Raw genomic sequence first — 72,089 nt, 5'->3', positions numbered from 1 at the left:
TCCTTTCAACTTCAACTCAGGATGTCGCTTATCCATAGTGTTTCACCTCTTCTCGTCCTTCATAGGTCATTGTTTTCTTTATCTGAGAGTCTGTCTGAGTTCTTGTGACGTAACCATTCGTCTTCTTTCAGGACTTCCGTGGCTTCTTCAGGCATTACATTTTGACAATCGTCATTCTGTCTCACTTGTCGATACGGTTTTCTCAATGGGTACCTTACTGTCCAAGGTTTCTTAAGTGCAGGTACTTCAATAGGTGCTCTCCATCTGATAGGTACCGGACAGAGTCCAACTGCGGCTCTCTGCTGGTTTATTTGCTCCGAATACGTCACATATCTCGGCGTGAACGTTCCTGGCACTTCAAAATGGTCGGTTGGAGGGCAGGCCATATTTGAGGCCTCCTCTACAGTTTTATTAATAATTGTCTAAAACAGGGAGTTTACAACGAACATCAATGGACAGACACTCAGTTCCTTGGAGCAATTTTTACACAAACAATAGCTTTTATACCAAAAAACGTCAGAAGTGATGTCATACTACATGGCAATAAGGAAAAACCTAGCAAGGGTCGGGATTGGCTAAGGGGAACATCTAAGTATGAATTTTTATAGGAGCTAGGATTGTGATTGGCTGTCCACTATCAAGTGGACAACATATGCCTACCTCTAAAACATGTAATCTTCAGAAACATTAGATACACAGTTTCTCATTGGTCTTCAAACTATAAGGCCCTTCAATTTATATGGACTGATATAATTGGTTGCCATGCGTGTGCCGTGTCTGGAACATTTGGTTCGTTTAGCAGTATGTAAACCCAGACCCAGGTGCTAGGAGATGGGACATGACACTACCTCCCCACCCAATTAGCCCAGCATCCCTCATCACCCATGCCTTCTGCCATGAAGATTGTCTTTGTACTTGGCCTTACAAAAGTATCCTTGTCTTTGAGAATGCACAGGAGTGAGGGCACTCCCCATCATGTCTAGGGCTCCAGGTTTGAACTCTATATTCATCCTTGGCCCACGTGAAAGGAGACCACGATTTGGTCCATTTTTGCAGGTTTTAAATGCCCCAAATGAATTAAACTTGGCACTCTTGCTGTTCTTTCTTTGCACCTTAACAAAGGATGATTCATCCTCCACACGTTCGCTCCTTTCCAGAATAGATAGCTGACCTTGGCTGCTTCAGTCCTTACTCTAGGCAAGACAAGCTCGCCATGCAGCTCCACGATTCTGCTTATTCTTGCTACGTCACAGTTTTCCCTTCCCGCTTCATGGGTCCTGGATTACTAATTTCATGATATAGATGTCCAGCTTCCATACAATGGCAGATTCACCTGCATTCTATTTACTACGTATAGCCAGCTTCTATTTTGACTTAGTCTACCTTGCATTTTAGCATTTGTACAGTTATTGAACAGTACATTTTCTGCAGCACTTTGTGCACATGTAATCTTCTTCTTCATAGTTAAAAGTTCACTCGATTCTTTACTTCGTCATTCATTTCCTTAGGATCTACACATCCTCTTTAGCCAGTATCTTGGGACGTTGTAAATGCCTGTTATGACGTGACTAGCTTGTTTTTTTCATATTCCTTCAGGTAGTTCCTCCCTTAGGTTGTGATCACTTTGGGGATACAATCGGTAGGGTGTCTCAATGGATATCTTCTTTCAAACACACACTGCGGTATCGTCACAACAGCAGGTGTCAAACATGGCACGGTCTCATTTCTGCAACATATGGGAGAAAGGGGTCCGGGTCTCCTGCAGTGGTATATAGCTGGTCCTCTCCATCCCCCCTATGGTCGAGTCTTCGACCACCTCCTCAAGTTTTTCTACATCTTGGCATTTTCTCTTGAAGAAGTGTTTCTTAGGTGTCCATACTTGCATCACTCCCCTCAGGGTGCCTGCTGTTTTGACATGTTCATCTACAATCCAGGTCATATAGTTACATTGTCCATTCAGGGTACAATGGACCCATTGTCCCATGTAATTCTTATGATTCTTTGGATACAGAAACTGTGTTCCCTCAGTTGCTACAAAGCTAGCCTCTATATATTTTCTGACAGCGTCATTAGTCAGCTCCTTGGCGTTTGGTTAATTTTTTACATCAATCATCATCTTCATTCCCACTGCCTTCTTTGCTGTTTTCTTGCATTGGGCAATCACCATCCTGACTATACAGAATCCAAACTTTGCTAGCACCAGTATTACTCAAAGAACCTTGTATAGACTCGCCAACCACTGAGGAATTCATGAAAACAAGGAAGTAAACCAACTGTCATCTTCAATGTCATCTGTCTCGTCTTGCATCTTGGTATGTAGGTCTGTCAACATCGATATGGCCTCTGTCAAGGTCCCATTCTGGTCATCGCGGGAAGGTATGAATGTGCAACATGATGGCTGGATTTTGGCGCAAACTCCTCCTTCCATCGCTGTGATCATATCAAGGAGATATCCATTCTGGAGGGTCATCAATCGTATAGCTCTCAGCTCTCCTTTAATGGCATTGAATCCCTTTATGGTAGCGTTGATTGTCTGCAGTAGCTCCCATCTGGTGATTTGCAATCATTTGGCGTATACTGTATGAATTCCAGGCATGAATATAGCTGTCATTATCATAGCAGTCTTGTTGAACAACGTGTGCTCTTCAGGAATAGTTTCATACGCTGTTTGATCTGGCTGAGAAGTAATTCTCACTTTTCATCCGTAGGAGTTCAAGTGATCATCTTTTTCTCAAATGGTCATCCACTTTTGGAAATTCACCAATGTTTAGATCGCTCTGAGGAATCACTAATGCTGGAACATGGATGAACACCAGGGAACACACTCGGTCCCAATTCTTGGGTAACCTCATTTAGGCTCTAGATCCACAAACCCAATATTGATCTATAAGGACGGCTGTCCCTTCTCCCATTCTGGGAATGCCAATTGTGGTTTTGCATTCTTTTTTTTATATCCCACATGGTTCTTTCCATGTCTTTGGAAGCATAGTGTTGCATTAACCAATGGGATTACTACTACTGGGCCTGATTCGTCTTCTACCCCTGTCAGTAGATATGAGTGCTTGGCCCATGACTTTAAGCATCCATCATTCACTTTCTGTACTTCTTGTACATAATCTGTTTTCAGCAGATGAGCTGCACAGGACATCATCCCTTCTTCCCATCCCTTCTTGGTATGCACTCATCCATAGATCAATAGTTGAGTGTGTTCCCAACATCCAGGCGATCCTGCTATTTCTGTCACATCAGGATAGTTCTTTCTCTTCCTTTCTTCAATGATTACCTCATCCTGTCCTGCAGCAGGATACACAAGCATTGTGTCTGTCCGTCCAGGCTCCTTCTCCATTCGTATGGTCTTGATTTAGTCATCCTGGTATGAAAATGACCATTTCGATCTCCATCACAAGGTCGCCCAACATCCTTGAAACTGTCCTCGAGCAGTACATGTAGCAAGATGGCTGAGGCATTTCACATTGTGTGCTGAAACCTCCTTCAAAATGAAAGTCTTTGTTGTATTCTTGGCATAGGGGATGAGAGAGCAGACATAGCAACTCTAATCAGATGCTCTTTGCCCCACTTTTCTCATTTGTTGATACCACATGTTATTCCCCAGCTGAGCTGAATAATCTAGATAGATATTTATCCCTTCATTATCTTCCTCTGCATCTCTTTTATGTCTCCTAATATACTCATAGAGATCAAGAAAATTGTCATAATTTGTACTCATAGTGGAGAGAATCATAGGAACTCTTTCTTCGGTAGTAGCATTGAGATGATAGGGACTGTAAAAAATAAGGAACAATAAGACAATGAGAACAATCATTCAAATATATATTATGCATAGAAATCGGAGCAAACATTTATCACACCATACTTCTGCTTGCTGAACGTGTTCACTCTCCATGAACATGCCATCTTCATTAATCATTTTTTAATACAATCATCAAATTTCTTTTACATTTGCAACTGTACAATTTGTTCAATTATAGCAATAAGGAGTCTTATTATCAATGGGCCATTCTTGGGATCCTGTAAAAAAGTGTGAATATTAAGGTCTCTTCTGACAAGAGCAGGGTAAGATTGAAGTACTCAATGTACCCCCGTCCCCATGTGCCACCTCACGCTTCCGTTCCTTTCACCTCTTGGTCCCCCTACATTGGAACTCCTTACCTCTCTCTATCCCCTCCATCCCCACCTACTCCTCCTTCCACACCTCCTTGAAAGCCCTTCTTCTCCACTACCCCCTGACTTTCCTTCCCTACCATCTCTCCTCCCCAGCTCCCCTGTCCCCTTCCTATTCACCTTTCTACACTCCCTTCTCCGTCCTTCTCACACCCACCTTAATTTGCATCAGATATTTGAAAATCACCCCTTCCTCCCTGACCACCTCCTCTCCCTTCCCTCGCTCTTCCCCCTCCTCCCACATCTAAGTAAATTGTTCTACATACTGTCTCACTGGTTTGTTTCACGATTGTAAATATGCTTCTTTCATTATTGTACCTTGTCGTTATATTGTAAAGCGTTTTGGATTAAAGCGCTATATAAACCTAATAAACATAAACATAAGTATGAACACAAAGACAGCAACCACAAGCCGATGAACCTCACTATTGGCAGGTATCATGTATTTTTATAACTTAATACAGATATCCTCCGTGAAATTAATCTGAATATTGGTCAATTTCTGATCAAGAACTGACATTTAGGCATGATTCTGATGCATTATTCACTACAATATATTTCTAAAAGTTCATTTAAAATTCTGGAATTTCTCTGCAAGTCCTTGCACTCCCTACTAAAATATATATTGAGTGTCTATTAAATTCCAGACCCAATAAGGTACGTGTTTAATCACTTGTTACTTTATTGAACTTCTTCTTAGTCATCAATCGGGTCTGCACATGCAGCAATTCTTCTTCCTGTGTTGCTTCTGGAACAGCAATGGTGGGAGGGTCTCGCCTTTCTAAATCTTCACGTCGTTCAGATGCAACCAAGCTCGTCTTCCCGAAATCTTAACAGCTGAAGGGGAAACCTCTTCAACGGATGGTGTGGATGCATCGGATGGTGTAGATCGATCGGATGGTTTAGATGGATCTGATGCTGCAGATGGAACGGATGGAGTGGATGGAACAGATGAAGTGGATGGAACAGATAGAATGCATGGATCGGATGGTGTGGATGGGTCTGACGGTTTAGATGGAACGGATGGGTGGATGGAGCGGATGGATCTGATGGAGCGGGTGATCAGATGGAACGGATGGAACGGATGTTGTGGATAGAACTGTATGCAGGCATTGTTTTGAAAACATAGTTTAGAATGCCAAAGTTTCGAAAATAAAATGCATCGAAAAAATGCATTGTTTTGTAGGGAACGTTTTTTTTTAACTAAAATGGGTGTTAAGGGTTAAAAAAAAACAGGGTTTGGGGGGAACCCCCAAATAAAAAAAATGTAAAAATGCATTTTTTCAATGCATTTTTTTCAAAACTTTGCCTTTCAAAACTTTGGCATTCGAAACAATCACTAGGAATCGATGGAACGGATGGAGTGGATGGAACAGACGGAACGGATGGAACTGATGGAGTGGATGGAACGGATGGAGTGGATGGAACTGATGGAGTGGATTGAACAGATGGAGTGTATGGAACAGATGGAGTGGATGGAACGGATGGAGTGGATGGAGTGGATGGAGGGGATGGAATGGATGAAACGGATAGAGTGGATGTATCGAATGGTATCGATAGAACGGATGGAACGGATGGAGTGGATGGAACGGATGGAGTGGATGGAAAGGATGGAACGGATGGAATGGATGGAACGGATGGAGTGGATGGAACGGATGGAGTGGATGGAACAGATGGAATGGATGGGAGGGATGGGACGGATGGAACGGATGGAGTGGATGGAACGGATGGAGTGGGTGGAACGGTTAATGGAATGAATGGATGGAACGGGTGGAACGGATGGAGTGGATGGAGTTGATGGAATGGATGGAACGGTTGGAGTGGATGGAGTGGATGGAACAGATGGAACGGATGGAACGGATGAATGGGTGGGGTGGATGGAATGGATGAATGGATGGAGTGGATAGAACGGATGAATGGATGGAGTGGGTGGAACGGATGAATTGATGGAGTGGATGGAGTGGATGGAGTATATGGAGTGGCTGAAGTGGATGGAACAGATGGAGTGGATGGAACAGATGAAGTGGATGGAACAGTTAGAATGGATGGATCGGATGGTGTGGATGGATCTGATGGTGTAGATGGAACAGATGGAGTGGATGGAGTGGATGGAACGGATGGAGTGGATGAAGTGGATGGAGTGGATGGAGCGGATGGATCAGATGGAGCGGATGGATCAGATGGAGTGAATGAAACGGATGGTGTGGATGGAACAGACAGCACGGATGGAACGGATGGAGTGGACGGAGTGGATGGAACGGATGGAGTGGATGCAACAGACGGAATGGATGGAACTGACGGAACGGATGGAGTGGATGGAATGGATGGAGTGGATGGAACAGACGGAGTGGATGGAACGGATAGAGTAGATGGAACAGATGGAGTGGATGGAACGGATGGAGTGGATGGAACAGATGGAGTGGATGGAGTGGATGGAACAGATGGAGTGGATGGAGTGGATGGAGTGGATGAAATGGATGAGTAGATGGAACAGATAAAGTGGATGAATCGAATGGTGTTGATGGAACATATGGAGTATATGGAACGGATGGAATGGATGGAGTGGATGGAACGGATGGAGTAGATGGAACGGATGGAGTGGATGGAACGGATGGAACAGATGGGACGGATGGGACGTATGGAATGGATGGAACGGATGGAGTTGATGGAGCGGTGAATGGAATGAATGGATGGAACGGATGGAACAGATGGAACGGATGTAGTGGATGGAACGGATGGAACGGTTGGAGTGGATGGAGTAGATGAAGTGAATAAAGTGGATGGAGTTGATGGAGTGGATGGAGTGGATGGAACAGATGAAACGGGTGGAACGGATGAATGGATGGGGTGGATGGAACGGATGAATGGATGGAGTGGATGGAATGGGTGAATGGATGCAGTGGGTGGAACGGATGAATTGATGGATTGGATGGAGCGGATGGAATGGATGGAACGGATGGAGTGGATGGAACGGACGGAGTGTACAGAACGAATGGATCGGATGGTGTGGATAGATCATAGGGTATTGATGGAACGGATGGAACGGATGGTACGGATGGAACGGATGGAACGGACGGAGTCAATGGAACAGATAGAGTGGATGGAACAGATGGAGTGGATGGAACAGATGGAGTGGATGGAACGTAGTGTACGAAACAAACGGATCGGATGGTGCGGATAGATCAGAGGGTATGGATGGAACGGATGGAATGGATGGCGGATGCTTTGGATGGTGTGGATACTATGGATGATGCGGATGCTACAGGTGGCACAGATGCTACGGATGGTACAGACGATGCAGATGCTGCAGACGGTATGGATGCTGCGGCTTATGGTACATATCCGTATCTCCTATATATGCTATATACCTGTATCCCCATGTTATCTGTATCACATTTTTACCCTATCCATCCTGTCACTTTATGTACACATGCCGCTATGCCCGCCCTTCTGTCCTGCTTTTGTACCTGGTTACAGGCGCTTTACTGATAACCACCATATCACACTACTAAGCTTACTCTCTCCTATACACCATCACTCAACTAGAACACAGCTAAACCATGATAAATATGGGCTAGCTGTTCTCATACTAACATGACCCCACAAACACCTCATCATCCTAATAAAACACAGCTAGCTGAGCACATTCCGGCTAGCTTAGGCGTCTCCTCAGGACTAACGCAGCCAGAACTCAGTCTGGGTGTCCACCCTCCAGACTGAACACATCCAATTGATTTCCTCAGCACCTCACCTACCACTAAGAAGCAGCTATCATGCAACAACCACACCAGCTGCACACATATCTGGTGTGCCCATGCACTATACGACACTCTCTCTCTCTACTGACTTGAACTGCGGTTCCCGAGGGCGTTCAACCTACCAGTGCTTTAAGGTCATACCAATGATATATAATGCGCTTTATAAATGCCAAGTAACATAACATAACATAACATAACATAACATAACAAGGAATGGGCCATTAAAGCAAGGCTCATGCAACTTCCGGGTGAAGTTTTTGATCAGGATCAGGTCCCCAACATATAACGTAGGTGGTGGTAATAGTTAACTCAGATTGGTCACCGAATTATCTTCTTCTGTGTTCCTAGACCTTCCCCCCGATGCTTTACTTGATCTAAAATGAAAGAAATATGGGTAGTCATACATGTAAAATAATGATAATAATAATGATGTGTTATTTATATAGCGCCTTAATCAAAAGCGCTTTACAGAGCACATATTTACATACAATATCACCCAACAGAAATTGGTACTCATTTATCGACCTCGGAAGGATGAAAGGCTGAGTTGGCCTTGCCGGGATTCAAACCTGCAACCTGCAGATCACGCTCAGATCGCAGCAGCGAGTGCTCAACCCGCTGAGCTATCTTACCTGCAAATAATCGTGCATCTCATCACCTAGAGTTTTGGCTACACTCTGGGCATCACTCCTGATCCTAGACAGAGGTGAAATGGGGCTTTCTTATTCAACGCCCAATTACTAGCTTGTGCGGGGTGAGGTGGTGGTCCGAGCCATTGCTGATTCCGAAGGGAATATAAGGCCAGGAGTAGGCAATACAGCCATCCCTTTTTCAAAGTCAATTTAATCTTGGCAATCCTTTCTTTGAGGAGGCGGTTGAGTCTCTCACTTATTCCATTTGCTTGCAGGTGATATGCAGAAGAGAACTTGTGCTTTATACTGAATAAAAGCCCTATTTCTGTAAATAGGTCATTGACAAAATGTGGCCCATTATGGGATCTTAGTTCGCGCACACCCCACCTTGGGAAAACTTTTTGTACTAAAAACTTTGCTGCGCAAGTAGCATCAGGGTGTGCACACGGAGCTGCATTGATCCACCTAGAGAAGGGGCGCACCACCGCTAATAGATACCTATATCCATTACATGTCTGCAGCATATCGATATAGTCGATATGTAAATGCTGAAATGGCCCATTCGGTCAAGTTATTACTCCTCTAATCATTCTCAGTGTATGCCCAGCAGTAAACTTTTGACACACAATGCAATTCACCATAAACAGTGCAATGTGCTCCAACAAATTAGGAAGGAACCAGTTTGCTACAATATTGACAGCAAGACTTTCTCTAGTTACATGCACGGGGTAATGCAGCTGTTCAAGAGCAACTTTTAATATGTTACTGGCATCACTGGCATTCCAGTGCTTTCTTGTCGCCATTCCGTTGGGGATAAAGAACACCCCCTTCATTTCCATAGTACTTGCTCTTCCTGTGGTGCATTTCCCTGAATCACTATTAATTGGGTTATTGACGGCATATTAAACCCCTCCTGTACTAACATAGTTGTAATCAGACTCTCTTTAATATCCTCAGTATCAAAACTTGAAATTTTTGGAGAATATGCAACCCTTTTGGCTTCTATGTCTGCGGCTTAATTCCTGCAAGAGATAAAGTATGTTTGTTTAGTATGCGCGGCGCATTTAATGACCACTATTGCCACTGGGATTTGTAGTGCCTTAATGAGCCTGTCCAATAAGCACGCATGCTGCACTGGAGAGCCGTCTGTGCGTAAATAGCCTCTCCTATTCCAACGTGACAATCCTGCATATACGGTTGATGTCACATAGGTGGAGTCACTGTACACCATCACTTCCTGCCCTTCATGTTTCTCAAGTGGGACAATAAGTGCAACTAATTTGGCTGCTTGTGCTGAAAAATGAGACCACCTCGAATTTTCCATTTAATCTGTGTCTTACTATTTACTACTGCCTTACCTGAATGCCTTTCCCCACTAGTCTGATCAATTTTTGAAGAACCATCAATAAAGAGAATCTCCACTCCCGCCAAAGCATTCTCCTTCCCACGGAGTATATCATCATAAAATTCAACATAATCGGCCCAGTCACGCACATGATCAACTTCTTCTACGGGTTCCGCTATGAATGTAGCAGGGTTCACTATTTTACATCTTACAATTTTAATTGTTGGGTTGGAAATCATTACCTCATAAGCTGAAGCTCTTTGGGATGTCAATGTGCCCTTGGGTTTCACTAAAATGGCAAACAAGGCATGCTACATGTAAAGGTTCATAGAACAACCCATAACAATACTTGTAGACGTCTCAATTGCAAACGCGGTAGCTGGCGAAGATTGTTTGCAAGGGAAGTGTCATCTCATAACTATGTCTAGAATCCCACTGTAATAAGCCAAAGGTTTATGCACCAATGTGGTTCTTTATGTAAGTACTGCTGTCATTACTGTCCCATTTGTGTGTGAAAACAAATAAAAACCACGCCATAATTGGGAATCCCTAAAACAGGGGCTGTACAGTTAGCTTTTTTCAACTCCTCAAATCCTTCCTCCATTTCTTCGGTCCATTCTCTTTTTGTCTTACCAACTTGTGTTTTCTTTCTTGCTTGCAGAGGTGGCTTTGTGTATATGCTATAATCAAACACCCACACTCTAATATAATTGCACACACACAGAAACTGTTGCATTTGTTGCACTGTGTTTGGTTTTGGTGTTTTCATAATTGCCTCAACCCTTTCAGGTGTCACTTTCTTTCCTTCATGTGAAATGAACTGACCTATGTACAACACTTCCTCCTGACAATACTGTAATTTCTCCTTGTCCACCTTATATGCTTTGCCTGCTAAAATAGTCATCAGTTGGACAGAATCCTACTTACACTCATCCTCTGTATCACCGCAAATCAATAGGTCATCTACGTACTGTATCACTGCACTTTTAAGATCTATATTGCCTAGATCCATCTATAGGACTCTGTTAGAGATCAATGTACAGTAAGTCAAGTTGATCACTGTGAAGTACTAAGCTTCTACTGGGATACTGCACAATATTGCCGCGGGATTAGGAACTAAAGGAAACTCAGCATCTACAATCTGGTTAAGAGGTCTAAAATCCTGGATAAATCTCCACAACCCTCCTTTAGATTTTTTAATCGGATACACCGTGGTATTGCACGATGATTCTGATGGCACCAGAATCCCCTGATTCATCAGTACTGATTAATAGTCTGAAATAGACCTTCATCAGTTTCTCTAGACATAGGGTACTTTTTTGCTCTGGGGAAAATGGTTTCTGGTTTAAGCTGTATTTTAACCTCCCATAACCCCTTCAATAAACCTAAGTCACAGGGGCCTGTGGTCCTGACAAAAATCTGGTTGTTGCTGCATTATCGCCATTCTCTGTGGGACTTGCGTTTTTTCTATCGTTGCACAATATGTAATGCTCATCAAGAACACCAATTTGTCATCGCTCAGTCTTCCCTGAACATATCATCATCAGTCATATCAGTCAGTCTGTCCACTTCCTCCAGAGCTATCACTGATCTCCATGGTCTACCCTCATCGTCTGTTCCTTCAAGCATTGCCATCTCTTTTCGTACTATAGCTGCTTCCAGCTCTATAGGAATAGTCTGTCCACCTTCCTCATCCATAGGTATTTGTGGTCTAAATAAAAACTCATCAGGTATCCTCATAATATTTCCTACCAGACCAGGTAACCATGTCATCAAAATGCTTACTCCATATAGTAATAGTATGTGAACACCAGTATAAACTTTCCCACATTAAAAATAGTGTTTTCCTGGAGTGGAGCACACTATTCCTTGATCAATAAATGAAATTGTCATGTTCAGTTTCATCATTAATTCTCTTCCTAAAATGTTAACTGGTGTCTGTTGGGAATATAACAAATGGACGGACAAGTCACATTCTCCTATGGAGACCGGTAATTTATCAATAAAACGAGCTAGACTCATAGCTCCAGAGAACCCTTGAGCATTCATAGCAATATCTGACAATGGATGCTTTCCCTCTCGTATACATGAATGAGTTACCCCATTGTCTACAAGAAAAGAATAAGATTTGCCTCCTATCATCACATTGACCCTTGGTTCATCTTGGGGGTCTGGTGTCACAGATAGTTCTGAACACATCAAGTCACCCTGTGAGCTGTCCTATTGAGGTTACAAGCCGATGCCTGTCCCTGTGAAAGGATTTCGTCCTACCGCAGTGACACCTCCTATTGTAGATGTTAGTACATGTCCTGTATTCGCATACTGCTGTGTATGTTTAGAGGCCTTTTGCGCCTGCCCCTGGGGTGGATTCATTTGTTCCTGTCCATGCTGTGGCACCTGCTGTGCTTGCAGTGCTTGTGCCTAATAAGATGTGTGATCCTGGGCAAATCTTTCTCTGGTCTGTGTGCTGTATGGCAGAGGATAACTCTGGAGAACTAGCCATTTTATACACTCCCTCAGCTCTCGCATAGGCATGCAACATGTCCAGTCATTCCTCAATTCCAACACACTGGGGAAGCCCTTCTGGTAAACCCTCCTTGGTTATATCCTCCCTGAACACTCTCTTTCTCGTTTTGTGTGTTTTGAAACCCATCTTGGTTATTCTGAAATCCGCCTCCTCTTTCCCTATAACCCATACCTCTGCCTCGTGGCGTAAAACCATACCCATCTTAGATCATTGGACTCAAATTATTTGCTTGCGCTGTACCTATTGCTGCCTGCATTCCCAATCCTTCTCAGCTTGTCAATAGCACCCCTTCTATGGCAGATTCTGACAATCTTTCCTGAACTAACTTGGCTTCCTCAACGTTTCTATTTTCATCTGTCTTCTTGTTTTTGTTTTGTAATAACCGACAATGGTGTACTGTTTTCAACTGTATCTCAGCCCATCCCCACTTGTTTTTTCACCTGCATCTGTACTGATTCAGGCAACCCCTGACATAAAACATGGTAAAATAATGCCACTGTCTTTTCCCACGGCTCGCGAGTTTCAAGCTGCTATTTCTCCCAAATATCTTGAATGTAAGCAATAGGGTCTTCATCCTCTTTCATTTTACGTGTCATAATTGCGCCCATATCCGATGTGTCAAGATACTGTTCCCAGAGAGCCCTCCAAACATCGTCCCTACAATTATTAAATGGCGTTCCATCATGAGCTGTGTTTTGTGCAGTCACACTTGAATAGCCCGCTCTCCTCCATACGTCATCACCTCTCTCTCCAGGAATGGCTGCCAGGGGACCCTTAATGTCCCCTATGGCCAGCGTATTTCCTCCTGTCATTTCCTCTAATTTGTATGTATCCATTTCCCAGCCCCCGAAGTCAAACTAGGGAGCTTGCATTTAAAGTTATCCTTGTCCATCTGTGGCCATGCAATGTATTGCGGTCTTGCTCCCCCCTTCGCTAACAAGGGGAACTGTGTGAACACCATCCCATAGTCGGATCCCACTATTAGTCTATCTATGGCAGGGATAATCGTGCCTGTCCGTCTCCTTGTTGGTAATGACCGTAACTTGCTTACATATGGTGGAGACTCTCCCTTCTCACTATGTGATCGCCCTCGGGGATGTTCAGGACATGCTATGGGATCTGGTGTTCTTTCTTTAGGATGTTCCAGATCTGACCCTTTCACTTCCTTATCCATTTCCTGGCTTCCTTCAGGGGTGCACGCTCTCCCTCCTACCCCAAAACCGGACTCTCTTTCCTCATCTGATATTGCTAAACCCCAGCTGGTGTGACTATCTGCGTTCATCACTAAACAGGTTTCCCACCTCACTTCATGATTGAGATACTGGGGATCGATCATCATTCCCTCGAGTGCCATGCTCGCTATATCATCTTAATTGTTGACAGGCCTTATCGATCCTTTCTCCAATGCTTTCCATATCATACCTTTCCTCATCTAGCTTTGCTCTAGGTGCTTCTAGCGTCTTCTCCTTTATTGGGAGAATATCTCTCTCTCTATCCCATCGTATTTCTGGGCTTGGCCTCATTTGTTCTTTATGAATAAGACTGGTATCCAAACTTCACTGCATTCTGTTTTGATCTATTTCTTCATCTACTTTTCTTTGCTTTCTTGCATCCCTTCTAACTCTTTATTCCTCTTGTCTTTGTTCTTCTCTCCTTACTCCTTCCCTTCTTTCCTCTTCTTCCCATCATCTCTAATCTCTGTCAATTAATCTATATGCTTCTTCCTCCTCTCTCATTCTTTCCTTTCTGCCCCTTTCTTGTATGGCTCTTTGTTTAATGCCATACTTTCTCTGATCTTCTACCCGTTCTTCAACTTTCTCTTTCTCCTCCTGATATATCTGTTCTCGTCGCTCCCTACCTTTCCTTCTCTACTCATGCTCCTTTAATCTCTTCTCTCGTTCCTTATCCTTCCTTTGTTGTTCGTCCTCATCTTCTCTTTACCTAACTTCCTCAATACTTTTCCCATCCATCTTGAGTAATATCTGTTCCTCCCATCTATTGGTTTTGTGTGAGTGCTATTTCGTCAGCCGTATCTTTTTCTACTTTTCATCTCTTGATTTTTCTGTCTATATCTATTGACAAATTTGACTGTTTGCTTTTTTCTTCCTTGTCTTGTATGAACTTATAACTATCTTCCTTTCTTTTATTCTCTTACCGACTATCATCACTACTGTAAGAAAGGGGTTCATATATAGGATTACTATACCCTGTCGCTGCTAAAGGATACACTCCTATCCAATGTCCCTGTAATTATTTTTCTCTATGTGCGGAACTGGTTGGCTGTTGTGCGCACATTATTTTCCACAAATATCTCTTGTCTTAACTGATGTGGCTGTCAAGAAACTCAGAATACATTTGCCGATGGATTAATGGCAATTAAAAGCAATGTGTCAAAAATATGCTGGAAGGAGTTCAAGTGCCACTTTAATGACGTAATTCAAGGGCCAGGAGAACATGCTTCTAATAATATGTGTAAGGATGATAATTCCATCGGAATAACTGCACCTTAGAATATGATGATCCACAATTCCTGTGCCTCTGCTTACTATCCACATTACGTTCTCCTGTTGGTAGTGATAACACCAACCTTAGAGTTAAGAGACATATGCACCATGCATTTTTACTCCCTAAAAAAGAAAATGTGACTAACAAAAACGAGATACAATGAACATATCATTGCTTCAACCCACAAAGCTCCACTGATATTTTTTCGAATTAGTGGCCAGTAGAGCAGTGGCATAGGAAGGAAGGAACTCTAATATTAATTCCTGATCTCAAGAGAAATTTTATGGGGGAAGAACATCTTTTAATAAGCAGAAAGTATCCCTATCAGCAAAGCTAATTACTTTTTTACTCCCAGAAAAATCATTTGTCTCCAAGTACGGAGCAAAATCTGATTAGAACCCTGCTTCTACCCCTGACAAAAGGAGTGAAATGACAGGGCACATAATAAAGTGTATTGTTTTGCCCATCCTTCCGCACCAAAGCCTAGATAAAATTAAACAAGAGCCTTTCTGGGGTTTATTATGGAGCCCTGTTGAAGAAAATCACACATATATGCCTTTTAAGTTAATTGCATCCATTCAGAGACACAACTGATTGAGTGCCTTCTTCTTTAACCATGGATCCCTCTTCTGTAATTCTTTGTGATCAGTTAAATAAGCTGCAGGGAGATGCTAGAGACTGCAACACAGAACACATGGCTATATTGAAAAGCCTTCAGCAGTGTAGCATAAAAAGAAAAAGAAGGTGTTGTTGACTAGATGGGTACTAGAATTTCAAATCCTTTAGCAAACACGCAACACATTTCCTTCAGTGTACTGCCGAAACGTCTGACTTGGTGTTTGAAATGTGCTGCTTTGTTCAACACATGCAAGGAGTGATGCTTCCACCCATACCCTTCCCCGGCCCCTGTGCTTGCCTCCAATACTAGTTTATAGAGCACTGCACAAAAAGTGAGGGATTGTAGCAGTAAACACTCACTGGGATATTTACAGATCCACCATACTTTGCAAGCAAGGCATATTTAAAGGCCTCAACATATGATGTGCATTTTAAGAATGTCATGACTCTTCATGTACGCAATTCTTTTGCAGTGCATACAAGATTGATTGCAACATACCCCACCTTTATATCATTGTGTAGGATTACACAAGTGCTCAGTGAAACTGTTTTTGTATAGAAGCAAGTTACCATATAATGTGTGAAGGTCTATGCCCAAAGAACTCTGAACACTTGGAAACAATGCAGATTGTGTGAAAAGCATTCTTCTGTCTGAATTTCCGGTGCCCTGATACTATGGACGAGTAATCCCAGCCTAAGTCCATATCCATTATCACTTCTAGGATAAGTAAATGATATTGCAATGTTGCTCTCTACTTATAGGGTAATGTTAGTAATGCTAAAGTAGGAGACGCTGAGCATCACATTTGTCTTTTCAAAATCTTTAGAGGGCAAAATAATATTTGAGTTTTATAATGCGTTAACTTACAAGGGGGCCGCTTCAAAGCACTTACGTGACATATGCACAAAGAAGAGCAAGTATGAGATTTGGTTACACATCCAAGAAGCTTGCTTACTTACAGTCAGTATCTGATATTTGAGCTGGTAGTTTGATTATATAGTGAGGGTGATGCTTTTGGTAAGGCACAACGAGTAACAGAAATTCAAGAGAGGAAGAGTCAAGGTTGTCCAACAAATCTTGTTCTACTCTCGGGCAGAAGTCAGAGTCATAAAATACACATTTGGTAGAGCCAGGTTTAGGAGTCATGGGTGGGGAGGGAACATTTTTTGGTTAATGTGTGCACGCATATCTTGGTTAGATTCTTCTGTTCATCGAGCCAGTTTTTCATATTTGTTTTTAACCTCTTGTGTTGTATTTTGCTGTTAGGGATTTTAAGTGCCTAGAAGTGTAATTAAAATTAGCAGAATATCAAGACTAGTTGCTTATTTTAAGAGAAAGAAAATGTCAGGTAATTGCTGTGGCTTGTGCGTTATTAAATCTTTTTGTATAGGTGAGAATTGTCTGTGTGAGCTGCTAAAAATCTTCTGCGCGGCACACAGAAGGAAGCTGGGCAAGCGCACATGCGTACAGTTTAGAGGGAACATTGCTCCTATCCTATCTCTTCCGTAGTAACACTCTTTGCTTCAGACAAGGTAAGGGGAGTTGAGCGCTTAATGCCGTCCCCCTTATGCTGATTAAGCATCCACTCCTCCACTCCTCACATGGTGGATCTTTCTTTTCCTCTTGGTACATCTTCCAAAGTTCTAAAATCGCTAATCTTTTCTCTAATTTCTTCCCTGTCTACGTGCCGTGCAAGTATGTGGTTATGTGTTCCAATACCACCTTTCTCAATGATCCCTCGGCATGAAAATTGTATCTGTTGTGCCCTTTACCTATTCTGCACTGTACTGTTTGAGCTTGGGCATATGTTGAGGCAGTGTCTTGCATAGGTGCATGAGAGGAGTATCTCCCACAATGCAAGTCTCAATTGACTGTCAATACTTACCAGGTCATTAAATACACCTTTTATTTTAACTTGAATAACCACTTTTAATGTTTAAAAAAATAATAATAAATGAGCAAGCACAATCAATCTTCTTATTTCAATGACCTATCTAGTCTATTGATTGGCGCCAATCGTTTTTGCTACACTTTATCTTTAATCACTATTATTTTTCAACTTTTCTCAATTCTATCGCTTCTCAATATTTTACTCAACACACTCAAACAACATTTAGACTAGTCACACATTACACTTTATAAGAAAACTGTGATCACCTCTTCCCTCGCCTTTACTTTTTACCTTGTACAGGGTTTGAGACATCACCTTACACGTTCTTGACCTGTAAATGTTTCTCTATTTCTACTCCCGTTGGAGTTTGAAATGTCTCCTTCTAATTCCCTTGAATCAGGACTCCTAGGCGGTCCCTCTTATCTCTACAATTATTTCCTGTTACTCAAAATGATCACAATCCCGTTTCTTTATTTGCCATTCACATTTGTCTACTTACCATTCCTTAATCGACTCAACGCTTTCAGAATCGACTCCTCCTTCAACCTGACCGCTTTACCTTCCGTCCGCAGAGTGCACATGCAAACCGAGCAGAGATTTCTTCAAAGGGGGACCTGGCCACCATCTCAGTCCTTCTTGCAAGTTTATTTCTATTTGGCCGCTCTCCACAGGAAACTCTGCGATCTTCCATCTAATGGCGGAGGATGCCTGATCATCCGAAACACTGGAGCTGAACTAGTTAGGATCTTTAAAACATCTGCACCTCTACCCTTTAGGAATGTGTATATAATGGATGGGATCACACAGAATAAGTCCAAATAACCAAACCAACTCAGGAAGATGGCAAAGTACTGTTTTATTAACAATTCTCTAAAGCAGGAAGTTTACAATGAACAAACCAATGGATGGACGTTCAGTTCCTCTCAGCGATTTTTACACGAACAATAGCTTTTATACCAAAAATATGTCAGACGTGACGTCATACTACGTGGCAATAATGAAAAACCTATCAAGGGTCGGGATTAACTAAGGGGAACATCTAAATTATGAATTTCTATAGGAGCTAGGATTGTGATTGGCTGTCCACTATAAGGTGAACAACATATGCCTACCTCTAAAACATGTCATCTTCAAAAACATTAGATACAGAGTTTCTCATTGGTCTTCAAACTATAAAGTGCTTCGATATATGGACTGATATAATTGGTTGGCATGCTTGTGCCATGTCTGGAACATTTGGTTCATTTAGCAGCATGTAAGCCCAGACCCAGGTGCAAGGATATGGGGCATGACATTACCTCTCCACCCAATTAGCCCAGCATCTCTCATCACCCATGCCTTCTGCCATGAAGTCATGGGTGATGAGAGATGCCACGGCTGATTGGCTTTGTACTTGGCCTTGCAAAAGTATCTTTGTCTTTGAAAATGCACAGGATTTAGGGCACTCACTATCGTGTCTAGGACTCCAAGTTCGAACTCTATTTTCATCCTTGGCCCACGTGACAGGAGACCAAGATTTGGTCCATTTTTGCAGGTTTTAAATGCTCTAAATGAATTAAACTTGGTACTCTTGATGTTCTTTCTTTGCACCTTAACAAGGGATGATTCATCCTCTGCACGTTTGTTCCTTTTCAGAATAGATAGCTGACCTTGGCTGCTTCAGTCTTGACTCTAGGCCAGACAACCTTGCCATGCAGCTCCACAATTCTGCTTATTCTTGCTGCAACATAGTTTTCCCTTCCTGCTTCGTGGGTCCTGGATTACTAAATTCATGATACCGATGTCCAGCTTCCATACAATGGTGGCTTCACCTGCATTCTATTTACTACGTATAGCCAACTTCTCTTTGTGACTTAGTCTACCCTGCGTTTCAGCATTTGTACAGTTATTGAACGGGTGATTTTCTGCAGCACTTTGTGCACGTTTAATCTTCGTCTTCATAGTTAAAAGCTCACTGGATTCTTTACTTCGTCATTAGTTTCCTTAGGATCTACACATCCTCTTCAGCCAGTATCTCGGGACGTCGTATATGCCTCTTGTGACGTCACTAGCTTCTTTCTTTGCTCTTTTTCATTTTTTTTTTTTTTTTTATAGTGTAACTGTTTTAGTTTACATTTAAACTTTTATCACACTTTCCATTTCATTTCATTTCATTTCTTTTCCTTTCATTTCACTTTTATATCATGACTATCTTTAAGTCCTTCACCTCCAGAGGTATATGTTTGTTTATTCACTTAATTTATCCAGTCTTTGGCGTGTTTTCCTCGACTAGTTCATCGTCTTTTTCTTTGAGGATTTTATCCAAAAAGTTTACACCCGCACATGAGAATCTGGGATTGTGTCCTTGAATAAAATAATCCCATCGTTCCTCGTCGTTGCATTGGGTAATTTTTAACATATACCTTGATAGCATTTGCTTTCTTTCCTTTGAAACGGCAGTGCAGTTCGTCATGAGATGCATCGGTGTCTCTAGTTGCCACTTGTTTTGACAGAATCTGCAGCGCCCTTCATTTGTGCCTCTTCCTCCAGTTCTATTTTTATAGTCATTTGTTGGGTAAACTCCCAACCGGATTTTTAAAAGTGTTGCTCTATGTGTGTAAGATGGAAATTTTGCTAGATACTCTGGAAGCACGTTTCTTTTTCTATGTTCAACTGCCATGTTTTTTATGTTCTTTAGCTTCATCTTGGCCTCTCTTGTTGCAATCCAGTCCTGTCTCATGAGATTTTCTTTTACTTTATTGGGGTTTGTGACCAGTTCTTCTTTAGATGAGTCCATTTTTGATAGAACCTGCAACCATTCTCTTTTCCAATGGTTGAGGTAAGTTGAACTTTTATCTAGTCCTTTGGTTGCCAGTAGTTTGTAGCTCTCGGCTGGACTGGCTTCACAGATTTTCCTCAGCATGCATAATGATTTCCATTTCATTATGGCTTCAAGTGACTCGAGCCCCAATTCCGCTCTTATTGCCACTATCGGAGTGCTCCTTGGAAGCTTCAACACTGGTTTCCAAAATCCACTTCCCAGTTTAGACCATATTTTATATGATATATTCAATCCAGCTTCGCTCCCATATGCTAAGGAGGGCAGAACTTTTTGAACATAGAACATTCTTACCGGTGCTAGTGAAAATGTTCCATATTTACCATCTATGACCCTTCCTTGTGCGCTTAGATTTCTGACTTTTGCCAGCAGAGTATCTTCCCAGCTCTTTTCCACTGTTGAGGCATTGAGTCCGACACCTAAGTATTTTATCATCTCTATTCGTTAGAGAGGTTCTCCTTCTATATGCCAGTTAAATTTTTTCATTATGGCGTTGTTCTTGCCATTTATCGTCAGAATCTTTGATTTTCCCACGTTGATCGTCAGGTCATTTTTTTGCATGTAAGTCTGTAGGTTATTTATGAGTCGTTGCAGCCCGATTCTGGTTTCGTCTAGTATTACTATGTCGTCTGCATAGCATATTTTCGACACTTCCTGGTTGTTTATTTTCGGGCTGAAGTGTCTTGTGCATGTTGTTATTTCTGGTATGTCCGCTAGAAACAGTTTGAATAATGTGGCTGCAAGCGGACAGCCTTGCTTCACACCCTTGTTGATTCTGATGTTGGCCGTCAGATCCCCTCGGTCGTTCACTCTGATTTGGGTGGTCGTATTTTGATGTAACGCCCTTATTGGGTTCAGTAGTTCTGGTGGACACGACCATGATTTTAACTTTTCCCATAACTTTCTTCTGTTTACAGTATCGAATGCTTGGCTTAGATGGATAAATGCCAAATGTAGTTCTTTTTTTAACTCTATAGCATTGGTTTTTAGCATTGCTATGATGAATAGGTTTAGATCAGTTCCTGTTCGCTTAGTGAACTCTGTTTGGCGCGGATCGATGATGTTGTTCGTCTCTGCCCATTTTGTCAGGTTTTTCTGTAAATCTGCTGCAAAAAGCTTTCCTGTTGTTGCTAGTAACGAGATCGGTCGATAATTTGTTGGCAGATCTCGTTGACCCTTTTTCTATATTGGCACTGTTATGCTTTTTGTCCATGTTTCTGGGATCTTTCTTTGCAACACAATTGTCGTGAATAAGATGTTTATTATCACTGCCCATGATTTTGGATCCTTCTTCAGGTGGATATTCGTTAACCCATCGGGCCCAGCAGCGGAGGAGTCTTTTAATTTCCGAATTGCGGTTTCAATTTCCACCTTGTCCATCATTTTCATCCAAGCATGTGTTGTAATCCCTTCAGGTAAGTCCACGTCGTCAGCTTTAGCAGAAAATACTTCTGTATAATGTTTTATCCAATCATACTCAGAGACTCCGCATGTTAGTCTACTTTGATGGTTCAGGGTACAGTTGTTTATTAAGTCCCATGTCTCTCTGGTATTGGACTTTTGTAGGGTCTTTAGCATAGATTCCCCTTGTTCTTGGTGTCGTCTGGTTTTGAAATCTATAAGCCAGTTTTTATAATGATTTCAGCATACCTTGATGCTCCTTTGTTTTTCTGTGTTTGAGTCTTTTTTCCTTTTTTTACAAGCTCTTATTTCCTTTCTTAGTTGTTTCCTCCTTTCTACTAATTGTCTGCTGTATTTGTGCTTGTGTATTATTGCATCAGTTTTAAGTCCTGCGCTCGTTGTTTTGTAGGCTTCTAAGAGAGTTTCATAATTGAGGTGCCCCGTCAAGTTGTTTTCTGGTTCGACGAAGACCTCTTTCAACGATAGAATGTTTTTCTTTGTCAGCCTTATTCGATTTGCCGACGGGTTTAAGGCTAGGTTAGTGCTGTTCCCGTAAGATTTTGAATTTTTCTCTCTTCTCCATGATGTTGTAAGGATGTTATGATCACTGTCGTTTTGATGTAAGATTTCAAAGTTTTCTATTTCCAACATCAGGGGTAAAGAGACCCATATGTAATCTATTATTGTCGATGCTTGGCCATTCGACCACGTTTGTTTGCCTGGAATGTCGCCACGTGTTTGACCATTTAACATATGCAGGTTAAAACCTTTTGCCATCTGTGCTCATCTGGCCGCATTTGAGTTCCCCATTTGTAGTTCTTCCAACCGCGGGAGCCCGTTTGTTGTCAGGCATTTTATGTTTAGGTCACCACATAGAATTATTTGACAGTTTGAGTTCTGTTCCCTTCTTTTGACTATTATGTCTGTTATTGCTTGCAGGAACTGGGTGGTTGTTGTTCCAGCTGGGTTCCAGTAGACGTTTATCACCAATAGGGAAGACATTTCCACATTTTTAGTTTCGCTGTTGGTTTCTAACAGAGTCCATTGTATGAGGTGGGTTGCATTACCTTTCTCCATAATCCGCCAGCCACTTCCCTTTCTTATTAATGTGATTAGGCCGGCATAAGGTCTCCCATCTCGTTCTTTTTTTGCGGGGTTCATGGCGATCTCGAAGTTTCTGCACGCAGGCACGTCACATATCCAGGTCTCCTGTAAACATATTATTGTAGCATTGTTTAATTGTGGGTTCTCCTTATTCATTAGGTGATTAAAACCCCTCGTGTTCCAGGAGATCAGTGATTCCTCATTTCTTGGTTCCGACTTTTTTTGCTATCGGTCATTTCCATCTGAGGATAAGGAACTTGCTAACCATAGCCAATCTTCTTGTAGCTCTACATTTCTTTTCAGACAGTCTTTTCTGTCCTGGTTCGAATTTTCTGTTTTTCTTGAATCTTCTTTCACCATTTCGTCAAATTCTCCATTTGTATTTGCCACTGCTATTTTGAAGTTTCCTTTTTGCATTCTAACCGCTCCCTTTCGCGGTAAAGGAATTTTTGCTGCCCATCTCTGTTCTCGAAGTGTTTGCTCTTTTATCTTATTGTCGTCTATTTTTGAATTGTTTAAAACTTTTCGAATCTCGTAGCCTCGTTTCAACAACTCTATTCCATCTTTTAAGATTAATTATTTGTGTGTTCTCGATTTCAGATGTAAAACCACTTTATCCACGCGTTCTTCGTCAACATATTCAACCACCGCTATGTCTTAATTTCTTAACTTTCTCAATTTTTCCACACAATGCAGCAGGGCTATCACGTTTTTACGGTTTAGGTTTTTTCCTTCGTTTTCTTCGAGCAAGTTTTCAACCAGCACCTTTTTTGGTGACAGGACTCTTTCGTTTTGCTGTTTTTTCATGTAATTGCGGTCCTGATCATCGGACTGTTTCTTCCTCGGGTGCTTCGGGTTCCACGAGTTATGCGTTTCTCTTGGAAGGTCGCTCTTAATCTTAGCTTTTTCAGTTGGAATCTTTTCGCTGATAGTTCTTTTTCTTTTTTCATCTAATGTTAAGAACCCTGGACGTTCATGGTAGTCGTCTTCATCCGAGTTCAAGTACGAGATCACCTCATCCTTTTTTTTTTTTTTTTTTTTCACTATGCAGCGGCCTTACTTCATTTTGCCCTTGACATAAAAACTCGGACACTTCCGTTGGATGTTGCATGTTATTAGCTGCCGCCTCTTCAATGTAAAACGAGGCGTCCTCGATCAGATCTCTTGATTCGTCTTGCGACTCTAGGTCGCTTTCTTCATCCTCGGTGATCAGCACTACCTGCCTTTCACTTTGTTTAGGAAGAGGTCGAGTTAGTCGTTCTTTTTCTTTACTTAAGGTCACTTCTTCGTTTTCTATTATTTGTTTAACGTTCCTAAATATCGATCGTATGCCTTTTACAGAACCCTCCCCTTTTTTTGTGGTATTCGGATTTCTCTTTTCTTTAACCTCTACCGTTTTTGTTTTTTTTGTTATTATTTTTTTTGATGTTTTTATAGCTTCGGCCGCATTATTTTGGGTCTCCTGCCCTTGTTTAGGACCGAACAGGGGATAGTGCTCATCTTTGTTCAAGTTTTTCTTTATATACTCATTTTCTCTCGTTGCAACTAAGAGATCGTCGGCTTGCTTACTCCTATTGATCATCATCGGATCTTCAACCGGACCTTCATTGATTTTTTCCTTACAGGTCGTGTTTTCGCCAATGCTACTTGCTCGTTTTGTTGAGTCGTCTGAATCTTGGGCTCTAGTTTTATATGACGTGCCTTTGTTCATTTTTTCACTATGTATAGTTACTGGGCAGTATTCTTGGTTTTCTTTATTATGTCCCTCGAAGCTGCGCGTATCGGGTCTGATTTCCCTAATGACCATTTGTTTTGTAGTTGATTCTACGCTCTGGAGTTTTTGATTCCTCTCTGCCGATTCAGTGGTTTTCCGCATCCATTTTAATGAATCTAGCAATGCGTTTGTCAGGGTATCTTTTTCTTGTCTATCTCCACTTGCTAGGTCAAATAGTCTCCTTTGCCATGCTGCTGAGGTTTCTGCTTCTTGATTTAACCTCGCTTCCAGTTTTAAAGCTGTTATTTCTTGAGCTGTTAGCTTAGTGAGCATCAGGGCTACAAGAGCGTTATTGTACTTTACATTTTCACTGATGGATTCGTACAGTTTCATGTATGGGGCCAACGAGATTGTTAAGGCGGCCATGACATTATTCTGCAATTGTATTCCCAATTCTGGGAATGAAGTTGGACCTACAACTACTTCTTCGTTGATGTTTGTGCTCTCTTTTATGTTTCCTGTTAGGTTTTTTTTAATACTTTGAGAGTTAATGGTGTGATGAGCCTTTCTTTGTGGTGAGCATTCATCTGTTTGTGTTGCGGTGGATGTCGTTGTGGCGATGTCGCATGACTTTTTCCCTTCTTGCATATGAACGTTAAGGAACCGGCGCCTCTTTTCAAATGTTGAGTGCAAGCATCTTTTGTCAGTTGGCGAGCATACCGATGTATCAGCATCTTCAAAGTTGAGAAACTGCTGGGTTCTTAGTGCCCTACACGGGGTCTTCTCAGTTCGATGTCCATAAGTGCTGGTCGTTGTTTTTGTTCTTACTCCCAGGTCTTTTAGTTCCTCTCTCACTGGAGAGGGACTACTTTCCTGGCTAGGTTTTAATCTGTTCCCTGTTGTTATTCTCTTCATTGTGTTTCCTTCCATTGTTTTAATAAAATGTTCTCTCCATTCATGTTGACCGATCTCTTCGGCGATTGAGGTTTCCTGACCACTGTTTTTGGCGGCAGGTCTTTTTCCGATTATGGGGGAATTCAGTTTGTTCTTTGCTAATTGGAGAAGCTGGTTAATCTGTCTGTGTGAGTCAGTCCCGTCTTTCTGACTGAGTCCTCTTTTCTGCGATCTTTGCTTGATTAATGATTCCAATTTTTTGTAATCGTTCTCGTTAGGTCCTGCATCCTTTTTGTTATTTATTTGTTCTCTGGAGACATTCAAGACATCGTGTGATGTTCTACTGTTGTCTGTCTTGTGGTTCTCTCCTTTATGACTTATTGATAGTATTTCAGAAGCATCTGAGTAAACTGATTCGTCCAAGTCTTCGTCAATTAGTTGTATGATTTTTCCAGTATTGTTTACGCTGTTAATGTCTTCGTCTTCAATTGTTGTTATTACTTTGTTTTTTTGATTTTGCTCTTCTGGTGTTTCTGGTGGGTATTCCCCGTCGTGTTCTCTGTTTATCGTTGTTGAACTGCCCTCGTTCCTTTCTTCCACGGGAAAACGTTCTCTTATTTCATCCCCTTCAGTTCTTAAATCAGATCTATTCTGCTGAGCTTCCATCAGCAGTCCGAGATCTGTTAGTTCGGCGTCTGTCACGTTTAGGTGTTCAGCTAGCGATGGTGTTGCTAGATTTGTTTCTTCGCTGTTTTTTTCCTTTTCACTTATGCACTGATATATCATTACGTTTTCGCCTGGGGGTAGGGACTGGACTTTATCTGCCCTCTCTGTTGTCAGACTTTCCCTGGAGGCTTTCTCACTAAAGACATTTTTTTCATCATGTACTTTTGTGATTGTATTTATTTGTGCGGATGCTGATGTTACAGGTGACTTCGCTCTTTCTATTGTCAGTTTGGATTGTTTGATATTTGTACCGCCTTTGATTGCTTCCCTCCTCAATTCCCTCCCTCCAATCTCTGTATTTTCTGAATTTTAAATCAAGTCAGTGTTCGATAAGCTGGTAAAGGCAGGGATCTTACCTCTTTCTTTGTGTATGTCGTGGTTATTCCCCAGTCTCTCTCGTTGTTGCAGTGGGAGTCTTGAAGTTGCTCTTGTAAAGGGGCGGGCTTTTACCCCTCCTGGAGAGATGTTGCCGCTGTCTTCTGTTGCTATTATAGTAGAGGCCATCCTTCTTAGCCTCTCTTTGTGATTGTCTAGTTGATTCCTAGCACGGTCCTTGTGCCGCAAGACTTGCAGAATATTGAAATGCGAGAGGTTGATCAATACGGGATTCTGTAGATACGGTTCCCTTCCGGCTGGTTTTTAAAACTGGACTGACATAGATTTGCGTTCATAGAGGGAATCAAAGAGATAGTTTCTCCGCAGTCTCCCCAAGTTGAGGTGTTGCGCCCCAGCGCCAAACAGCCGCACAACAGCTGGTGGGCTTTACTCCCCCTCGCCTTAACTCTGCGAGGGTGAGTGTCTCCGTGTTTTGAGGCGGCTGGGGGTCACGTGATGCCTCACGTGTATCTGTCAAGCCACGCCTCCTCCAGGAAGCAGGCACGGGACAGAGGACCAGAGAGCGCCCCTTCACGGCTCTGAAGCGTTGGGTTTTTTGCAGAAAAGAAAAAGATGCTGCTCGAGGTAGGTGCTGCAGCGTTCGCCCCTCGGGCGAGTATCTCCGTGTTTTGAGGCGGCTGTGGGTCACGTGATGCCTCACGTGTGTCTGTCAAGCCACGCCTCCTCCAGGAAGCAGGCACGGGACAGAGGACCAGAGAGCGCCCCTTCACGGCTCTGAAGCGTTCGTTTTTTTGCAGAAAAGAAAAAGATGCTGCTCGAGGTAGGTGCTTTTTCAACAAAAACGCGTTGAATACGGATTAATTGCAGTTTAGGGGTTCTCCCCCTTTTTTTTCAACATTGACTACCCCCCCAGATAGACACCTAAGGGGCACCAATGAGAGGTAGAGAAGCCCTTTGTTACTTTGCTTCTAAGTATATTATCATGTTGATGAGAATGTAGTGACATTGTACTAAAAACATCCTTATCTTTTATGCTTTAAGCGGAACAGTTTGTTTTGAAGTACTTCGCCTATGAAAATATGAAAAACTGAATTGTGATAACACGGAACATTCAGCTCCTGAAGAAGGGATATCACATCCCGAAACGCGTTCAGCTAAAGAGATAGTAGTTAGGCCTCTACTATATTTCAAAATGTATACACTTCTTGTTTAAAGACATGGCACTATATGACGATCAACAATTGATATTATTGCTGAATATAGACTGGCATGCATTATTAAATCTTATGTTTCTTGAAATCAATTACTAAGTGATTTGTTTATTACTATTGAAAATAAGCACTCAGTGAATACTTAAGTATAACACAATTGGTGATGAACCAGTAAGCTATTTCTTCAAAAACTTTAAAAAAATACTTCCTTTACACCTACTCTGGTTTATTGTATTTCAAACAAATTATTTTCAAATGGTTACATTGAAATTTATTCTAAAAAACTTGATCTACTCTTTGTGAATGACTGTTTGCCGTTGGCAATAACCCGAGTGTGCAGCGGACGCGAGTGTTCCACAGCCCGTGGACACTTTTCTTCTCTTGTCATGGCCAAAACATATGCAGCATGCCCGCTCGTTCTCTCGCACACCTGGGGCATCTCTGCTCTACTGCTCTCAGAAATCGTGTCCTAAATATGCGTAATGGATAATTGCATCATTTCCAACCTAGCGTTTCTAGACACCCTCCATGCATACAGGAGCACCCTAGCCCACTCTCCATCCGTGAAGGCACTGCCTATGTCCTCTTCCCACTGGTACCGCACCCTGAGCTCTGACGTTGTAAGTGTGTCCAATAACAATTCATAGTGCCTAGAAGTCACATGACAACCCTCTGATAAGTCATCAAGAGAGTCCAGAACTGCGTCCCCTTCCATGCCCTGCGCGAATTCCGGCCACCGGTCCTCTGCCGCTATGATCATCCTGTGACACGTTAAGAAATGGCCTCTAGGGATGTCATATTTGTTTAGTGATGATACGTTGGCAAGCTTCCCGAAGCTGGAGGAAAGCCTCCAGCTCCGGGAAGCTTGCCAACATATCATCACTAAACAAATCCCCCAAGGTAATAATCCTGTTTGGCTCCCAGTGTTGTCTGAAACTGCCGGCCTCACCACGCTCTCTCCCTCCTATTGTGTCAGTGGTATGTTATCAGAGTGCGGGTCTCACCTACCCACCAGTCTCGACAATCTGTGCCACAGCCTCTGCCCCAACCGCAATAGCATGGACTTTCCCTTCTAGCATGTCTCCCTCACCCAGAGAATATTTTTCAGATAGTAAGGCTTAGCATTATCCTGCAGTAAATCTGTATCTAGTGTAGCCTCATCTGCTAACCAAGTCATGACAAAATGCAGCTGCCTGTGAGATAATAGAATTTAAAGTGTGGCAGTTTAACTTAACCACCCTTAAATTCTCTACACAGTGTTCTTAGTGAGATCCTGCTCCTCTTCCCGCCCCAAATAAACCCTCTGATCACAGAGTCGAGCTTGCGGAAAACAGCCTGGGGATATCATACAGTGTATTTAGAAAGTGCTACAAGAGCTACGGGAGCACAATCATTTTAAGGGGCGCCACTCTACCAATCATGGACAGTGGAAGATTGGCCAGAATACAATAGACCTCTCTATTCCCCCCATGCCCATAGCGTGTTCATCTCGTACTCCCACCGGGGGTCATGGTAAACATGCACTCCAAGATACCGAAACGTGTCAAACACCCATTGCAATTTGAGATTTAGCAGAGAGCCACTCCAGCCCCGTTAGACCAGCCAGGGAGAACAACCTCAACTTTTCGCTACTTATGGTTATACCTGAGAGTCATCCAAACCTATCCAGGACCTCCACCATTAATGGCAGATTGACCACTGGGTTTCGTACATATAGTGAACATGTTGTCCACGTACAGGGAGACCACATGCATGCTACCCCTGCCGGTAAATTAGCGTCTTTGAAATCCGCTGTAAGGCAGGCTGCCAGGGGCCCCAGATCCAGGATGAAAAGCATAGGGAGAACGGGCACCCTAACTTAGTCCCTTTGCGCAATTCCCACCTGTCCGAAACATGCTTCCCAGTCCTGACTCGGCCATTGGTATCCCACAGATCAGTTTTACCCACCTCAAGAATCGTGGTCCCATCCCAAATTGCTCCAGGGTGGTGGGTAGCCAGTCTCACCTCACAGAGTCAAATGCTTTTATCGCATCAAGCGAGGCACCCACATAATCCGCCCCAGCTATGCTAGTTTGGTCTATTACATGATGCAGTATGCATAAATTCCAGGATGTGTTCCTATCCAGGAAATATCCTCTTTGATCATGGTGTGTTAGGGCACTAATCACAATGCACAACCTGTTTGCCAGGAGCACCGTGAGTATCTTGCAATCTACATTAATCATTGAGAGCGGTCTGTAAGAGCTGCACTCTAATGGTGACTTATTAGGTTTAAGTATTGGCAAAATAATGGACTCTCTTAGGATTACCGGCGGTTGGCCCTTCTCAAAGGCCTCCTCTAGCATCTGCAATAGTTGGGGCAGCAGAGCATCTGCATATTCGTTATAGAATTCTGCCAGGAGGCCGTCTGCCCCCGGTGCTTTACCTATAGGCAACAACTGTATAGTCGTCGTCATCCAACATTTCAACCTTTTCTTGTTCCAAACAAGGCAGCAGGCCCTGTGACAGGGCATCCTGTATGTCTGCTACACTACCCTCAGCCCGCGCACTGTACAACCACTGATAATACCCGCTAAATACTGAGTTTATTTCACTTTGCGTCTTGCATTCCTCCTCACACTCGTCTTTAATAGAGCTAATGTTCACCCTTCTCTTTTCTGCATGGCACAGCCACGCCAGCACTCTCCCAGGTTTGTCCCCACTTCCGTGAAGTTTCTCTGTATATTTGGCATAGTCATACTTCGCAAACCACGCCCAATACACAATGCATGCTTGCCGCAGCTATTTCTCACGCCTCTCCATGGGTTCCGCCCCATCCATCAGCTCCTCAGTCTTAGCCTCTCTGTCATAAATGCTGCGTGCACCCCAAAGTTTGTCAATTACCCCCCCTTCATCACCACCTTGAAGGATTCCCACAGAGTTCCCGCACTATCTACACTCCCTGAGTTTAGTGCAAATAAATCCTCAATGTTATTCCATCATATGGGCTCTAAAGGAAACATCAAGCAGCGCTTCCACTCTCAGTTGCCCACATTGGGATTGGTGGCCTACCCTTGGTATTCTGCCATGTGACTGCCAGAGGAGAATGATCAGAGAGCACTCTGGCTTTGTATTCCGCTGTGACAAATTCGGCCCAAAGATTCAGTGCCTGTGAGCATGTAGTTGATGTGTGGGTGCACTTTGTGAGGGTTGGAGGAATAAGGGTACCCTCTCCTGGCCCCGTGCAGCCCCCTCTAAATGTCTACTTACCCCAAGTCCTCTAGCAAGGTGACTAGTTTCTTCACTTGGGGTGCCGGCCTGCTTTTTTTACTTTCCGACCTGTCCACACTAGGGTCTAGTGTACAATTGAAGCCCCCCATATCCACAAGACCATCGATATGGTGCCAATCTGGGGTACAAGGGCTAGAAAAAGGAGGTGGCACCATGATTTGGGCATATGTATTGATTATGCAGATCTCCCGCTATTCCAAAAACCTCTGCACAGTGGTTATCCTGCCCTCATCATTGCGCTTAGACTTGAGCAACTTAAAGGGCACAGAAGGGGCCACCCATATAAGTGTGCTCCTGGTGTAGGCCGAGTGGGCATATCCATTTACTTGTCCTCCCATTTCCTGAGGGACATGGCTTGTCTAGCCTCTGTGAGATGTGTCTCTTGCAGGATAGCTATATGTATTCCTTTGCCTTTCCTGTATGTATGCACTCTGTTGCGTTTGATAAAACTGTTGCACCCCCTGACATTACAGGAAACTATCCTAATGCCCCCCCATCTCAGCTCTGTGATCCCCACCCACCCTGGCATCCCACTCGCCCTGCATCAGAATCTGCTACCTCCCCCCACCCAGTTGCACCCCAACCAGCAACCAACATCCTTCCAACTCGAGGCCCTCCTTGGACATACAGCTGTGGTCTATCAGAGCCCCAGGCAGGGGTACTGAGGTGTGTAGCATGCATTGAAAACAAACCCCAAACATACCCCAACCCCTAAACATCCTCAACAACTGCCCAATGATAATTAACTTGTTCAGGCACAGCCGCTTCTCATACACAGCCAGGTCCCCGCAAACTGGGTCCCTGGTTGCATGCGCAGCGGTTGAGTACTAGGGTCTAGCACTCAAAGAAAAAAAAAATGGTAGGGCTTGACAGCTGCACCATGAACATCAGATCCGCTCACACCGTATTCACCAGGGTGGACCAGTTCCTGTCCGGATTCTCATGTGTTGTGTCTTTGCTTCTCTCCCACCATAATACAACACCATGACACCTTCCACTCATCTGCCAATAGGAGACCTTGCCATCAGTACAGCAAGCAATGAATTCTCTGCCTCTGGTCATCTCGGGAGCGGGGAAATCTGCACTGTATCCATCCAAGTGTAGCTGTTCCGATAGGGAGCAGGTGGACGGTGGCACATCTGCGCTAGAGCAGTGGGCTGCATAGTAAGTGGCAGACCTTGTTAGACAAGAGTTGCACGTAGTGCAGGCAATTGGTATAGTTGCGTAATTTTCTTTTCTTTGAGCAAGAGTTTATTTGGGATATATGTGTGCAAGTGTTTGTGAATAGCAGCAGTTTTATTTCAGTGTCCTGGAGAGTGGTCGTAGTGTTCATTCTATGTGACTGTGGAAAGAACAGAAGAGCCAGAGCCAAATTAACTTGTAAATAGCAGTCGAGTAGCACAAGGTGCTGAAAAAGTTGAGTGATAAAATATCAAAGTACCATTTTGAGTGGGTACACGGTACAGTGGGCAAGTGTTACAAAGAGTGGCCCGGAGAGAGAATGTTAGATAAAGATATTATGGAAAGTATGTATGCGTATTTGGCAACTACATATAAAGGGGCAAAGTTCTAAAAGAAACAGGATATCCTAGTCTTTGGAAACCTGGATGAAGAAAAGGAGAAAGAAACAGAGAAAGAGAAAGATGAGGAGGAGCAATGAAATGCACCGCCCCCTCCCTATGAGATATAACCATTGTTACAACCAGCTGCAGGGTATACGAATCCTAAACGAGTATCGTAAGATTAAGAAGGGACACATAAAAAGAAAGAGGAGAGCGACAGAAGCATTATTAACAAAGATGAGAAAGGGAGGAGGAAATATTTAAATGACATCAAAAAGAGCATGAAGTAACAACTTGACAGTGTGTTCAAGGAAGCAGAAAATGCAATGTAAAGTGAAATAGAGGAAAAAGGAAAGGAACACAAGAAGGGAGCCAATGAACAGGGGTGGACAGCAGGACGTATACAATTTAAAATAGACATATGGGGACAGGATGAGGACAACAGCGAAACTGACATGGCAGATGAAGGTCACACCATATCAGACTGGGAAGACAGTGCTAACAGCGATCAGGGGATGACGAAACAGACACCCATCATTTGACAGATAGGAGACGGGAAAGGAGAAGAGATGAGAGTGAAGACGAGGAAAGAGAAGAATCACTGGGTGACTGTTGAAACAGGCTCCGAAGCAGGAAAACCAGAATAGCAGGAGCAAAAAGACCACAGCATGGCAATAAACGCAGAGCATGCACGTAAATGCCCTTTTCACAGAAAGCGAGGGGCGATGTTCATCACATACCATGGCAGAGAATGGACAGAGACAATTTAGTTTACAGTTTACCTTCAATAATGGTGGGGGCGAGCAGGTGGATTTTTAGTTTTTGAGAAAGAGCCAGTGGGAATCCCATTGACCATAGGAGACATAAAAGGTTTACTGGCAGTAAGTGACAAAATATGGTGACAGGCTGGATACTCTGGGGTAAAATGAATCTTATATATACACGATGGAACACCTTTTATCAACTTTCAAGCACATGTTTGGAAGGTTCTAAGGGAGCTGTATCCAGACACGTCAGACATGGGTTCTATCTTGGCTCACAAAATGAAGCATGATAAGGATCCCGCAGAATACATACGATCCATACAGGAAATGTGGATGCAGAAAAATAAACAGTCAAGGGACGAATAAAATACCTTTGTCCTACCACATCTTAGTGAGGGGACTCCCTGCGGATGTGCAGGTCTCTTTAGAAAAAAAAATGGGAATAGAGGCAAAGTGCTACCAAGGCAGAAAACAAACTGGTTCCGAAATAAATGGTGGAAAAACATATGGAGGGAGTAGTACTCACAGGGCCAGTTGTCGTTCCAGCAAGGAGGGCTTCCAGTGGCTGCGGTAATGCCGCCAGTAGGTTATGCTCAGGTGCCACCCAACCAGCAGTGGGGAAGAGTACAGATACAGCAGCAGCCCACATTCATAAACGTGCAGCAGCCAGGGGTCATGCAGGCAGGCGGAGGAAGTGCATACATCAAGAAGGCAAAGTGACGGGCGTGGTTGCTAGTACTGTGATACAATACATTGATGATTTGTTATTGTGGAGCATGACAGAAGAAGAGTGTAGAAAGGACTCAGTGACACTACTGACACTGCTAGCAGACAAGGGATACAAGGTGGATAGTGAGTAATTGCAATACTGTCAAAAAAGAGCTGGTGTACTTGGGTCAGATTGTGCCAGCAGATTGGAGAAAAATAACACCAGAAAGAGTATAGGTCATACACAAGACTCCACAACCAAAAACAGTGAAAGAGATGAAGCAATGTTTGGGCTGTGCAACTATTGCAGAGCATGGGTTTTTGATTATTCAACATACACCAGGCCATTCTTGCAAGCACTAAAGGAAGCACAGAAAAACAAAACACACAGAAAATGGACATCTGAAATGGGTGAGAATTTTGATGAGCTAAAAAATTAGTTAGCATGTGCACCAGTGTTAACAACTTCCAATTACAAAGACAATTGTCACCTGTTCTCACATTCAGATGGAAAAGTAATGACAGCAGTATTGACACAGAAGAAGGGACAGAGACGCAAGGCACTTGCATACTACAGTGGGTCACTAGATACATGAATGCAGGGACACTTCCCACGTGAGCTGGCATCTGCTGCTGCTGCATTTGCTATTGAGAAGGCTTCCACAATAACTACGGGTTGCCCAGTATTAACTTGTTCAGGCACAGCCGCTTCTCATACACAGCCAGGTCCCCGCAAACATGCAACATGCATTATTTGCCATACTGGAGAAAACAAAATCAACACTGTCAACCCAGAGGTCTTCAGGGTAAGCAGAAAAAGAAGAAGGAGATTATGTGCATGACTGTGTAGCATGCATCGTCAGGAGCAAAGGTAATCCCCTAGTTAAGGAAGAAGTGATCAAAGGGGGGGTATGATTTTTATTGACAGAGGTTCCAGCATTGATCAGACCACAGGGCAAAGGCACTCAGGGTGCGCACTGGTGGGGTATGGACGAGGAGTACACAAAGGGGAGGAGTTGATAGTGTACTCACAGACACAACTACCAAACCATTACTCTACACAAGCAGAAGAACTTGTGGCATTGATTGAAGCACTAAACATGTCAGAAGGACAAGCAGTGAACATTTTCGCCAATTCAGCCTGTGCTATCTCTAGAGTGCACTCAGGACCAGCAAGGTGGGAAAGGAGAGGGTTCAAAAGAAGTGATGGCACTCCCATTCAGCATGAGTAAATTACTAGAGATGCTACGAGTGCAAGTATAATTAGCATTAATAAAAATGCACAGCCCACACAGGAGGACAGGTTTGTATCTCATTAGGAAACAAAAGGGCAGACAAAGCAGCAAAAGAAGCAGCATATTTGCAAGAGCGATCACATGTGTTGCTCCCTGATGAGGAGGACAAAATACCCTTAATAGCAGCACTGAAAGTAAGCAAAGAGAAAGATGCATTGTCAAAAAGCTTCAATACAATCCCAATCCTGCAGATAATTGAGTTGCAGGGAGAAGCATTAGATGGTGAAAAAGAGATGTGAAAAAAGAGAGGATGTTATCTGTCTCCAACTGATTTGCTTTGGCGACATGATAGCACAGGAAAGGTTGCCATGCTGAAGAAATTATTGCAATTGGCATTGGAACAGCTTCACTATACTTCCCACATATCGAAGGGGAGCATGACGCTATAGGGATTAGTAATCTGTGAAGACCGATTTGTGCCAAATCTGTTTGAATATGTTACAGAGTAAGTCAACAGTTGTATGAGGGTTCTGCCAGGTCAAACATTGAAAGTTGTACAGGGAACATTGCCACGATCGGAAGGCTCCTTCTGGCGCTTGCATATCGATCACATTAATATGCAAGAGGGATGTGCTTCTTAAAAGTACATGCTTATAGGTGTGTGTCCATTCTCATGTTGGCTTGAGGCAGCTCCCTGAGTGCACAATTATACTCACTCTGTTGACAAATTCCTGGTAAAGAAGGTGTTCCCGAAGTGGGGATTCCAGATGAAATTCGTTCTGATAATAGGCAGCACTTTGCCAATGATTTAATAAAACAAATCACAACACTCCTGGGGACAAAGGATAAAGTATGCACGGTTTACCATCCACAAGCCAGCGGTTTGGTAGAAAATATGAATGGACTGCTGAAAATGTGATTTGAAAAGCTTATGCAAACACCTGAAATATTGTGGGTGCACTGCTTGCTGCTTGCTTTGTTTGCATTAAGAAACATGCCGGGAGGAGATCATCATCTGACTCCTTATGAGATTGTTACAGGGCGGAGAATGTATTCGCCAATTCTGCCGTCGCATACAATCTCTGATGCTCACTCTACTTCTGCTATTCTCGGGGGGAATTTGATTTGTACCTCAAAGAACTTACCAAGTCCCTTAAATATGTATCCTTGCAGAGAAGGCCTACAAACCAATCTGGACAATTAGCTGATCCAAACGGACATTTCCCACAAGCAGAACCTCTTTATCGGGGGGACCACGTTTTTGTGCGCACCCATGTGAGGAAGTAGAAAGAGGAACGTTTCACAGGCCTGCATGTCGTCATCTATTCAACACCTACAGCTGTCAAAATACAGGGACGATGCGGATGGGTCCACATAATGGACGTTCGCAGAGACAGAAATACTGTCTTCCAAAGCACAACATAATGGGAAGTATAACCAAGTTTTATTTCATTTCCTAACAGCCCTTAGAATTTATAAAAATCCAGCGAAAGAGGGAGCTGAAGAAGGTTACAATGAAAAATGTGAGACATAGAAAAATACATTTTCAGGTTTCTGGAACATAATGATGTTAATATGTTTTAGTGTAGCTTTGATGCTTTTATTTTATGTTTTTTACAAAACAAAGTGAAATACAATTGAATGTGAAAATAAAAATGGGATAGAGCGATATGAAGAATGGGGAAGGCTTCCACAATGGCACTGGGAAGAGCAGAGCTTATTAACAGGCAATATCTGGTATGATGAAATGATGCATGTTGGAAGAGAGAGAGAGTAAACAGCACATGGTACGTGTGCGCTCTCATTCCACATGTAGTTGGAGTATCCAGGCTTTTCCTGCCCCAAGCTGTGTCCTATGAGGAGGCAGGATGCCTAATGTCTTTCTGTAGAACTAGAAGTTTATTTCAGGGGAAGAAAGTAGCAGTTCACTGGGTGGATGAAGGGGGAGATGTGTATGTAATATTAACGCTCCAAAATCAGGAAACGAGGCATAAAGTAATGAAGTCACTGAAGGACCTAAAGAGGGGGAATTACAAATACAAGATCATAAAAGATTGCAATGCACAACTAAAGAAGGGCAAGGTATCCCCTGGTGTCACACGAGGCCACTGATGAGAATAGGAGAAGTTTGGTATTGGGACAAATGGGGGGGAATAATGCAGTGTTGTGCTGAAGTATTGGGGGGCTTTGAGCAACACGTGGTGGCCAAGGTTAATGACAACTGCTGAGCAACTTCAGGAAAGTATGTTCATCCTTTAATATGGTTACATGAAAAGTATCAACCAGTTGAAATAAGGCGCTTTACACGATTCCCTTTGTGTTTCAGTTCAAGTATTACATTACATTTGTTATGCGCACTATTGGCCCTCAGGCATAAAGACACAGAAAGACAAGAGAGGGAGAACCCTCAAGGGTGTTAACTGGGTCCCCCGCAAGAGAGCAAAGCAGGACGTCTCAACAAATCTGATTAACTAAGGGACAGAGTGATGTAATTGCTAGGTCCTGGTAACGCCGGATCGGGATGGTATCAGGAAAAGAGGAGAGTTTTCAGTTCTTTCTTGAAGACTTGGAAAGATTTGTGGGTCCTTAGTCTGACAGGCAGTTTATTCCACAAGGAAGGCGCCTTTACATTAAACGCCCCATTTTCTGCCTTTGAGGTCTTACATCTAGGCTGGATTATCAGATTTTGGTTTCCTGATCTGAGAGCTTGTTGTTTACATGTTTCTTTTATGTGGTTTTGTAGATATGCAGGCATTACTTGTAGCCTGCATTTAAATGTAATAACCAGCACTCTAAAAGAGATGCAGGATTCAACAGGAAGCCAGCGAAGAGGTCGCCTAGCCTCTGTTATATGGCTGTACCTAGGAAGTCTGAGAACTACTCTGACCGCCCAGTTCTGAGCTACCTGCAGCCTACGCAGTTCTTGCTGACTAAGGCCTAGCAATAGACTGCAGCAATAATCCAGCTGTGCTCCAATTGTTGTCCTGGCAATTGTCTCAGCACTCTCTTGAGAGATCATGGGCCTCAAGTGAGCCAGTAGTTTTACATAATATACTACACCCGCCACTACTGTTGAAACATGAGCCTTCATGCTCAGAGTCGGGTCCAGAGTTACCCCTAGAATTTTTGTTTTAGGTAGAGGAGAGATGATGTCATCTCCAAATTTGAAAGAACAATAGGCTTGATTTAGATTAATTAGTGCCTTAGAACTACCTACAAGTGGGTCAATTTTCCTGGGGACTAATTTGGGATGCGCCAAGGTGATGACAAATGCAGCGCTGACGTGGGGAACAGCAGCAGTGATGGATATTTTGTGGGTTTGCGGTTCCAAAGCATATGCTCACCTACCACCTGACTTGAGTGGGGTGTGCGCCCTTGCCACCTTGCACAGCCCTGCACTTGTTGTGCCCCAAAATAGCACTGCCATGAAGTTTGCACTGCAGGGGGAAATGGTGCAGCAAAATGAGCAGCAAAAAAAATTAGAAAGCGGGAAAACAATTATTTTTCACGGAAGAATGCAGAGAACCTGGTTGCTATCCCGGATGAGTACCGGCTATTCTCCACGGCTGTCACCATTATTTACATCTTCGTTGCTTCCAGGAGTACACGAGGCAGCTAATTCTAAATGGCTGCAGCTACCCTGCTACGAGAGGTTACAGCTCGCTAATTGAACAGAAAAAGGGTTAAATGCTATCCCTGGAACAGAACTTTCCCTGGAGATACAGACACTACAGGGAAAGATGACAAGGAAGGTTAATGGAGTGCAAGCAAAAGGCTGCTGGACAGAGTATTCACATAGGTACTCACCTGGCTTTCCGGATTGTTTCAAGTGACTGTCCCTATGTTGGTGCTCATTCTCATCACCTTCTGCGTTATTAAGAACATTTTTAAAGTATAATTTAACAAGCAAAAAGGACATTTGATGTTACCCCAGAGTATTGACAAAAATAATTATGTAATGAGGAATAGAAATAAAATAATGGGAAAACATGAAGAGGAGGATCCTGATGGGTGGGTGTTTACAAAGCCTGTAGATGTTGAAAATTATAAAGAATTCTGGGTTCAATGCTTAAAGGATGGGGTAGGAGGTGTATGGGTTGGAGAAGATCTGAATGGCTGGGAGGAGACTGAGGAGACATGAAACTGTTGGAGAAAATATGGATACATAAAGATGAAGTTGCTCAAAAGGAACGAGAGGCACAAAAAGAATAATGTAATAAAAATGTCAGTCCAGCACGGTATGAAGGAACACACTTATCAGCTGCGAGAGTAGCATTGTAAAAGGGGAGAGGGCGGGGGATCTTTCTCTTAAATGTGAAATAATATTCTAAATAGAACTATGTCATACACACAGGAGAATAGCTAAGTATAATCAAACTTAGTGGTAGAATGAAGCATTGTGGCAAAGTCTGCTGTAGCTGGTGAATTAGTGCAGAGTCTGCGATCCCAGGCCAGTGTTAAGGGAAGTACACAGTGCTTGTTACTTTACGAGGTCAACAGATTACAGCTCACAGGTTTCGCCAGCAAATAATGAATACATGACCATTTTATAATTCAAAATCATTTCTGAAATGAGATTTTCTAATGGAGCTGGCAAGAACCACAGCAGTTTCAAATTGCCCCTTAGAACATTTCCCTGGGAAAGGGTTAGAGTTTCCCCGATATGCAACATTTGTGCAGCAGTATGTCTGTGGTTCAAGGTTCTTGTGGTGTCATGGTGGGCAGCCATTCTCATGAGAATCAGGATGAAGTGACCAGGGCAGATTATTAAAGTTCAGCTGGTCACCTCAAGTGTTTCAATGACTTAATTTTGTGCTGTGGGCATTGGGGGTAGATTGTAACATCACAGGATATAATTTAGAGCGGTGTGGGGAGGTTCATGGACCCAATAGCTGATCAGAATGTATGTTTTTCTATAAGGGTCCAAAGTGCAGAGTCCAATTGCTTCTGCGAGGGGAGATTTGCTCATGTTGCACGATCGCAAATGCTAATTCTTTTGCTATGTATACAAGTGTTTATTTTAGGGATGATTATTTGACAGTGACTCTTCATGGAGTTCTGTCCTGCTATCTATTTGAATTAGCTGTCCCAGTTGCATCTGGGTCCCTGAATAAAACAGCATTACTTTTTGCACCGGCGTACACTCCTTTTTAACTATTTTTGTAATTTTTGGTGAATTTTACGAGGCGACCGCCGATACACCATTATGCACTCTGTCTGTGTTGTCAAAGAAGTGAGAAGTTCCATTGTGAATTACCTGTAGTCTGGCTGGGTAAATCAGCATATATTTCAATCCAGCGCACCAGAGCCGTTACTTTGGGGGGTCAGACGCTGCTCTCTGCCTCTGCATCCTTAGCGTGTAATCGGGGTATATTTCTATCTTCGCTGACCCCCTGTCAATGATGCCCCCTCATCTGGAGAATGCCAGGACTGTTTCCCTATCTCTGTAGGTTAAGACCCATGCAATCCTTTCTATCGCCTGAGTCTCCACCGTTCGCACTCTGTCGGCCAGAGCCCGGACATCCTGCTTCAACAGACCGACATCAATTATGACCTCATCAATCTTCCTCTCTAATGTGGTCTGGACTTCATCAATGGCTTTCAAGATCTGACTCTCCTCAGTCTGGACCACTGGGGTGGAAACATCTGCATGGCACCCCCTCCTCCTGTGTCGCACTGCTCCCCTCGGCCTTGTATGCAAAGGCTTCCATCCTGGTCTGCCAAGACTTCCCCTGGTGCTGTTCGTCTGGCTTCTGCTCAGTGGCATGCCCAGATGGCACAGTGACGATTTGTAACTGAACACTCAGTACCGCAGACATGCTCCGGTCTCTCGCTCAGGGCTCGTCATCCAGGGTTGACCCCCTCTAACAGAGGGTTAGTGCCAAGCGGCTGACCCCTTCCCGCCTGAGTATCTACACTCACGCCCAAACGCAGGGCTCCAAAAGTGTTATCTCAAAGAATCCACTAGTTCAGCTGGCAGAGGTCACAGAGAATGAGGCTGTGCAATGCCCAGGCCCCCAACTAACCAATTTCAATGTAGGGGCCTGAAAATAAATTTCTAGCTGGGAAGCTGTACGTGCATTTCAACATTCCCCCCTTTAGTTAATGCTCCATTAAATAACCCTGCTGCTGCCTTTCTTCTACATTCATCATCTTTGGGTACCCACCAGCTACACACATGACATAAACTCCTCCCCCGCCTCATGGGCATATTCTTCTGGGGTACCGGTCATAAAGCACACCCTCCATCTTCTGCTAGATCAACCTGTGATGATGCAGATGAATGTATCAGCAATACTTTCTGCCCCAAATTCACCCCAGTACCGCAAAGGCAAGAGACGTTACAATCTGAGACAGCCTAACCACCCCATGAACCAAGGGGTGGGTGATAATGAGTTAAACTGAGTTCCATGAAACAATATGATTAACCAAAGTGAATGTTCATGCAATCTGCCACAAAGAGTTAGTTAGGATGCGCAACACAAGTAAGAATTAAAAGTAGTTTGTAGTATAAATAGTGTGACATAGTATAACGTGATAGGAGGCTCCTGTGTACCAAGAAAGGGATTCACTACACCGATAGGGTAGTTGAATTATTGGTAGATAAGATGCTAAATACACAGACAGGGAAACCATCCTATGACAGAGATACAGGATGAATAGGTGCAGCTATATGTCGCCAATATGGTAACCTGAAGACAAAAGTGCAGCCATTTTCCTAATGCAGAGGCCACAGCAGGTCTGAGAATTAGCAAGGCTTCAAAACCCAAGACGCTGAATTTACAAAAACACATATATTCTAGGAACGTGTGCAGAGCCCAAGCAGTAGCTCACGGCCATAGCCAAAGTCAGGAACAAGGAAGGGAGTAATAGATTAACAGAACGCAGGCACACGATACTGGTTCCCAGGACGAGAAGCAGTAGATTCTAAAGTTAATCACTTTTAATAAAGGCACAAACAACCATTGATGTCCAGGTGTCATTGAGACCAATAAGCCAAAATACTTCATAGAATGTCACTGAATTGTGTCCCAAGTCACCACAAAGAGCAGAACATGCATGTTAGAATTAGCTAGACCCTCAATAACTAGAAGGAAATCCACTCTCAAATAAGGTACACTAACACGTCATCCAGATATGGAAAACACTGGCTGTGCATTACGAGCCAAATATAGATAAGATACATGCAGAACTCCTTTAGCATGCACACAGACACCAGGCGCCACACACAAGTTCAAAGGATAGGGAAGGTCTCATCATTTCGGGATTACCAGGAGTGTTCTTTAATTGGAATTATGGCAGACTACGGAAATTCTCTTCTCCCACTTATGCTCATATCTTGATGTCTTGTCAAAGTGTCCAAAGTTGGTGAGCAGTACGCCAACCAATAGCATTTTCCTGTGCCACACTGCCTATGATAGACAATGCCAACCAATGTGCGATCACCTTAATGATGTACTAGAAGTAATAGCTATAGGGGGATGGTTCCGGGGGGAGCCTTCATATATTTATTAACCAATAGAGTGACTTCCCCAATATATACTATATGTACCTTGAACCATTAAACAACCCCACTTCCCCGTAGGTTTAGTAGACTGGTGATGCAATGTGATGTCATTGCTGACATCATTAGCCAGTCAGATAGCACAATGAGCTAAGCGCTCGCCCCTGATATCTGTGTGTAGCTTGCTTTGGCAGGTTCAAATCCCGGCAGGGCCAACTCAGCCTTTCATCCTTTGCAGGTCGATAAATTGAATAAAACTCTGTGGTATAATAATATCGTCTGTTATTTCAGCACTCTGAGACCTATGGGTGTGTAGCGCTATATAAGAAATACATTATTATCATTATTAATGTTGGTACAAAACTGGCTTGCAATCGTTGAAAATGTTGAGAGCTATGAGAATGAAATGCCAGTATGCTGTCCCGGCTTAGATTTGTTGTTTGAATGAAGCTGGGTTTTGACTTGCACCCGAGTCCTCCATCCCTGAGTATTATTCAGACTAATTATTGGACCGCACTGCCTACCTACAGTTACAGAAGTACCTGGAATCTAACAAACTCCTTGGTCTTAGGTAATCAGGCTTTCAGCCTAGGCATGGGACTTAAACTGCCCTCATTGATTTGAAAACACAAATTGAGGATTTGAAAGACAAAGGGAAACTGGCTCTGCTACTCTTACTAGATCTATCAGCAGCCTTCGACTTGGTCAACCACCAAATCCTTTGTCAGCACCTCACATCAGCTGCCAACTTCTCGGATTCTGCCACCTCCTGGATCAGATCATTCCTAGATAACAGATCTATGCAGGTCTTCTCCCCTTCTGCCGCCGCCGAGCCTTCACTGGTTCGCTATGGCGTCCCTCAGGGTTTATGTGTTTTGCTAACACTATACAACGTGGTCACAAAACCCTTATTTGATATTCTTGACTATCTGGGTGCTACCTACACAAACTATGTCGATGACACCCAGATACTCATCCCCATCACTGGAGATCCTACAGTGGACACCAAATCCCTCAATGATGCCTATTTGGTCATCCAGGCTTGGATGGCTCAACACAAGCTTTGTCTCAATGATGATAAGACCGAGCTCTTCATCCTCGGCTCTCACTATCATCTCAATAAACCAGATCCTGCATTCAAGTTCTTTATCATTGATGGCAATACCATCTAGGTCTCCAACGATACCAAAACGCTTGGCATCTACCTCGACTCCACCTTGTCACTCTGCAGACAAACCAACTCTGTTACTTCAGCCTCCACATACACATGCAAACTCATTACAGCATGCCGACACTTTCTCTCTACGGTTAACTGCACCATCTTAGCCAGAACACTCATCATGTCCAAGATCGAGAACTGTAACGCTCTCTACCTAGGGACGAGCCAACGTAACCTAAATAAACTTCAGGTCACACAGAACAACGCTATCAGGGCAGCCCTAAACATTCCAAGAAATCAGCACATATCTGACACCAGACGCAACCTGCGCTGGCTTTCAGCAGCTCAGAGAATCTCCCTGAAAATGCTTGCCCTCACCTATAAGTGTCTTGCCAACCAGGCTCCCATTTATCTCGCCAGCCGATTTACATCCCGCACATCTACCCGTCCTCAGAGATCTGCCCAAGCCCGCTGCCTCGCTCTTCCCAGGTTTAAGCTGCAGAAAGCGGGAGGAAGCAGCTTCCCTGTGCTAGCCACCAAACTATGGAACACTCTGCCCGCCCCACTCAGGTCAGAACCATCTCTCCACTCCTTTAAGAGCAAAGCCAAACTGTGGCTATGTGGCCGAGACAACCCCCATATGTAGCAGCCTTACTCCCTCCAGGGGCCCTTTCTTGCCCACTGCCAGATGCTAATCATTTACACTAGCTTGTATATACTTGTCACAATTTACTTGTAATCATGACCATAGTTGACTTCACCTATGTCCTCAGCTAGATTCTATTTATCTTCTTTTGTACTGTTTTATATTTTTTACTGCACTTTGTACATTGTCCTTGTATCATGCGTTTTCATGTACTTTGTAATATCTGTCTATGTAACCTAAGATTTGCGCCCAGATGCCTTTGGGCCAGGCGCGCTATACAAATAAAGAAATACAAATACAAATACAAATTGTGTGATCCTGGGTACCCCTTTACAAACCCAATGTGCTACATAATTCTCTGGGTTCTGTGGGGGTGTGGTCAAGGTATGTGGGGGTCCAAAAGCTTGCTCTATTTTCACCATCCTTGGTTTTACAGACCAGTCCCATCTATCAGTCTGGGTGTATTTGTGTTTTGTGAGTGGAGGAGCTTTACCCGCTGTTATTGACACCATCATCATTTCACACTTCAGCAGGGTATTCGTAAAGCATCTCAGGATCATCTAACATGAACAAAAAAGCATGAGCAGAAAAACCACGATGGGAACCAATCATTTTGTAGCTATTTCTAACCACGACGGGCCCATGAAAACATTGCACCAAACCAGTAATCAGCATTTAATCCAGCTTATTTTTCCATGGTGATCCTAAAATTGTGAAGGGCCTCTATCGCATCGGTCAAAAACCCATTATCCACATCGTTTGGAGGGGCGAAACATGCAGCAAGACAGACTAATTTTCTTGCACACGCCCCCCTCCATAGCTATGAGCATACGTTCTGGAGTGCATGAGCCCTATTGCCCGTAATTCAGTCTTTATTGAATTAAGACCTAACTCTGTTTGGTTTGCCAAGTGAAGCATCTCCCACTTGGTGATCTGCGGCCATTTGGCGTTTGCTGCTGCCTTAATACCTAGCACCAGGAGGGAGGTAAAAAACGTTTGGGTTTTAGTGAATAGTTTAAACTGGTCTGGGATTGCCTTCAATTTACTGGATGAGTTTTAGGACAGTTTGATCTTTTCTGATGACAAAGAATTGGTGAACGGTGGCCATGCTTGGTAGATGGGGGCTCTGTTGGTTCTGGGGTGGCAAATGAGCGTCAGGAACTACCAAAACTGCTGAGTGCAAGGCGGCCAGTGAACATACACCCCTCCATGATGGCAGGAGGTATAAGCACGCAAATTGTCCACCCCCACTGGTAGACATCCATTAACGCTGCTGTGCCTTCGCTCAGTTCAGGAATGAAAAGTGTTTTATTACACTGAATGTTCGTTCCTATGGGTATAGTACCATTTCCTCAAAAACAGAACACTCTGCTGGCCTTTGTACTTTTGCTGGGGTCTCACTTAACTCGATCAATGTCAATTTTGGCAAACATTTCCCCATGTCCTGCCACAGTTCTGATTGAGATGTGCCACTACATCTTCTGAGAACCCCAGTAGGCCCCCCGCTGCACAGCTCACTACTCAGGCCACCCATTTATCATTGGAAAACAGCACTCCTTACATTTTCAGCAAAAGTCTTATTTTACTCCAGGTTTGTTGTTTCCTCTTTGCACATTCTTCATCATCTCTGTTTATTACTACTTCTTGGACTGTGTCCCTTGGAAAAGACTTTGTTCTCTGCATAGGGCCAGGCATACTAAACATTGGGCTATAAGAGGTGGCATTTCTTGGGGTATAAACAACTTGTGTGCGCCCGTTGTATGAGGTATCAAAGAGCATACATAGCATCTCTCGTTTGACCTCTGCCTCCCCACTTTGCACATGTGATTATCCTACATGTTATCCAATTTGGGGTGATGCACAGCCACCATGCTGTCCAGTATTACACCTTTATACTGATTATATTCTATGTGTGCCTCAGTTTCCTTCCTGGTTCATGTCATCCCCAACGATACATCGTTGTCATTTTCATTTTAATTTCCATACCACCTTTAATATGCCACAAGCAAATAAAGTTACCACACAGAAACACTATGCCTACTTCAAAAACAAAACAACAGATTCAACATAACATATATATTGCAGAACACATGTAGTACTGAACCTGAGGGATAGAAAAAACAGGCAACCGTCTCAGAAAAATCCAAACATTTCATCATAGTATAAGGATTGATCAACTGTAGCATCATAAGGAAACGTGCAGCAAAGTTTACTTTAATATCACTCAGTACTTTGGTCATTCTCACGAGAAGGTGGAGCGGTACCAGACCCAGTACTGCAACTCTTTCTTACGAACTGCAAAGGGCGTTGCAAAGACAACAGTAAATGCTCACTGGAACCTCAGCTCGTTCCATCGCTTGATGAAATTCTTCATGAACACCTAGTCCCTGGGGTATAGCTGCAGCACCGGTAAGTTCAGTTCATCTGTCGGCAAGGCTTCAGCTGTCCCTTCTTGTCTAGAAGCAATTTGGTGAGACAGAAGCGTTATACTTTTTGTTAGCTCCCTCAAATACCCCGGCGACTCCACCCCCAAACCTCCTGCTGCCCTGTGAGCATCTGATGCTGTGCGTGCAGTTGTGAGAGGTTTGTGCATTCTTCTCACTGTCACTATCTTATACGGGCACAAGTGGTGATCTTTGCTTGGCTGTGTTATCAGGCTAAACAAAGCCAGAGAGAGACAGTGCAGCCAATTCCTCCCTAACATAGTACCTATCTTCGGCAGTCTACTCTTCAACAGTCTGTTCAGTTTTCCCACAATCCCATTGGCATGGGGGTGATATAGCAAACACAGTCAGTACCGTATATCTAATAGAGATGCAATCTCTTTAAACAATTAGTTTAAAAAGTGAGTTCCATTATCAGGTTATAGGCCCTCATATACCACCGAGCAAGCAAATACTTTGTGTACCAGAAATTTAGCTTCTGATTTTGCATCAGGTTGTGTGCATGGACCAGCCTCAATCCAATGGGAATTCAGACATATTACAACAATAAGGTAATGGTTATTACTGCACTTGTTAATCATGTCCACATGATCAATGTGGAGCTCCCAGAAAGGTCCAGTTCGATGGGGCAATGTGCCGCACAACATCCTGAGAGACTGGCCAGTGCTGTAAAGATGACATGTTGTGCAATTTGCCACAATTGGGTTGACCTATTCTTGTAGGTTGGGGACAAACGAACCCTCCTGGATATCCGCAGCAATGTGCTGTTTCAAAACAAGCACTGGGTAATGCAGTTGGTCAAAAGCAACCATAAGTAATTCCTGTGGCATCACTACTTTACCTGTAACATTTAGTCTTCATATCAAATCAGTCAGTGACTGTGAGCACCCCCTTTTAACCCACAGCTCTTTCTCTTCCTGGGGCACCTGTCCCTGTAACTCAATTATTTGTGTGAGTGCTACTGCAGTATATGGGATTGCTATCAGCAATTGTTGATTTGCCACATCAGGGTATGCAGTGACATTGAGGTCTCCTAAATATGCTGCTTCTTTGGTGGCCTTATCTGCTGCATCATTGCCAAATGAAACAGTGACTGTATTTTGAGTGTGGTTGGCACATTTAACCACTGCCACTAGGGTTGGATGGTACAAAGCATAAATTAATCTCTAACAAGGATGCATGCTCTACCAGTGCACCCTCTGACCTCTGAAATCCCCTCCTTTTCCATCTGGACAACCCTGAATATACAGTGGTAGTCACGTACGTGGAGTCAGAATATATGGTGACTAAGCATCCTTGGGATGCTTCTAATGCTTCAATTAATGCAATCAGTTCAGCTGCCTGGGCCGAATAATCTGTAGGTAACCTCTTTTGAATTACAACCTCATAATCTCAATTTACGAGCCAAACCACTGCTGCACCTGTGTGTCTCTGGCCAGTCTCCTGATCAATTGTTGATGACCCATCAATGAAGAGTACCTCTCCTTTCTCAAGTGTGTCCTCCCTGGCTCGTATTAAATCATCTTCAGGACCTTCATATGTAACGCAATCATGCACTGCCTCACCTTCTTTGATAGGTATTGCAATAAACAGGGTTCACTCTGTGACTCCTCACAATGTGAATGTTTGTTTGTTTGTTTGTTCATTTATTAAGCGCACCAGACTCGTAAGTAAAAGGGTGCAACGACAAGTAGATGCAAGGCTTACATAGTTACATATACATAGGTTACAGAATTAACATATCAAAGGATAAACAATTTTGCATGACTACAGGATATATACAATATGAGCAATAGGTTACATATACACCTGCTGCAATATTTGTCATTTACAATATTTACAAAAGAAAGAATATAGCATGATATACTGTTTCTTAATTGCAGGATAATGTCCTCAGGGAGATGGGAGGCTAAGGGTTGGAGGCAGTGATGTGTTTTATTAAGTTTTTTCTGAAGAGTGGATATGGTTGGTCAGCTCTCAGCTCCTGGGGCAGTGGATTCCAGCTTTTGGCTGCCTTAACAGTGAAGCCATTACCCCTGATAGTAGTAAGTTTGTATTTGGGGATATTCAGGCAATTGGTGTTCCCACTTCTAGTAGGTCTGAGAGAGGTTCTTCTCTGAAGTTTGTCTATAAGGTAACAAGGGGCCGCATTGTTCAAGGCTTTATGCATCAAGGAGAGTGTTTTTAGAAGCATTTTATTGGACGTGGAGAGCCATTTGTGTTGGCGACTCAAGGCAGAAATGTGGGTTTTCTTGTTTATTCCAAGGGCTGCTCTTAAAGCATTATTCTGTAACGTTTGGAGCTTTTGAATGGTAGATTTGTTAGCCCCAATGTAGAGGGCATTGCAATAGTCGATTCTAGAGAGTATGAGAGCTCTAGCCAGGATCAGACAACTATTGTCAGAGAGGAACGGTTTACCAGCTCTGAGAAGTTTGCATGTGTAAGCCGTTGCCGAGGTAAGGGATTTGACCTGCTTGTCAAAGGATAGTGTGGAATCCAAGTAAAATCCCAGGGTTTTTACTTCCTTGGAGACTTTAATGGTATTGCCGTCAATATTGAAAGATGAATATTCTTGACCTCATTTTTTGATATTGGCCTGCGAACCCAGTATTATTAGTTCAGTCTTATCATCGTTCAAGCATAGGCCGTGAGTGGCCATCCATGCTTGGATGATAAGGTAAACCTTGTTCACCAGGCCCATGTCCGTACCGTAATCCCCAGAAAGTGGTAGGAGAATCTGAGTATCATCTGCATAGTTAGTGTAGGTGATACCCAGCTGGTCCAGATCGTCGAACAGTGGCTTGGTGAAGATGTTGTAGAGGGTAGGCGAGACGCAGGATCCTTGGGGGACACCGCATAGGATGGGTGTAGGATCGGCCGATGCTGAGGGGGAGAAGACTCTCATGGTCCTCTCACTCAGGAAGGACTCGATCCACTTGATAGCGTCCGTTGAGAAGTGAGCTGCAGAGTCAAGGTGCTGACATAAGACCTTATGGTTGACCAGATCGAATGCAGCGGAGAGGTCGAGTAGGAGCAGGAGTACTGTCCTTCCTTTGTCTCTCAACTCGTCTATTTGGGACTTGAGGTCAATTAAGGCAGTCTCTGTTCCGTGCAGTGGGCGGAAGCCAGATTGTCTGTTGCCCAGGAGTTTGTGCACTTCTAAATGCTTCTGAATTTGAGTGTAGGCGGCCTTATCCAATATTTTTAATAGGAATGGGACTGTGGTAATAGGCTGGTAGTTTGTAGGAATGAGGGGATCAAGTGTCTGTTTTTTGAGGAGTGGTAGCACCCAGGATTGCTTGAGGTTGGCGGGTATCGTACCTGTAGCAAATTAGGCATTTATCAGTTTGGTTATAAATGGCGAGAGTTCTCTAGCGGCATCTTTTATTAGCTGTGCAGGGCAGACATCACCAGTTTGAGGGCTTCAAAGATAGGATAATTTTTTCTACCTCTAAGATTGACATTTTGGAGAAGTGGAATGTAGTGTTGTGTGCCGGTGGTGGCTCGTTGGGCTGGGGAGTGTTAGGCGAGTGCAGTAAGTTTAGGGTCTTCTTTTTTAGTTGAATTTTATTTTGAAGTGTGTCAATTTTATGCGCTAAGGCTTGTTGTATGTCTGTACACCAGGATTTGTCCTTGGTGCAGACATCTGGGATAGCAATAGGGGACTCAAGTTCTTTGATAATGCAGAAGAGTTCTTTCATGCTTGAGTTTGAATTAGCAATACGTTCGTCGTAGGAGTCGCGTTTTGCTTGGCAGATTGCCTTTTTGTAATGTGAGGAGAGTGCAGTTAATTTAGCTTTATTCTCACTAGAGGGGCAAAGTCTCCACTTTGTTTCACTTTTGTTCTTTAAGGTGCGAAGGTCTTTGAGTTGTGGGGTGAACCATTTGTTTAGGTGGGCTATGGGTTTGCTCGGTCTGAGTTTGATAGGAGCAATTTTATCCAATGTGGTGAGCATGATATTGTTAAATTCCTGAACTAGGCTGCTGGAGTCGAGATTATCAGGCAGTGCGTTGAGCGTAGGCAGTATGGCGGGGATGATTTTTTCTACCGTAATGCTTTTATTGCTTCTGGTTGGGCATGGTGGTGCTCGTGGAGGAGCCAGTGGAGTGGGTCTGATGGTGGATAAATGAAAGGTGATCAGAGAATGGTCTGTCCAAGCTAAAGGCAGGATGGAAGTAATAGTTGCAGAGCAGTTAAGGTCCGCTACCCAGTCCAATATTCTCCCTTTAAGGTGTGTAGGTGTAGTGACTTTTTGGGTGAGGCCTAGTGCTTTGAATGTGTTGGCTATTTCTGTGGCATTTTTGTCCGTTTGGTCGTTGAATCCTAAATTGAAGTCACCTAATACAAGTAGTTGTGTGGTAGGTTTCAGGTTGTTCATAATTATATTATGCAGGTCTTCCTCAAAGGTACCAAGAGGGCCAGGTGGTCTGTATATAAGGTGTATAGTAATAGATTGCGAATTGTTTATCTGAATTTTGGCCGAGAGGGTTTCACATGATTGTAGAGGCTGGGTGGGGGCTAGTCTGAGACCGAGAGCTGTTTTAGAAATAATAGCAATGCCACCACCTCGTGCATTATCACGGTCTTGCCTGATTATGGTGTAGCCATCAGGGACAGCTAGCATGAGGGCAGGTCCTGCTGCATTATGGAGCCAGGTTTCCGTAATTGCAAGATAATATAGGTTCCCTTCCGTAATTAAATCGGCAATATCCGTAGCCTGAGCGACTAGGGATCTAGCATTAAGGAGCGCTCCCTTGAGAGGAGGGGCTTCCGGAGTTTTGTTGGCTTGGATGCTATGTCTACAGTGGGGCAAACTTTAGGTTTGAAGTTATTAAGCTGGAGGGTGTTCACATTCAAGGTAGAAGTTTGAGTCGGCCATTTGGATTGTCTGGGCAATCGTGGGCTGGGTTTGTAATTATTTTTAAGGTTGGAGGCCGGAAGGGCTCTTCTCAGTGGTTCGTGTAGTTTGGCTAGTCTTGCGCGGAGTCTGTTGTTTCTATTGGGTGTGGTGCAAGCTAGGGAGGCATAGTGTGTTGTTACTTGGGCCTTGCAGAGTGTGGAGAGAATAGGTTGCATAGCGTTAGTGGTGAGTTGGCAAAAGTTTGAGGTAGGTCTTAGTGACTGATCGATGTGATCTTGACTGCTAGGGACAACCTGTGTGACTGTGGCCATGATACCGAGGAGTAGTGCTGGGTATAGCATCCTTCCAGTTCCAGTGGCAGGAGAATGTAGTATAATGGCGACCATAGGGCGCAACACAGGGCTCAGCATAGGTCGGATGTGGTGTAATGGCGAACAAGGGCACGGCATAAGTCTTCAGCATAGGTTAAAAGTGGTCTAGTGGCGACCAGGGGGCACAGCACCGGGCTCAGCATAGGTTAAATGTGGTCTAATGGCGACCATAGGGCACGACACAGGGCTCAGCATAGGTCAGATGTGGTCTAATGGCGAGCAAAGGCGCAACATAGGTCTTCAGCGTAGGTTAGAAGTGGTCTAGTGGCGACCAAGGGGCACAACACAAGGCACAACATGAGGCATGTAGCGACCAAAGGGCACAACATGGGTCTCAGCATAGGTTAAATGTGGTCTAATGGCGACCATAGGGCACGACACAGGGCTCAGCATAGGTTAAATGTGGTCTAAAGGCGACCATAGGGCACAACACCAGGCACAACATGAGGCAAGTAGCGACCAAAGGGCACAACATGGGTCTCAGCATAGGTTAAGTGTGGTCTAATGGCGACCAAGAGCACAGCACAGGCACAACATGAGGCAAGTAGCGACCAGAGGGCACAACATAGGTCTCAGCATAGGTTAAATGTGGTCTAATGGCGACCATAGGGTATGACACTGGGCTCAGCATAGGTTAAATGTGGTCTAAAGGCGACCATAGGGCACGACACCAGGCACAACATGAGGCAGGTAGCGACCAGAGGGCACAACATGGGTCTCAGCATAGGTTAAATGTGGTCTAATGGTGACCATAGGGTGCGACACTGGGCTCAGCATAGGTTAAATGTGGTCTAAAGGCGACCATGGGGCACGACACCAGGCACAGCATGAGGCAAGTAGCGACCAGAGGGCACAACATAGGTCAAAAGGATGTCTGAACATGCCCTGAGGCTCTGCATGTAATACATTGGAATAGCAGTTCAGTGTGAAGTGACACGATAGCAGAGACACGGTTTGCCTGCCCACGGGTGGAGGAGTATAATTGAGGTTGTAAGATTAGTCTGCTTACAAGCAGGCAGCTCATGCAGGACAGCGTAGGAACTCAGATAGATGTTAGACTTTCGCCTATAGGGTTTACCTTAGTGGCGTGAGCGCAGTTTGCAGATGCAGGAAATCGTTAGTACATGTTGGCAGATTTGGGGCATAGTAGCTGGCAGACGGCGTGTACGGCTTTGGTCAGGCTCGGGTCAGGAGCCTTTCTTTTTTGCCTTCCTTGGGGGCCGGCTCACGCCTGCCGGTGCCTCCTGATAGGCTATGAGGCTCCACTGGCCAATCAGGCGTTGGTGCTAGTCTCCAGGGGAGGCGGACTTGCTGGTGAAAACGCGTCGGCCATTTTAGAGGTGTTTTTACCTCTGAAAATACAATTACAGGTGCAGAGGTCGGGGAACATAAGCAGAGAACATCTGCAGGCCAAGCAGCGCTGCGCTATTTAGCATTTGGTGCTGGCGAAAAAGCGGCGCTTCGTGTAGGGATACTTCTTGCAGGGGAAAGCCTCGTGGCTTACCTCGATGGATCAGCTGGGCTGGGGAGGAAGGTGGGCTGCTCCTGCAGCCTCCGGACAGGAGGGGCTTCAGCATGGAAGCGAGATCGAGTGAACAGGCTCGGGTCAGGAGCCTTTCTTGTTTGCCTTCCTTGGGGGCCGGCTCACGCCTGCCGGTGCCTCCTGATAGGCTATGAGGCTCCACTGGCCAATCAGGCGTTGGTGTTGGTCTCCAGGGGAGGCGGACTTGCTGGTGAAAACGCGGCGGCCATTTTAGAGGTGTTTTTACCTCCGAAAATACAATTACAGGTGCAGAGGTCGGGGAACATAAGCAGAGAACATCTGCAGGCCAAGCAGCGCAGAAGGCATCAGATGAGTTCAATCTGATAATGTGCTATTTAGCATTTGGTGCTGGCGAAAAAGCGGCGCTTCGTGTAGGGATACTTCTTGCAGGGGAAAGCCTCGTGGCTTACCTCGATGGATCAGCTGGGCTGGGGAGGAAGGTGGGCTGCTCCTGCAGCCTCCGGACAGGAGGGGCTTCAGCTTGGAAGCGAGAATGGATGGGCTTGACAAAATTACTTCATATGCAGAGGCTCTTTGTGTGGTTAGAGTGGATTTACATCACTCAAGAATTGTGAATATTTTGTGCTCTACATATAATGTCACTGAGCAATCCATAGTGAGTGTTGAGGATTTTTCAAAGGCAAAGGCTGCAACCGCCAGTGCCTATTCACAAGGAAGGTGACCCTGTATCATTGAATCTAATATACCGTTGTAGTATGTAAGGGGTTTATGCCCCATGGATGTTTGCTGAGCCAACTCTGCGGTCATGACGTGACCATTAGAATGTGAGAACAAATAACATTATTTTGTGTAAATAAATGGGTTGCCAACACTGGTGCATTACGTATGGCATTTGTGAGCTCCTGGAAACATGTTATAATTTTACCTCTCCATGTGAGTTTCCCTTTGCTTTTCTATGCCTCTTTGAGTCCCTGCAGTAAAGTCTTTGTGTAACTAGAATAGCCAGAAATATGTGCTCTACAATAGTGACACAAACCACAAAACTGTTGCAGTTCTTTGACTATAGTGGGCTGTGGTGTGTTCTGTACTGCAGCTGGTCTTTGTGGAGTTGCTCTTTTCACTGAAGATGATATTTTATGTCCCAAATACAATACCTCTTTCTGGCATTATTGCATGTTTTCCTTATCTACCTTGTATCCTTCATCTGCATGCAGTGTTAGCAGTGTAATCGAATCTGCTCTAAGCAGGTCTTCTGTTGTGCTGCACGCTAGGAGGTCATCTACATACTGAATGACCATACTCGGTACATGTATATTGCCTGAATCCATATGGAATACTCTGTTAAAAATGCTAGGGTAAGTCTGTTGTGTGGGAAAGTTTCCTTGCAATAGGTAAACGAGTGAGATATTGAGAATCAGGGGGCAGTGAAATAGAAAAGAATGCATTTCTCAAATCAATACCTGTGAAATGAGGCAGTGTTGTGGAGACATTAGGTGGTGATCTGATGGCCCAACAGAAGACCCTGCTGGATGATGTATTGCTGCTTTAACAGAAGTCATGTTGCTATAAAGGGAAGCTTGAGGCTCTTGAAAGTAGGCTTCACATCCAAGCCAATGATTACTGGCACAAGGAATGCTGGGTAGAACTTAGTTTTAATAATAATGGATTGGAAGAAGCCAACTCTAAGTAAAAATCAAATAGTATAAAGCATGGGAGAATAACATGCACGGTAGATGCAAATGATATACAGCATGGCAGCATATGTTTAAATATGTGAAGGCAGGTGCTCTGTTACCAGTCTTTAGCTTCTCCTCCTAACACACATTTTCATGACTTCATCAATCTTCAGGGAGGCTGAGTTTCTGTGTTTTTTCAGGCAGGTCTGCATTTCTTTAAACAGCATGGCAGCATAATAGCAGTTTATTCTGACATAGGCAAGATGATTTGAAAGTAGTATTTACACAGTTCAATTAGATAAAATACTTTAAATCAGGTTAAATATTACACAGGTGGAATAAATGCAGATAGTTCAAAATATGCACGGGGTATACTGAATAAAGAGGTACCGGAAAATGTTCACATTAATAATAATAATACAAATTATTCTTATTATTGCATTTATGGAGCGTGGACCTAGCTTTGAGAAGCAACTGAGCCCTTTACAGAGATATACAACAATACAGATACACAACGGAAGCTTTACAGAGGTATACAACAGTACAGATGCATAATGGAGCGTTTCTCAGAGGTAACAACAGAACAGATTTACAGCTGGTGTAGTATACAGAGGGGGACATGGGAGTGGTACAGCTGTACAGTGTGGCGGGGAGTAGCAGGGTAGACAGCGTTAAGTGAGTCAGGTGGCGCAGGGGGTGACGTGAAACCCTAGTTGTCGACGAGGAGTGACTCCTTGAAGAGGTGGGTCTTGAGTTCTTTTCTAAATTGTAGAAGCGTGAGTGTGATTCTGATCCTGACGGGGAGGAGGTTCCATAGTTTTGGGGCATAGCAGAGAAGGCTTTCTTTCTGGTCTTTTCCTTTATGCAGCAGCATATTTCAAGTCTGCACGTCTCCTGGCTTCTGGTGGTGCACTGTCCACCAAAGATACTGAGTTTCTCCATGAAATAGCTGGGTGACTTGAGAGGGAATGCCTTATAGTTGATGCAGCAAGACTTGAAGGGTATTTGTCTGGCATTGGGAGCCAGAGAAGGTCGATGAGGGCCAGGGTGATGTGGTTGTATCTGCGTACACCCTTGATGAGGCATGCAGCCACATGTAGGACACTTCTCAGGGGCATAAGGGAGGACGACGGGAGGCCTTTGAGGAGGGCATTTTCCCCATCCAGGTGGGATATGACCAGTACTTGAATGGTGGATCTAAAGCTATCCGGACGGAGGAAGAGCATGACTTTCCTCCGTTTTCTTAGCTATGTGTGCCCTGAAGGAGAAGTATTTGTCAATGTGGAACCCGAGGGACTTGGTGCATGAGGTGAGATTGGGTGTGAAGCCCTCAGGGTTAATGGTTGATAGCCAGGTCTGTCTGTCTGTCTGGGTGTTCAGTGTTGTTGGTGAGGAGTAGGAATTCAGTATTAGAGCGGTTGAACTTCAAGTATGCACTGGACATCCAAGGCAGGGTTTGAGCTGTTGATGTCCTTGATGGAGTCGATCTTGATCAAATAGGGAATGAGTGAACCCATCCCAAATAACTTCTTATTATTCCCCTATAACTTGAATATTGTTGCTCAGCTTAGGCATATGTGCAATACTTATTTACACTGCCTGTTGGAGACATATGGGGGTTATCCAAAAAAGTACTAAGGGAAAGGATACTGGCCAAGTGAAGGACTAAGGTAGTCGGGCAAGTTTGGCCAGGTGCTGACATTGAGGGTGTCAAGGAGGCGGGAGCTGGGCTCCACCGCAGCTCCTTCTCAAAGAGCAGGAAAGAATGGACCTCAGCGACTTGTGGATCCTCTCCCTGATTTTCCTTTTTTTTTTTTATAATTTTTATTTTTGTTCAGAGGGTTACAACAGTACTAAACTGGTTGGCAATTGGCGAAGCACATCGATCATAACAACATAGATAGACATTAACAGTATAGGTTGCACATTTTCACATCGCATAGCAGTACTAGAGTGGCGACATCAAATCATCTTCTCCATCAGATATCATATTACACACATATAGCCTGAACAGTGCCCATATGTCTTTGGGTCGGCATCTCGATGGCAATGTTATAATAAATTGTTCCTCCAGTTCATTATTCATTGACAAGTCTTTCAAGAAGTCCAGCCGCCTTGGAGGATGTATTGATTTCCAACATTTCAATATATTACGTTTTGCAACCACACATGCCAAGTTAAATAGTCGTCTAGTGGTGATGGCGGTTTTACTGATATCCCCAAAGAGATATTTCAGTGGGGAAGGTGTGGCAGGTATCGCCGTGATATCTTCCAGGATCTCCGCCACCTCCCCCCAGAATGCGGTGACCGGTGGACAGGCCCAGTACATGTGAAAAGAGTCTGCGTCAGGGCCATCGCATTTAGGGCATTTCCCTGTGTGACCTTGTACAAATTTAGCCAACTTAGCTGGGGTATAGTGTAGCTGGTTAAGGACCTTAAACTGAATGAGCCGAAGCCCTGAGTTCATGGATACATGTTTGGTCAGCTGGCAATATCTCAACCACGTGTCTTCACCTAGTTCCACCCCCAGGTCACGTTCCCAGTTCCCCTTAATATCATTGCTTGACTTGGAATGTGTTTGGACTAGACTGTAGAGCGCAGACAGACTTTTACTATGACCACCCGGTTCCGTCATGGCTGCGATACATTCATGTGTGGCAGGTTCCTCTGGGAACGTGGGCCATTTAGCGGCAAAGGCAGCCCTCATTCTATGAAACTGAAATCGCTTAAGGTGATCTCCTCCCACCGGACCAATAAAATCGTCAAGAGCACAGTATTTTCCTTCCGAAAACATATCGCGCATTCGAAATTGCTTTTGTGGGTCCCAAGCACCCTGGAGGGCCCTATCAAACGTGGGGCTTATGCCTGGGAAGTTCCATAGTGGTACTTCTGGATTGTACGGGGTTGTAAGGGCGAGCCTATTATATATCATAGACCATGCGCGTACAGTGGCGTTGACAGGGTCGTATTTGCATGACTCTTTTCGTTTAAGATCGAACATGACTGCTCGTAGTTCTATAGGGGAAGCCGCAAATCTTTCCAGGGGGATGTGTGGAGCAGTGTCTTCCGGGTCAAACCAGTGTCTAGCAAAGTGTGCCTGAGATGTTAAGTAATAGAGTTCGAAATCTGGGGCTGCAATTCCACCCTTTTCAAAAGGTTCTGTCATTTTGGACCATTTCAACCTAGGCGTCTTCCCTCCCCATGCAAAAGTGGTGGTTAGACTGTTGAGTTTGTTAAAGAAGGATCTGCCCGGCCAGATCGGTATATTGCAAAAGAAATATAGGAGTTTGGGTAACGCCGTCATCTTAAGTAAGGATATTCGCCCACATAGGGTTAAGGGGAGCCTATTCCAGGATTGTAGTTTAGCTGTAAGGGATTGTAAAAGTTCACCGTGATTTTCAGTGTACAGTGTGCTCCAGTCTTTTGAGACCATGATCCCCAAATAACGGATATGTATAGGTGACCATTTAAATCCTTGGGTATTCGACATTTCTCTAGTACTGGGCGTGAGCGGGAACAGTTCTGACTTGGATACGTTAATCTTGTATCCCGAGTATTCAGAGAACGTCTCAACCTCCAACATGACTGGGCTTAGGTTTACTTCCGGGTTCCTAATGTATAATAGGGTATCGTCCGCACATAGGGATATGATCTGCGGCTTCCCCGTCATGCGAAGGCCTCTACATGCATGGTTTTGTCGGACATATTCAGCCATGGGCTCTATGGTGAGCGCAAACAGGATTGGGGAAAAGGGGCAGCCCTGCCTCGCGCCTCTACCCAGACTAAACAGGGGTGACATGGTTTGATTGGTTAGTATTTTCGCTCCCGGAGAGGTGTACAGTAGCTTAATACAGTTGACAAAGTAGTTTCCCAACCCAAATCTCTCAAGGACCTGAAACAGATAGACCCAGGAGACAGAATCAAACGCCTTCTCGGCGTCAAGGGAAGCCGCCACCGCGTCTGCCGCCGGATCTATATGTGCCATAACTCTGAAGAGTCTGCGTAGATTGAGAGCAGTAGACCTTGTTGGTACAAAGCCCGCCTGGTCGGGATCCACCAGTATGGGCATATAAGGCAGCAGCCTGGTGGCCAGAATTTTGGCGAAAACCTTTGCATCTGTGTTAATAAGCGAAAGGGGTCTATATGACCCCATCTCATGAGGGGGTCTACGAGGTTTAAGCAGAACAGTTATGACTGCCTCTCGCATGGTGTCTGGTGGTATACCACATTCCATTGCTTCTTCCCAAACTGTCAGCAAGAGAGGGGCGAGTACGTCGTGATATTCTTTGTAGATTTCGGCGCCGAGTCCGTCAGGCCCAGGGGCCTTACCAGGGGTTAACGCCTTTATTGCCTCCGTAATTTCATTTAGTGTTATGGGGTTATCCAATAACATGCGCGTATCAGCGGTCAAGGTCGGGAGATCAATAACATGCAAATAACTTGCTATTTCTTCTTTAGTTTTGGTACCTTTATTAGAATATAATGTTTTGTAGAATGCAGCGAACATGTCATTGATTTCTTCTTCACCATTTACAATTTCCCCACTGGGCGCCTGGATGGCTGTTATAGGGGGGTGGCCCTGCTCGGTTTTGAGTGTCTGGGCCAGGAGTTTCCCTGCTTTATTACTTTCCCCGTATCTACGAGCTCGGATCGGGCCAGCCATATACTGTACTTCCCTTGCAGCAAGTTTATTAAAGTCTGCCAATGTTGTGTGGATATCTAGAAGGGCCTCCTTACTGTGCGTACAGGTGTATTCAAACTCCAGGAGCTCGAGTTTGGCTTCTGTGGCATCCAGCTCTTGTCTAACTGTTTTAAGTAAACCTGTGGTTTTACCCATAATTGCACCCCGAACCCAAACCTTAAATGTTTCCCATAATGTGGGGCGCCGTTTTACCGACCCCTCCTTTAGTTGAACAAATTCCTCTATTTCAATACGCAATGATTCGCAGACATTCGGGTCTCTGAGTAGGGCAGGGGGCATTCTCCAGTGTCTGGCCTTGGGGACAGCCTCATCAACCCTCAGAGTAAGTGATACAGGGGAGTGATCTGAGAGGGTACGGGGATACATTTCACAATGCTGGACCATATTCACAAGTGTAGAGCTCATTAACCAGTAATCAATTCGAGACTCTGAGTCGTGCACTGATGAATAAAATGTGAAGCGCTGCTCTAGGGGGTGTATTTCTCACCAGATGTCTACTATAGTCATTTGTTGCATTATTTGTCGTATGGCTAAAGCGGCTCGGATTAGGGGTCTGTATGTCGTTGTAGACCTACGAGAGATGTGTCAAGGATTGTGTTGAAATCTCCCCCCAGACCACCGCGCTGTCTCCAGCTTCAATCAATATATCATATATGGCATTATAGAATTCAGAGTCGTCAATATTGGGGCCGTACGTGTTAACCAAGACCATATTTCGCCCTGCTAGCTCACCCCATACAAACACATATCTTCCCTGTTGATCGATCTTAATGTCATGAGTGCGGAAGTTCAGTTTCGGGTGTATTAGGGTGAGGACTCCTCTAGATTGAGAGGAGTATTCGGTATAATATCTCAGAGGGCCCCACCTAGACAGGAAATTGGAGCAGACCTGCCCTAGTGCGTGTGTCTCCTGCAACAGTATAATCTGGGGGCTATGTCTGGTAATATATGCTGCGATTTTTCTAGATTTAATTGGGTTGTTCAAGCCTCGTATGTTCCATGAAAGGAGTTTAATACTTACACCCTCGTCACTCAGCACCATAGTACAATGTCAATGTCAATGAATGAAGTAGTTCGCCCGTGCCACAAACCATAACTGTCGTGCCTGCTGTAACCTGACTCTGCATTTTAAAACATTTGCCAACTGTGGCAACAACTCGTGCCCTTCTCCAACCCCCACCCTCACCATCAACCCCAACCCGATGATGTATCCCTTCCCCCATAACCTGTGGAACGTTCCTGAGGGTAGCTGGTCGCAGTCGCCAGGCCTCCATCAGTAGAGGCTCACGATCCCAACTTTTCCAATACAACTGGGGCCGTTATACCCAAGAGGGTCAGCCACATAACTTGAACAGGATGTTTCCATAGTCTCGATTCAGTCTGCTGAGTCCGGGATGTCATCACCCCGTCGCGGGGGCCCATTTCGGTCTCGTGGATAATCTTCCGGAGGCATGGGGATGGACGACTCAATATACGAAATGGCATCCGCCGGGTTCTCAAAGAAATTCGATCTGCCTCCATGTTGGATCTGCAATTTTGCCGGGAAGATGAGGGCATACGGGATGCGGCGCAATCTCAAGAGCTTTTTGGCCTGTTCGTAGGATCTGCGCTGCATCTGGACGCTTGTCGAAAAATCAGGATATATGTGGACTTTGTTGCCTTCGTAATGCAGAGGGCCCTTTTTCCTGGACAGCCTGAGCACCGTGTCTCTGTCCCTATAATTGAGGAGACGGACAATGATCGTGCGCGGTGGTGCCCCAGGCTTGGGCGGTGGCGCAAGTGTACGGTGAGCCCTCTCAACCAGAAAGTGGTCAGAGAAGGATTCCGTTCCAAGAAGGGTTTTCAACAGGGCCTCTACCTGTCTCTCCATCGGGCCCTTGCAGAAGGATTCTGGAACGCCGACAATACGGATATTGTTTCTCCTGGATCTAGATTCAAGGTCCTCGCATTTTGCTTGAGTGTTGCGTAGTTCACCTTTAAGCTGTGCAATGTCACGGCCATGCTGTGTTATCGCATCCTCGTTAGTACTGATTCTGCTTTCGGCCTCTGTAATGCGAGAGCTTTCCTTGTCCACTCTAGCCTTGAGGGAGCTGATGTTCGAAACAATATTGTCTAGCTTGACATTCACAGCTAGGAAGCCGTTCTGCACCATGGTCATAAGACCGTCTTCTCTGGCGTCCTGCCCCGTCTCAGCTAGTGTGTCATTTTCAATGGTTGTGGCTGCCGGTGTCCCCTGAGGTTGGGAGCTGGCAAAGGAGTCCATTGGGCCAGTTTTCTTCCCTCCTGCGCTTTTCTTATCGTATCGGTCCATGAGCCGTCTTTGCAGAACAAGGCCCGATGACGTGGGTCAGGTCAGATTCACACGATGGTATAGTTTCGTTCGTGCAGTTGGTTCTGTTATAGTATGCGATGAGTGCCGGTATATCGACTCATAAAACCCAAAGAAGTCGGTGTTGCATGGGTTCTGATCTAGCATGCGGTAATGTTCCCTTGTATCCTGCCTGATAATGTAGGCCGAAAGTGAATCCCAGGTGAATCCCAGGCAGGGGTTATGTCCGTTATAGGAACTGCCAACCAAAATATCTTGGTGGGTCTGGGGCTGAGCCGGGGCGCGGCAGCGGCGCCTCTGATCGCACCTGTTCTTATATATGGAGGGCCACCTCCACTCACGCCAGCCGCAAGCCTCTCAACGACCCACCAACGGATTACTGGTAGTGTGTCGGGTCACCTTCAGCGCTCATCCATGACAATCAGTGTCCAGCCACTTGTGGCGCAGTTAGGGAGCCAAGTTGCCGCGGATCACATACGATGGTGCAGGTCTGCTAAAGGATCAGTAGAGTTGTACAGGCCTCCTCCCAGCAACAAAACAAAGCAAGGGGCAGCACCCACAAGTTAACAGCACGGAGGTTGGCCGGTATAATATAGCGCAAGGTCCCCTCTACGGATGTATCGTGCTCTCCCAGAAGGATATTAACGCTGTATATACGCTCCGATGTAGCTGGGTCTGTGCGCTTTCAAGCCCCTCACCTGCTTCCGTAGCGCCAGTCGGAACAGAGCTAGCTGGGGCCCGGCGTGGGGGACGACCCGACAGTTGTTCCGGAGGTGGGCGGTAGCGGCAGCCAATCTTCGTCTTGCAGGGGTCTCGGCACCCACACACACGGTCTGCCCGCAGGCCTGGGTACCAAGGAAGCGCCGCCGGGAACAGCCGCCAGGATCAGCGCCCCTCCCCCACACGGCCCTCCGGTGTCCGCAGAGCCTCGGTCTGGCGTGTGACTCCTCTGGTTCTCAGGGGCGGCTTGTAGTCAGCCGAGCGGGCCGCCCAGCGAAACGAAGCTCCAAACTCAGCCGTACCTCCGCGGTTTCGCACAGGATTTGCACACAACGTGCAGTAGGGGTGCCGGCATCAGCAGACGTAGTCGTATCCTATCTTCACGGCCCCAAACAGGATTAATTTATGTTAAGGATGTCCTCGGGATCGGAGCACTCCGATCAGGCGGCCATTTTAGTTGCGCGCAACAGCGCCCCCCCCTCTCCCTGATTTTCTGACGTTGCAGCTGTCAAGGTGAGGTAAAGAGGAGATGTGCATTCCTTCTCCTTATAGTTACTGGGACTGGAGGGCTCTGGATCACAGGACAGGCAGTCAAAAGGAACAGTGTCCCAGATCTTCACCCTCATTTCTCTTTGTTACTCAGTCTTTGGAGCTTGAGCAGCTCTCCCACAGTCTGAGGTGGGCTGTGACACAACAGGAGACATAGCTTGCTCAGCTGAGTCTTCACAACAGCAATCATGTCTGGGCCGAAGGATAGAATAGGACATAGTGCTAAACACCCAGAAGCAAGGCCTCATGGCAAGGTCTAGCTAAGAACAAGACAGGATACAGGAACAGGCATCCTGGAAGAGAATCTGGAAAATGGTTTAGGTCTATTTGATCGAAAAAAATTGACCTTTTCCGAATTGACCTAATTTGTTTTTGTTCATTTTTTTGTTCGAAAATGTGGGGGCAGATCCCCCACCCCTCTCCTTCCCCCCACCTTAACATGTTCCCTTACCCCACCCCACATCTATATTTAATTAAAATTGACCAAAATTCCAAAATGAAATGATCAAATAAATTCAGTCAATATGGAAAAAGGTCAATTGGGCTGCGATCAAGTATGCTAATACCCTGGAAAACACAGGATGATGCAGAAACAGGTTCATATGGAAGGGGTAAGATACCCCTGCCAAGCCAGAGCATGGCTCATCTTTTTAAGGATTTGTGAACATACCAAGGACATGCAAGGGGTGAAGATTCAGGTCAAACATACCAAGTCCCAAAGAGTTATCACTCAACATATGCAACAGGGAAATACGATATGAGATCCTGCAATAAGTGTATTTTATCCCCACATTTGCATAGTATGAAACTGACACATTCAGCTGCCTGCTGGAGGCACTCTGGCCTACCTGGTACGATGGGTCATATATTCAGGACATGCCCTAGGATAGGCACTTTCTGGACCAAAATTCACAGACAGATCCCACAGATACACAGCTCTAGGGCAATAATGTCCCCTATGTCCAGGCTGTTTGGGTACGGGACGGAGGAATGGCATGATGACGCTATGTCTAGAAAGCTTATACAGCTTATACAGCTATATTATATATAATAGTATAACATATAATATTTCTGATGATCTGGACCTTTTTGGTATCACCTACACTAACTATGCAGATGATACTCAGATTCTCCTACCACTTACTGGTGATTACGACAAGGATTTGGCCTTGGTGAATAAGGCATGGATGGCTACCCATGGACTATGCCTGAATGATGACAAGACTGAGATCATTATCTTGGGCACTTCCTCAACCCTAAAAAAACTGGAACCCAAATACTCTATGTTCAACATTGACAGCAACCTCATCACGGTCGCTAGTGGGGTTAAAACCCTGGGTTTCTACCTGGACTCGACCCTTTCCTTCAAGAAACAGGTTAATGCAATGGCATCCGCCAGAGCACACACTTGTAAATTGATCAAAGCAGGCAAACCTTTACTGTTTAACAACAGCTGCATTAACTTGGCAAGAGCACTTGTTCTGTCGAAGCTTGACTACTGTAACTCTCTTTACAGCGGGGCCAACAAGGAAACTATCAAGAAATTCCAGCTCTTCCAGAACAATGCTCTGAGAGCTAGTTGCACTCAGAATTTCTAGGAGAGGTCATATCTCTGAAACAAGAAGATCAAACAACTGGCTATCCACGCAGGATAAAATCCAGTTGAAAGTGGCCTCTCTCAGATACAAATGTCTAAACAATGTGGCTCCTTGTTATCTTACTGAGAGACTCACCAGAAAATCCTTTATAAGACCCTCCAGATCAGCGGACACTAACTGCCTCTTGGTCCCAAGATTTAAACTCTCCAGAGTTGGGGGACAGAGCTTCCCGGTTAAGGCAGCTCAACTGTGGAACTCCTTACCCCCTCCCCTGCGAGTAGATCAATCTTACCCACAATTCTGGCAGAACCTCATAAGTTGGCTCAAAGATTCTGACAAGTAATCCTGCCTGTGACTCCCTTCCTGTTACACCCTTGTACATAACAATGTGATACCAAAACTGTATATAGTATCTTATTTGTATCCTGACTATGTAACATTACCTTATTCTGTATCGTATACTTTGTATTATGTAAATTTACCTTTGTAAATGTACTTTCTGTAACCAAGCAAGCTGTCTTATGCAATGTGCCCTGATACCCTCAGGTCTGGGGCGCAATACAAGTAATAAAACAAAACAAACAAAACAGCATATGTTATTTGCATCTAGAAAATGTATTGTATTAAAATGGAAATCTGAGAACCCACCGACCAAACATAAGTGGTCCCCCTTACTGTCTAGACTCTGCTCACTTGAGAGGAACTGTTTTAAACAGGCGGATGACACCCCACAAACTAGAAAATTCTGGGACTTGACTGACCCCGTTATATGATACAATACATACATTTTTTTTGTCTGAAATGTAATATGTGATGTGCATTATGTACTCTGTCGCATGAATACTGCATGCATAGACCTGCTCAAGCACAATGTCTTTTTCTGATCTAATAGCATATCTGTTTGTTCCCATTGTTTACGATTCACACTAGGGGGGGGGGTTAGTTGGGATGGGAGGGCAGTATTCTGACTTTGGCTAATCATCACTTGTATTTCACACACATGTTTAATTTACTGTATTTTGATATTGCCTACACTGCCCTATTTTTTGCAATTATCTTTAATAAAAAGATTAAAATTAAAGAAATATGTACCAAGTCCCAAACCCTTGGTGAGGGTGCAATAACTAAACATTTTCGACACAAAGTATATGATTGGAAAGCCAAAAAAAAGTGAGACTGGAATTAAAATGATGTTAATTTGAACATGACTAAAAGAGTCACATAACGTTTTATAATAGGATAAAGTGAATTAATTAACATCCCCAAGTACCATGGGCACCCCAGGAGAGTTTCAGGACAAGGCAGGGATGCATTCTAATCGTGTTCCAGGTCCCAGGAAATCTGTAAAACAACTCAGGGTTAACTATAGGAGAACACCAAGTGGTAGGGGGGAGAATGGTTTGCAACATAAGGATTCCATTTGAGCTGACATACGAGCAAACACATGGCAAGCGTGGGAGGACAGAAGACTTGATTGCACGCCGGGTCCAATAGACTTTGGAGGGGTTTCAGAGTTCTGAGCTGAGGAAGTGCCAGACAGGCTGAACCATTATCCATTGACACAGAGTTGCAGTACATTGAAAGACACGGATGTCATATTTCCATTTATTTTTAAAGCACACTATTTCTTATCATTGTTTTAATATGAAAATACAGCTATTGCTTGCCACATAAATGGTTCCTTTGTCACCTGCTCTTAGGCCAGGCCTTGCCTGATTGTAGTTTCAAATGGTATCTGTTGGCACACCCGGTACTTCCAGCATATCAGGGTCTTGGGGCCCAGAGACAACTGCCTCTGTGTTGCAGATTCACTGCTCGTGCCAGATGCATTTCACATGGGGCTACGGGTGTTTCTTGGGTCCTCCTGGCAGTATTTTCTTCTGAGTTCTCTCTTGGCAGAAAGGTGGGCGTTTCCCATCAGGCTAGATGCAAGGTCAGCACTTGCAGGGTGATCTGGTGTGCCCTGGTGGGGTGTGGCAGACAAGTGTGGCCCTATTCTGGTCCTCCATCCCACTTCTCTCGAAGATAGGGAGAAAGACGAGATAGGCACCAGAACAGACGGGCATGCAGCTCCTTCTACCCCCCTCCCTCACCCCCCTGCCCTTCCTCGGGGTCTGCATAAAGGGAAACTCAGTTGCCTGGCTCTCTCCTAAATGGAGGACTTGCCTTGAGAGGCCAGACCTAATGTTACTGAGATGGAGTGAGCTCAGTGCCGGGAGCTGGGACTTCACTTTCCTAGGCAGCTGGGGCTTCTTGCAGTAGAAGGGAGTCAAAGTTTGAACACGGCCTCTCTCCCCATGATGCGAAGGAACAGGCAGTGACATTCCCTTGACCCATAGAGGCCAGGCCTAGGCTCCAAACCCCAGCTTCTGCCCCAAAACGGCTTTGGTGGCTGCACCATTGAGCCCACATTGGACTGGGGGTCCCCCTTGCGCCACTGCACTGACAGGTGTGTCAGAGAACGGAGTAGGCAGACATAGTGCTGCTGCATGGGAGCGGCAGCAAACTCTGTAGAGCGCAGACTCAGAGGTTTTGCTCTCTTCATGCCCCGTTTGCTCTTAATTAATTTCACGTCATTCAGTGCTCCTCCCCTGCCCTTCAGATCCTAGCTGCCAGTTCCAAGGGGGACCAGTGGTGGGCCTCAGAAGATTGTGGGTGCAGAGCTGCATTTATCAGTGACGACACTACACGTTACGCTGTGAATACTCGCAGTTACAGACCGCAAAAGAAGCATTTCATTTGCCAACTAGCATTCCAACAACGGGGAAAATGTGCTGCCAATTCTAATCTTTGCGAATGTCTGTGTTTCCCCAATGCAAAGACACGCCAGTCTCATCCCCTATCCATGACATACCTTTTTTTGTCTCTACCTACAAACCTGCACACGTTATTTTAGGAAATACATTTTTTTTAAACTGTCACCTGATGAAAGCATAATTTACTGATGTTTTGTTACACTGTTAAGTAACATGCTGGGGTTGGGTTACGACTCCGCGGTTTATTATCATTGTGAGATGCAGAAATGAAAGCATGGCAAATATATTTGTTTAAAAAACTTAGCTGAAAATAAGCTGCTTATATGCAATGCAGACTTCCACGAGATAAATCCATCGCTCCTTAGCTAGTAAAATGTAACACAAGACGCAGTGAAGTGACTCCTCAGGACTCTCTGTTATCTAGCAGTGCCCGGCACTCTGCTATCTGCATTCCTGCTTCGTCTTGTCCAATGAAGGCAATGTCATACTTACTGAGTTTATTATCCAAATATGAGCATGTTCAAGGGAGACACCAGGCTCATTCTAAACAGAGCAGAACATTGGAGCAAAGATATTGAAAATTGTCAGCCATGAACGGGTGTGACAGACATTGCATCTCACTGTAGAAGAAAGTGCTATCTTTTCCAAGGGTGCTGGCTCCTTAAAAGATAGCAGTGAAGTTAATGTATTTAGATGGGGCCCCGCAAAAAGCACTGACCAGATGTTATGTTAGGGTAGGGACCTGGGTAGAGGTCAAAGTGGGAAGGAACTAAAGGGTACGACGTTCCCTTCTCAGGGAAACCTGTCATCCTTCCTTTACTTCATGTGACCTTCAGGATAGGGTGACATTTAAAAAGTAAAAAACCAGGACATGGCAACTAACATAAAAGCAGGACTAACTCTTGAAAGTGGCTGTCAAGGCACTACACTTCAGTAATGTTTGGAGGAGAAGGGGGTGTAAGTGTTACTGTACTATTTATCACAAACTAACATTATTTTAAGTTGTGTAATCAACATTTCTTCTGTGCGAGATTGTGCATTCCTGCCTGCCAGCTATGAAGACCTACTACAAAAAAACGGGACCACTGCAGTTTCCAATGGGACCATGATCTTGACAAAGCGGGACAGAGCACCAAATACCGGGATAGTCCCGGCAAAACCGGGACGTCTGGTCACCCTACTTCAGGAAGGAAAGGCCAGCAGGAAAGGCCACCTTTGTTTTTCGAACCTAGGCCCTCCCAATACCAATCCTGTGTCACATCTCGTTACTCTATCACGCAGGCACTGTATTGGCTTGGTTCATTTCAATAGAGTGCTTGGAACATGAAGCCCATTCCCAAGCAGTCCAAACCCCCAGCTCGGCAGCAACCTGCGAATTGCTGTAGGCGTGTGCAGGTGATGAGCGCGCTGTGTCCGTGCCTATAGTCCCGGACATGTCCCTCAAGAGGTGCCAGTGGTGGGTGATTGGAATGGGAGGCTGCATAACGCTGCATGCGGAGGAGACAATGACACACTTATGGGCGTCATTTAAATGCATATTCTTTCACCGTCTTGCTAGAGCACAGCAGCGCTTTGAAACACATTGTGTATAGGCGCTATATAAATAAACAAACAATCAATCAATCATTGTGGGGTGGGGTGGAGAAAAGGAATGAGCCAGGTAGGGGGTTGAATTGGAGAAGGGGGTAGGGGTGGGGAGTGATGGGCGACTATGGTGGAGTGGAGGAAGCAGAAAAGTGGTCAAGGCAGAGTGAACATCGGTCCACTACTCTTGCTTTACACGTTTACCACTGGGCATGTGCTCCAGTTAGTCAATGCTAGGCAGTTGCGCCAAAGAGCCATGTTTGCCCTGTAAACCTGAAATCTGGTCTCACTGAAAGAGGTGGGTGGCAAAAAGTAATCTTGCACTAGTCTGGCATCTGGGTACCTCACCCAAAACAATAACAAGCCAAGCTTACTTACAGCAAACACAATATCACGGCAAACATCACACCTGTTTGGCTGCAACTGTGGCATTAAAACATGTGCAAAGCAAGCTTCACCTGAAGCTATTTGCTGCCGTTGGGACTTATTCCTAGCATCATTTTTCATTCACTATTTACATTTTTGCACGCAAAAATGTCCTATTTGAAAACAATTCTTTCAATAAAGAGATGTGTGCGTGCACCCAGAGATGCTTGATGCAAATTGTGAAAATGCCCTGGCAGAGCGACAAGTGGACCATCAATTGTAGGATCAATGGGGGTCATTACGACCTTGGAGGTAACCATGCCGCAATTCGCGGCATGATTACCCCCTTACCGGGTACCAGGTCCGGGTTCCTTGAATGAGGAATTACCGGGCCATTCCAACCTTGGAGGACCCGGTAATTCCTCATTCAAGGAACCCGGACCCGGTACATCCCCATTCCCATTCGAGCCCCCATAGGACTCAATGGGAATGGGCAGGGAGCTAACAACGGGCCCATTAATAACGGGCCCGTTGTTAGCTCCCTCGTCTGCTAGCGGGACCCGCTTACCAGGCGCCCTTTGCGGATCCCACGAGCAGATTCGTAATGGGGCAGTAAGGGGTTGATGGCTCCGGCACCATTACCGGCGCCGTTAACCCCTTACCGCCAAGGTCGTAATGACCCCCAATGTGCCTCTAATGACCACATGTTTGCTGACTTTTCACTTTAAAGATTAATTTCCTTAACCTTTATTCGACGTAAGGTCAATAGGTACAAACACATCACGAATCAACAGCAATACAAATAATACAACTCAATTAGTAAAACATCCAGAAAAGATGCGTGTTTAAATACCATTTGCGATGCAGAGCTTACACTCTTATAACTATGTAAACACACAAAAAATCCTAGTCATGAAATTACAAAGAGTAATACAACAGTCCAAAACACTACATTATACTACATTTTCCATGGTAATTTTCCTCTTGAGCCATGCCGGAAGAAAATACTTGGAAACATAATAATCCACATCCAAATTGGAGGTTGGTTTGCAAAGGTTCATAGCCTGTTGGGTCATGGTAATACCATGCAGCACAAACCACGATTTGAGATACATCATTCTTAGACCTTCAGAACTCTTGCAAAAGAGCATAAAGTGGAGGAGACGTTCTACCTCGGCTCTGCATAAGGGATAACTTGTACCTGTGAGTTTCCCCAAGCAGCTTGTGAAAGAACGCAGGTGTAAATAGCCGAGGCAGAATTTAATATATAAGGCTTGCGCATAAGCTGGTGTAATTACATCAAGATAGTTCTCGCTCCCCAACATAACTTTGAGAAACAGGTATTCAGAGCCATGAACCAGAACAGCACACTTAGATGACATCTTACTCCTCCAATAAGTATGCAGCACAACTTTAGCTCTTAATTCGAGCTGCATTGTAATGAACGATTGTTCTTCCCAGTAAATGGGCATCTCCAGGGCTCCCTTTTTAGTTTGATGACCTGTGAAAACAATTAACCGCCGGATTGCCTGGCCTCGGGCCTCATTTTAATTACCAGCCCAAACAAATGACCAACCCCCTCTATGCTACTTCAATACAATAAGCGAGATAACATCTGTTCCCTTGCAGGACTGTTAAATCATAAAACTTGTCCCGTTTGTAAGCTGACCTTCTAACTAGATGACTCATTCTACTTTCCATCAACAAATGTCCCTGCTACTTAAAATTCATGTGCCTCAGCTAACCACAGAGATTAAAATTAACGATTTACTAATTTTCTATCTGTAAACCTGAAAAAGTCAGTTTAAAAGTCAACATGCATTATGTAGGAGAGTCCCAACTACCATGTTTTTTACAGAGCACCCCGTTGTATAGATTGTGTTCATGTTGCATTTTGCAGGTTTAATATTGTATCTTTCTACGTGGTGAAGATCTAATATGTATAAATGTTAAACAACTTTAACACTAAAAGTAACATATCCCATCCATAATTAACTGCAATCGATAAATATGGATTTGCAACACTGCCCCCAGTTCACTGCCATCCCCCATCATCAATACCATGCGCACAGCATCAATCCTGTGTAATGATGGGGACCCTTCCTGGCCAGCCCAAC

Source organism: Ambystoma mexicanum, chromosome 6q, assembly GCF_040938575.1.
Source record: "Ambystoma mexicanum isolate Mex_15411 chromosome 6q, UKY_AmexF1_1, whole genome shotgun sequence".
NCBI classification, from domain to species: Eukaryota; Metazoa; Chordata; class Amphibia; order Caudata; family Ambystomatidae; genus Ambystoma; species Ambystoma mexicanum.
Note: the sequence above shows the minus strand (reverse complement) of the source record.